The sequence below is a fragment of the Natator depressus genome, chromosome 24, assembly GCF_965152275.1.
Source record: "Natator depressus isolate rNatDep1 chromosome 24, rNatDep2.hap1, whole genome shotgun sequence".
Lineage (NCBI taxonomy): Eukaryota > Metazoa > Chordata > Testudines > Cheloniidae > Natator > Natator depressus.
The window spans coordinates 15,436,125-15,502,536 of record NC_134257.1 but is presented as its reverse complement, the minus strand read 5'-3'; the positions used below and the strand labels follow the sequence as shown (position 1 = coordinate 15,502,536).

The window sequence follows — 66,412 nt, the reverse complement described above, 5'->3', positions numbered from 1 at the left end:
ACCAGCTCAGGGGGTGCAGAATTTAGCTCCATTCTGAGCAGGGGAAGGGCTGGATTTTTGGGGGGGAACACCCCGATTGCCAAAGGGACAGCCCAGAGCAGGGGCTCACGTTGGGGGGCAATGAAAGGGAGCCAGCGAGCTCCTGGGCTAACGCTGAGGGAGGGCCGACTTTTGGGGGTGCTACCCGGCCACCCCCAGGGATGGGGGGAGGAAACAGAAGACACCCCCCTCTGCCCCCACCTGACCCCCATCAGCCCCAAGCATTAAAGGGTTTGGGGCTATAGGCCACCCTACTGCTTCTCTTCATCTTTACTATTAAAACAAGTGGGCCGGTTTACTTTGACTCCAGTCGTGCTTTATTGTGACTCCCTTGGCACCCCCTGCTGAGCCCCCACCCGTGTTCTCTGCAGCTCAATGCCCCTCTGGGGGTCACTGCCTCCAATCCAGCCCCAAGGTGGCGACTGGCTGGCTCTCAGGGGGTGGGGAATGGGACATCGGGCCTTTCCCCTCTGGGGGTCACTGGCTCCAATCCCGCCCCAGGGCGGCGACTGGCTGGCTCTCAGGGGGTGGGGAATGGGACATCGGGCCTTTCCCCTCTGGGGCCTCTGGCTCCCGTCCAGCCCCAGGGTTTGGGTCTGGCTGGCTCAGGGGTGCAGGGAATGGGACACGGAGCCTTTCCTCTGTAGGGGGCGCCAGCACTTTAGAGATCTTAGCTTCAGGGATGACTCACCTGCTGCTGGGATGCAGCCACCTCTGGGGCGGGGCAGCATGATAACAGCCGCACATAACGCCTCATGGTGATGGCTCACCAGGTGCTGAGATGCATCTGCCTCTGAGGAAACTTTCAGCAAATAAGCTTTATTAAACTTGAAATCGTACCAACCACTTCAACACCAACAAAAATAACATGTTTGAGAAATTCGCAGCCAAAAAACCTTTACCGTGGAAATTGTACCAATAGCTTTCACCAGGAAAAAACGGCAACCAAGAAACCTCCCAGTCAAAAACACGTAAATACTGACCTAGGATGAGTAATAGAAACCGGAATGGAAGAGAGACAAACTATGATAATTCACGAGCTAAAAATTTCCTTAAAATAGAAACAGGACAAAGACTTTCAGGAAAGCAAAAAGCAACTTTGGGAATGTCCAGCCAAAAAACTTTGTTAACGTCAACTCAAGAATTTTAACGGAAAAAGAGCAAGTCAGGAAATTTCCAAGCAAAAAAACTTTGCTAACGTTGAAATTGTGCCAATAACTTCGATGAAGGAAAAGCAACGAAGAAAATTCCCTGAGAAACAGCTTTGCTAAAGCTGAAATTGTACCAATAACGGTGAGGAGAAAAATAGCAAGGAAGGAAATTCCCAGTCAAAAAACTTTGTTAAGATCGCAAAACCGCAACCAGGGACCAGGGCAGGGGTCTTTGTAACCCGCTATCCAGAGACAAGCAGGGCGCTTCAACTGGAGATTAAATGAGTCCAGCAGAGAGGAAATGCATCTCTGCAGAGTGGGATCAATGCTGGAGATTTGGGGGGGGTTGCATGTTTGCACAGAATGGTGCTCAGAGCGGGTGGCAGGGAGATAAACTGTGACGGCTGCATGGGTTTGACACCCTGGCATCAGCCACTTGGGTGCCGAGCGGGCGCGGGACAGAGAGGGGGCATTAATAATTGGCTCCCGACTTCTTCAGGTCACTGTAAATATCCAATCTCTGACCCTGGAGCTCCTACAAGAGGAGAAACGGAGAGCGTCAGAGAGGGCTCCTGGGAGCCAGGGCTCCTGGGAGCCAGAACTCCTGGGTTCTACCCCAGCACTGGGAGGGCAGTGGGGTCTAGTGGTTAGTGGGGGGCTGGGAGCCAGGATTCCTGGGATCTACCCCAGCGCTGGGAGGGCAGTGGGGTCTAGTGGTTAGTGGGGGGCTGGGAGCCAGGATTCCTTGGTTCTACCCCAGCGCTGGGAGGGCAGTGGGGTCTAGTGGTTAGTGGGGGGCTGGGAGCCAGGATTCCTGGGTTCTACCCCAGCGCTGGGAGGGCAGTGGGGTCTAGTGGTTAGTGGGGGGCTGGGAGCCAGGATTCCTGGGTTCTATCCCCTACTCTGCCACTGATTCAAATCACATCCTAATCTGTGCCTTGGTTTCCCCATCATATCAAACAGGGCTAATGCTCTTTTCCCTGCCCCCCGCCCCCCGTGTGCAGGGCTGGGGGGCGGGGCAAGTGATGGTGCTATGGATCATTAGTGTCAGTCAGGAGCTGAGATCCCTGCCAGCTAGTGGCTGTAACTGAGGGCAAATCCCCAGGCTCTCTGGTCAGTGCAGGGGCCCTGACACGTGGCTGAGACAACCCCGGTCGTGATACATTGTGGGGGCGAGGGGCTGGGGCCAGGGGAAACAGCAGGTCATGCTCACCTGGTAAGGCGACTCCATCTCAGCATTGGGGGACTTCTTGACCTCCCCTGTGGGGGAAAGAAATAAACGTCCGTCTGTGCGTGCGGGGGGTGATCAGGAACAGACGGACACAGGAAGAGCAGGGCCAATCTCACCAGCAGGTGGCAGAAGAGACACCCCCCTCCCGTGCAGTCCCACTCAGCCTAGATGCCCCCTTCTCGCTGGGAGCCCCCCACTTTTCCTGGGTGTCCTTGGCATCCACCCAACCCCAGTCCCGGCATCCTTCCCCAACCTCATGCCCTGTCTGCCCCCAATTCCTCCCCTGTCCCACCCCCTGGGTGCTCCCCCATTCCCTCTACCACCCCCAACTCCAACCCCTGTATGACCCTCAACCCCATCCCCTGGCTGCTCCCCGATCCCTCCCCTGCCCCATCCGCTGGGTGCTCCCCTGTTCCCTCTATGACTCCCAACCCCATCCCCTGGCTGCCCCCAATTCCTCCCTGCCCCACCCCCTGGGTGCCCCCCGTTCCCTGTATGACCCCCAACCGCATACCCTGGCTGTCCCCCAACTCTTCCCCTGCTCCACTCCCTGGCTGCCCCCCAATTTCTCCCCTGCCCCATCCCCTGGGTGCTCCCCTGTTCCCTCTATGACTCCCAACCCCACCCCCTGGCTGCCCCCAATACCTCCCTGCCCCACCCCCTGGGTGCCCCCTGTTCCCTGTATGACCCCCAACCGCATACCCAGGCTGTCCCCCAACTCTTCCCCTGCTCCACTCCCTGGCTGCCCCCCAATTTTTCCCCTGCCCCTTCCCCTGGATGCCCCCTGTTCCCTGTATGACCCCAACCCCATCCCCTGTGCACCCCCCAGCCCCGGCGCGCCCCCCAGTGCCATACCCCGTGCGCTCTCCCGTTGGTGGTGGATCTTGCCAGCCAGGAAGTAGACAGCCAGTGCGATGAACAGCGTCAGCAGCAGGTCCCCCATGACCAGCCCCGCGATCAGCCCCCCACTCACCTCGGGGCAGCCGGTGCAATCTGGGAGGGGGTGGGGAGAGAGAGAGATGGGCATTGAGCAATGGATCTGTGGGGTATGGTGGGGGAGGAGAGAGGGTGGGAAGGGGGCAGGGTGTGGGGGGAGGAGGGTAAGGAGAGTGGGGGGGCAGGGAGAGAAGGAGAGGGAGGTTGGGAGTGGGGGCCATGAGGGGGGGTGGGGGTTGTGTGGGACTGCGGGAGGGAGGCAGAGAGAGAAGGCAAGGGGGCACGAAATGGAGCGGGGGGAAGGAAAAAGGCGAGGGGAGGGTGGGGAACAGGGGGTTGAGACCAGAGTGGTGGGGCAGAGAAGAGCTGTGGGGGCGGGGGGGTGGGGGACTAGAGGCATTGGGGGAGGGGGCAAGGAGGGGGTGGGGGAGTAGAGACACAGGGGGGCAGGGAAATGAGCTGGGGGGCAGGGAAGGAATGGGGTGTGGGGTGGGGCGCTGGAACAATTTGTAAAGTGGGGGTGTGGGGGACAGCTGAGAGCCACTGAACCAAACTGGAAAGCCTGGAAACCCCCTCAAGCCAGGGGGCACGGGCAGGCCCCAGCACCCCGAGATCCAGTCCCTAGGTGTGGGGCGGCTCCTCACCTCTCTGTGCGTTAACAGAACCTGCAAGACAAAGAAAAGGAACTTCAGTCTAATGGTTAGAGCAGGGGGGCCGGGGGCCAGGACTCCTGGGTTCTCTTCCCAGATCTGCCCCAGAACTACTGTGTAACTTGGATAATTAGTGGGAGGAGGTGGGCCAGGGAGGGAATCGCTCTTATGGGCCCAGGGGCTGCTGGGTGGAGCCGAGCGGTCGAGCTCCGCAGGGCACGTCTCCAGGGGCCCGCGGCTCCCCGGTTCGCTCCTCGCTCCCCAGTGCACCTCAATCCAATAACAATGTCCCGCCCCGCCCCCCGCGCTAACATCCACCTGGGATGGACACAGCTCCAGCTTCGCTGTGAGACCTTGGGCAAAGTCACTTCCGAAGCTCCGATCTCGGAGACTGTCCTGAGCTCAGCTCCCCCGGGGTCGATCCAGAGTCACCCCCTGACTGCAATGGGAGGGGCAGGGCTGGGTTCTGATCTCAGCTCCCAGGGGTCGATCTAGAGTCACCCCCTGACCGCAGCGGGGGCAGGGCTGGGTTCTGAGCTCAGCTCCCCCGGGGTCGATCCGGAGTCACTTCCTGACTGCAGTGGGGGCAAGGCTGGGTTCTGATCTCAGCTCCCCCGGGGTCGATCCAGAGTCACTCCCCAACTGCAGTGGGGACAGGGCTGGGTTCTGATCAATCCAGAGTCACCCCTGACTGCAATGGGAGGGGCAGGGCTGGGTTCTGATCTCGGCTCCCCCCGGGTTGATCCAGAGTCACTCCCTGACTGCAGCGGGGGGGGCGGGGCTGGGTTCTGATCTGAGCTCCCATATGGTATCTGTGCAGTGACTCTGCCCCCCCACTCCACCCCCCCAGCTCTGCAAGTGATGTGTTTCCGGTCAGTTCGCCTAGCTGCTGCAGGGCCCAGTGGTCAGTTTCATGCCTCTGGTTTCTCTGCTTGAGGCCTGCCCCTGCTCTGGGTTTGTACTGGGGGGAGGGGGAGGGGGGACAGCAGGATCCCCCGCCCATCTCCCGTCCTCTGTCCCCCCCTTAGGCTCACTATGTCTAACACCCTGAGGTCACCATGCCACTGGGGCGTTGTGCCAACGACCCCCATGTACCATAAACCCCTGGGGCAGGCACCAGGACTCCAGGGTTCTATCAGGGCTCTGGGAAGGGAGTGGTGTCTAGTGGTTAGAGCAGAGGGGGCTGGGAGCCCGGACTCCTGGGTTCCATTGCGTTAATGTGACCAGGGCTTCCCAGGGCTGAGGCAGCCGGAAGCTCGAGTCCCGTGGCTGGGTATTTTTAAGCACGCCATGGCTGGAGATTGAAGGAGGAAGGATACAGAGAAGTGTGGGGGGAGGGGAGACCCATAAGTAGGAGCCTGAGCCCCACAGGGCACCCAGACAGCTTGTGACCCCCCTCTTCCACTGCTAGCTCCATCTGTGCCATCCCATTAACACCACTCAGCCAAGGGAAACTGAGACACGGAGAAGAGTAAGGGACTTGATCAAGGCCTGGCATGGGTGGAACCCAGGAGCCAAGGCTCCCTGCCCCAACCCCACACACTCCTGCTCCTAGCTGGCTCCCAGGCCCGCCTCACCCCCGCTCTAACCACTAGACCCCACTCCCCTCCCAAAGCCAGAGAGAGAACCCAGGAGTCCTGGCTCTCAGCACCCACCCCCCGCTTTAACCACTGGACCCCACTCCCCTCCCAGAGCCCAGGCGTCCTGGCCTTGCCCACCCCCCTTGTGTTGTTTTTTGCTGAGTCTCTCCTTGGAAAGGGGAAGCAGAAGTGGGTGCAGAGGGGTAGCGCTGCAGGGAGGGGGGTTGGGAAGCCCACAGCAGAGTGGCGGGCAGGCTGGACGAGGAGACAGGAACCTGCTGGGACCCCCATTCCTGCCCCCACAGCCCTGGAGGGGTCCCCAGCATCCCGTGGGTGTCAATGGGCAATGCTCCTCTGGAGTGCTGCGGGCTGTTGATTGGTGGGGGAGTCTAGGGGTTCCTGGGGGGAGGGGCAGACCGGCCAGGGCTGTGGTGCTGGGGATTGTATTGGTGGAGGGCTGGGCTGGGCCGGGAGGGGCGGGGGGGGGGTCGCCAGCTGGGTGGGGAGATGGAGAATTGGTGTGGGGGGGGCACTATAGGAGATGATGGTATTCTGCCAAGGCAGGGTGGGGAGATATTGTCGGACACTGTGGGGGGCTCTTCTGATGAAGGGGGGAGTAGGGGGGAAAGGCAGGTCCTGGGGGACATCTCGTGTTAATGGGTGGAGGTGGGGGGGGAAGGGATCGATCTGGGGGGCGGTGAGGGGGAGGGGATAGATCTGGGGGAGCCGCGATGCAGGGGAGGTTTGGGGGAGCTGGGGGTGGGAGGGTCAGACTCACCCAGCAGTGCCCAGGCCAAGCCCAGTAGGGCGCGGAGGGCTGGGGGGCCCGGAGGTCCCATGGTGCTGGGGTGCAGAGATGTCTGGCTGGGGCGTCTGCCGGGCGCTGGGGTACCCGCGGGAGGGGCCGGGTGCTGGGGATGGAGCCAAGCGACAGCACGGACGAGAAATCCTCGAAAAGAGGAAGGGAAGCGGCTGGGGGGGAAGAGCTAGAGACCGCAGGACAGAGCCCGCCCCCCCTCCCCGGCAGCGTTAACTACTTCCTCCCCACTGTGCCTGGCACTGCACCCCCTCACCTCACTGCAATCCTCTGCACCCCCGGCCCACTGCAATCCACTGTACTGGTCACTGCACCCCATGCCTCACTGCACCCCACTGTGCTAGGCACTGCATCACTGCACCCATCACTGCACCCCATGTCTAACTGCACTGGGCACTGTACCCCCGCACCCCACTGCACCCTATGCCTCACTGCGCCCCACCGTGCTGGTCACTGCATCACCGCACTACACTGCGCTGATCACTGCACCCCCATGACTAACTGCACTGGGCACTGCACTCCACTGTGCTGGGCACTGCACCACTACACCCCACTATAATCCATAATCCACACCCTACTCCGATACACTGCTCTCCACTGCACCGGTCACTGCATCCCCCATCCTCACGGAACCTCACCCCCCCCACTGCCCCTGCACAGTGCTCCACTGCATCCCTCCACTCACTCTGCACCCCACTGCATCCTCACACTTCACTGCCCCCCCGAGACCCCATTCTGCCAGGCACCAGCCCCACACAGCCACTGCACCTTGCATTACTGCACGCCCCCCCACCCCGCCCACTGCCCCAGAGCCTAGTCCAAGCCCCTCCCCATTTGGGAACTGAGCCTGGTCACCGGAAACCTGCAGCCACTTCCACACCCAGATCCCTACCCCGCCTGGGGCACGGGGGGGGGGTGGGGGGGGAAGAGGGGAGGAGAAAGGGTGTGAGCAGTAACACACCCGTCACACACACCGACAAATGCTAAAGTGCATGTGAGGTTGCATACAGCCACCAGTGAACGTGCAAAATACCTGTTGGTGTGTGCGGAAAGCAACACACCCGTGCTACACGCACACGGAGCCTGGCACAAAAGCATCACACGTATGGGGACAGAAACAAATGCCCACAGATGCACCTACACACAATGTGTATGAGCTAATACACACACAATGGTGTGCAAAAATACACACACCCCCTTATGCACAGGGCACACACACCAGATGCCCACACCCCTCCGGCACAAAATGCACCCCCCCAATGGATGCAAACACACATCATCGGTGCACACACCTTCAAGCACAAATGCATGCACCTGCCAACACACACAGATGCATACAAGTGCAAAGCAGAGCACAAATGCACACACCTTTGTGCACAGATGCCTCTGCAAATACACACACACTCACAAAACCACCCCCCCAGGGATGTACACACCCCCTTCACAAATGCACCAAGAAAACTGCATGCCCACATCCCCCTCTGCAGCACAACACAACACACCTACCCACACAAACACCTGCACAGCAATGCAGGTGTTTGCACACACACAAAGTCATAGAATATCAGAGTTGGAAGGGACCTCAGGAGGTCATCTAGTCCAACCCCCTGCTCAAAGGGGGACCAATCCCCAATATTTGCCCCAGATCCCTAAATGGCCCCCTCAAGGATTGAACTCACAACCTTGGGTTTAGCAGGCCAATGCTCAAACCACTGAGCTCCCTGCCTGCATAAAGGCACAAATACTTGCCCATGCAGCCTTATCTTACCAATGCGCACCCCCAGCCATGCAGCTGCAGCAACGGGCTGGGAGAGCAGGGCACTTTTCCGACATATTTTGTGGGAATATGGTGTCTGTGCCTCAGTTTCCCCTCAGTGGTGCATGGTTCCCCAGGTGGTGGGAAAAGGTTGTTTACTCTGCAGAAATCCGGGTGCGGTTGACACCTACCTGCCTGGGCCCCACGCTCACGGAGCCTTGGAGAAGACACTGGCCATGCCAACTGCCTGGACGTTTGGCACCTAGCAGTACCCTTGGGTGGCCCCCCGCAGCAGGGAGCCAGGAGGATCTGACCAGCCGGGGAACAAAGGGCGGAGGAGGGGTCTGGTGGGGTTGTTAGGCGTGGGGCTGCTGGAAGCGAGAAGCACCTGGACTGAGGCCAGAGTGGGGTCAGAGGACTCTGGGCTGACCCAGATGGACCAGGCCGTAACTTTCTGTTCTCGGTGTTAACTAAGGGCTTTTTCCAGGTTCCAGGCAGCTCATAACCCTCCTGCTTTTACACCACTGCCCGAGAGTCACTCCAGATTAAGGAGGTTGGGGCGCATTGCTCCCTTTGGGGGTACACGTCTCCCTCCGGTGTCCAAATCAGGCGGACTCGCTGCAGGGAGCTCATGGCGTGAGGCAGGGGTGTGAAAGACTCCGAGGTTAGGTCCCAGGAGGTGGTGAAGCCAGGTGGTTGCTCCTTGGGGGACCGGGGGGACTGACACGCTGAAGGGGGCCTCCCCAGGGCTGGCCCTGTGGATCTGTGACACACACACACAGATCCGTGCAAAAATGCACACACCCCCCACACACCGAGATGCCCGCTCAGCTCCAAACACAGATGGGCAAGCGCATGCCCACACGCTCCCGCAGCAACGTGCAAGGAAAAATTCACGCATGGGCCACGGCACATGGTCACGGAGGCCGACAGCAACACACGCACGATAGACCCCTGCGCGGGACTCCTTTTTTAACCCCGCTCCCATCCCACCTGCAATACCTGCTCCCGCATTTCTTCCATTTTCGTCCCAGAAATCTCAGATCCCGCAAATCCCACAAGAAAGACAGATTCCCCCAGGCTGCTAAAAAACCCAACATAAAACCGATCGGTGAAGATATCTACATAAACAGAACTCAGACACAATTTTTACCACTGAAAGAATAAAACAAAACTTGGTTAAACCACGTACACACACACTGGAACGCCTGTTATAATAGACAGGAAATCTCTTTCTATCCCTCGCTTAACTTGAAGTACGAAAACCTTCATTTAAAAACAGACAGACTTGCTTGGCATTGCTGAGATTCTCTTTCTGCCAAACTGATGGGAGCTTTCGTGTGTTCCTGCAAATCGCGGCAGTCTGGGGTATTTGCCCACCTGCCACAAAGTACATTTCACCCACCCCCACTATTACGGCAGCGAGTCCGACTGGACCTGCGAGATCCAGGCCCGCTGCAGAGTTCTCCTGAGGATCTGTGACACGTATGCACACGGATTCGTGCAAAAATGCACCCCCTCCATGCACCAAACCGCACACTCTGCTCCAAAACTCAGGTGCAAAAGCACGCCCATATGCTCTGGCTGCAACATGGAAGGAAAACTGCATGGGTATGGCACACAGAGGCCAACAACAATGCATGCATGATCCCTCAGGGGCCCCAGTGCTCCCTGCTCTACCCCCCCAGACCCCACTCCCCTTCCAGAGCTGGGGACAGAACCCAGGAGTCCTGGCTCCCAGCCCCTCTGCTCTAACCCACCAGACCCCACTCCCTTCCCAAAGCCAGGGATAGAACCCAGGCGTCCTGAAGAGAACTCGAGACTTGGAGGAGACAAGAGACAGCAGCGCCACCTGGTGGTTGACTGCGATAGCGCCGATCGCAGACCAAACCCAGCCCTTCGTAGGGTGAGCGAAGCGGGGCCATTCAAATCCCCTTTCCCCAGGGGCAGCAGATAAACTCCCCAGCTGGTCCCCCGTTGGCACGCAGCCCTCTCTCCCCAGCCCTGCCCCCCTCCAGGAGAGGGGAAGAATTGAAGAGACTCCTTCCAGGCTGTGTTATGTTTCTCTTTAACCGCCATGGGGCCAGGCGACCCCACCCAGCAGCTGGGCTGCTTGGCATTGACTTGGGGTGAGAACATGATGGGCCACCTGGCAAGGCTGAGAGGGAGGGCTAAAGCCCTGGGCCTGGAGCCAGGACTCCTCCCTGGGTTCTAGCCGAGTTCTGGGAGGGGAGGGGGGTCTAGTGGTCAGAGCTGGGGGAGGCGGATGGGAGCTAGGACTCCTGGGTTCTAGCTGAGCTCTGGGAGGGGAGGGGGGTCTAGTGGTCAGAGCTGGGGGAGGCGAATGGGAGCCAGGACTCCTGGGTTCTAGCCGAGTTCTGGGAGGGGAGCGGGGTCCAGTGGTCAGAGCTGGGGGAGGCAGATGGGAGCCAGGACTCCTGGGCTTTATCGCTGGCTTGGCCAATACCCTCTGCCCCCTTGCCCTAGGTGAACAGGCTGCATGTGGAGGCCCTGGCCAGCCTCACCACGTAGCTTTCTCTGGGCCCAGCTGGGGACACTGCCCCCCTGCGCTCCAACCAGCTGGGGTATTCCTGGGCACCCCCAGCCAGGAAGGTGCACACAGCCTGCAGCAACTCTGATGACAACCAGGGGCAGGCCACCAGGGGCCCAGAGGGGGTGGCCACACGCGGCGTCCCTGAAATGCAGCTGGGCTGGAGGACCAGGAACTGTCTCGGCTTCCTGAGTTCACTGAGGATCAGGCCCAGCAGTACCCGCATGGGACCCCGTGACACCCCTCCTCCCCCAGGACCGGGGCCCTTGGGACCTGGCCCAACTCTGCCGCCAGGCTCAGGCTCCTGGCAGACGCAGGCAGCGTTGCTCACACCTGGGCCAGCTCCCCCCTCTCCCAGCACTGGGCTCAGGCTCTCGGCTGACGCTGGCAGCTCCCAGCAGATTCAGTTTTCAGCTTTTCTCCCCACTTGTGGGGGCTCGAAGCAGAATTTTTTTTTAACTGAAGGCTGAGATTCCGGAGCTGCCCCCAAGGCCAGGAGACCAGGGTGATGGGCCCCGGGGCCCAGATCTTCCTGCAGGGAATAAGCCCTGCTAGAGAATTGCAGTTTAGGGTTGTGGTGACACTGGGGGACCCGCAGCCTCCGGAAAAACCCAGGCCTGAGCTCTCCTGCCGCCCCCCCGGGCTCTGCCAGTGCCTCTCAATCCCCACCCACAGCCCCTAGATAACCCAGCCCTGGGCTCCCCTCAATCCTGACCTGGAAGCCCCTGCTACACCAGCCCTGGGCTCCCCTCAATCCCCACCCGCAGCCCCCAGCTGTCCCAGCCCCACAGCCCACCCCCCACCTATGGCTGCATGAGCAGGAGCCTCCTCTACATTTGGGGAGGTAGCTCCAGGCCCCATGCGCTGCATGGGGGCTGTGGGGGAGGGGAAGGGGGTCCAGAGTCTCACAACACCCCCCCTCCCCCACATCAGCCCAGGGGAGAGGGGGTCTCCAGCAACTCTCGTTGCTGCATGGGGTCGAGACCCAGGGACCCCCTGCTGCAGGAGGGAGCTGGGCACTGGGGGCCCGGCTTTCTGGGGAGCCCCTGGGGGTAGAGCAGAGGGACACAGGTGCTGGCAGCCCCGTGGCAAGGCCAATGCATCCCCTTCCCCATGGGCCCAGCACGGCCGGTGGCCCCCCACAGCAGCCAGGTGGCCCGGCCCTGCCCATGGCCCATGCCCCCCTCCCCCGCCCAAGAACAAACAAGGCTGGGGGGAGGGGAACACGGCTGCAGTAAAATAAATTGCACTTTAATAAGAAAGTCTGTGCACAGGGCGGCAGCTCCCTCTGCGGGCAGGACAGCAAACCCTGCCCCCCAAGAGACAAACCCCGCCCCCCCAAGAGACATCTGTATAAAAAACCAGCCCTGGTGAATGGCTCTGGGGGGAGTCAGGCCCTGACTCCCTCCCCCCTCGCCCAACAGCAGGGGCAGCAGGGGCCCCATCCCCTGACAGGGCCCCCACCAGCTTGAGGGCCCCCAATCAGGGCCCCACTCCCTGGTCCCGCTCTACCCCACATCCCCTGCCTCAGCTCAGGAACCCAATCCCTCCCCCTCCTCCCCTCCCCCCCCAGCAGCACCAGCCCAAGGCCCCACCCCCTCCAGCTGGGCATCTTTGGTTGCTCAGTCCAGGGTGGATTGGGGGCCAGTCCGGGGGCCAGCCACGCCCCCCCCAAGTCCCAGCCCCCCTGCGGGCGGGGAGGTCACGTGGGGTGGCGCAGGCCCTTCTCGGTGCCGATGGCGACGGTGATGTTGGTGTAGAGGGGCTGGCGCTCCTTGGCCAGCAGCTGGTACTCCAGGGTGTTCATGCCGTCCTGGCGCCAGGTCCGTCGCGTCTTGGCCAGCAGGTTAAACCTGGGGGGGGGAGGGGCAGGGGACGGGGGTTAGCTGGACAAGGACACCCCCTCATCCTGCCCACTGCCGGGATACTGCCCAATTCCCCACCGGATCTCCTCCCGTGCCGCCAGGACCCCCCCAATCCCATTCCCATCCCCCGCCGCCAGGACCCCCCCCACCCGCCAAGCCCCACCCCATTCCCATTCCCCTCCCCCGCCGCCAGGACCCCGCCCCCATTCCCATTCCCCTCCCCCGCCGCCGGGACCCCCCCCACCCGCCAAGCCCCGCCCCATTCCCATTCCCCTCCCCCGCCGCCGGGACCCCCCCCACCCGCCAAGCCCCGCCCCATTCCCCTCCCCCACCGCCAGGACCCCCCTCCCCATGCTGCTCCCCTCCCGCGCCTCCAGGACCCCCCTCCCCATGCTGCTCCCCTCCCCCGCTGCCAGGATCCCCCTGAACTCCTCACACCACTCCCCTCTCCCACTGAGGGGATCCCTCCCCCCCGCCGTTCCCCTCCCCCCGTCACCTCCTGGGGTTCTGCTCATTGCCCTTGTCGTGGCCGTGTTTGATCATGCGGTAGCGGCCATGCTGGATGGAGGGCCGGGAGATCAGCATCCCGCTCAGCGCCACCCTGGGGGGATGGGAGGCAGGGTTAAAAACCACGGGCCCATCTAGCCTGGCATCCTGTCATCCCCCCCGCCCATCACACCCGCAGGCCCATCCAGCCTCACGGCAGAGGGGCTGGGAGCCAGGACTCCTGGGTTCTCTCCCCGGCTGTGCCGCTCACTTGCCTTGGTTTCCCCACCTGTACAAGAGACCGTGTGGCCCCCTCCCATAAACCTGGGCTAGCCCAGCAGGTGTCACATGAGAATCCTCACCCCACCCCACTGCACACACCCTGGGTGGGAAAGCCCAAAGGTGTGATTTGCTGTGAGGCTGCCCACGGCCCCGCCCCCTCGCCCACAGCCCCGCCCCCTCGCCCACGGCCCCGCCCCCTACCTCACAGCGATGTCGTCATCTTCGCCCCCCCAGCCCCAGTAGTTATTGGGGAAACCGTTCATCTTCATGTACTGCTCCGGGGTCAAAGCCGACACCCCCCCAAAGTAAGTCTTGTAGGGCAACCTACCGGGAAGAGAGGGCACCGTCAGCAGGGGGCACTCCAGATGGGCAGTGACGGGGGGGGAGGGGAATCCAGGCGGTCAATCACACTTGCCAGAGATGGAGCCCCTCTGGGGTGGGGCACGGGGGCTGGTTATAAAGGGACCCGAAACACACATGTGGCCCCTCTGGGGCGGGGCACCAGGGGCTGGTTATCCAGGTATCCCTCGCTCAGCATGGAGACAGTGGCCACCTTTGGAGTGGAGCACGAGCTCTGGTTATACGGGAACCCCTTGCCTGGCAAGATGCGGCCCCTCTGGGGTGGGGCTCGGGGGCTGGTTATCCAGGGCACCCCTCGCCCGGCGTGAAGACATGGCGAGCTGGTTATCTGGGCACCCCTCACCCACCATGGAGATGCAGCCACCTCTGTGGCAGGGCATCCTTATTCAGGGACCCCTCCCCCAGCATGGAGAGGCAGCCACCTCTGAGGTGGGGTGCAGGGGCTGGTTATCCAGGGACCCCACACCAGGCACGGAGAGACAGCCCCTCTGGGGTGGGGCTCAAGGGCTGGTTATCCAGGGGATCCCTCGCCTGGCGTGAAGACGTGGCGGGCTGGTTATCTGGGCACCCTTCGCCCAGCATGGAGATGGGGTAGGGCGCGGGGACCCACTTGTATCCGAACTTGTCCATGGCGACGGAGGCGTGCTTGGGGAAGCGGTCACAGGTGTACAGGTTGCGGTCATCCTCGGGGATGAGGTCGACATCATGGAAGAACATGCAGTCCCAGTCCTCATCTTTCATCGCCTCCTTGAACCCCACATTCAGCAGCTTGGCCCGGTTAAAGGTGTAGTTCCCTGCCTGGCGGGTGGGACGACAATGGAGGGTTACCGCCAGCCCCCTGCTCTAACCACTAGCCCGCACCCTCCTCCGAGAGCCAGGATAGAACCCAGAAGTCCTGGCTGCCAACCCCCGTGCTCTAACCTGTGTGGAAGTATAACATTGTATAAGTATAACGTTGTATAAGGGGACCTGCTGGATACATTGTATATGAGAGGGCATGCCAAAACATGTTACAAAGTATCTGAGGGAGCACACGTAGGGACAGTCAGCTTTTGAATGGAGAAGCAATTCAGATAGAGCCAGCACCTCTAAGAAGCAGGCATCAGAATGGAAGGTGTGAAGGGCAATTAGTTAAGTTAACTGGAAGCTGTTAAAGGAGATTGTTAAGGGTGGCAGGTAATTGAAGATACGTGGCTGGTCTCAGGGATCTCGAAGGGTGGTGACTAAAATCTTTTTCTTCTTTTGTCTGTAACTTCTCTGTAACTTGTTCTCCAAAAAACTGTATAAATTAAGAGACACAAGCCCCACTCGGGGGGCTCACTTCTAAATGTATTAGCAGAGCAGCTTTGCTAATAAAACAGAGTGGTCTGATAAATTGTGAGTCTGAGTCAAACTTTGACAATTTGGAGGTCCCACCCAGATGGCAAGCAGCTTCACTGAGGCTGTGTGATCCCTGACTGCCTTGCAGGACGATTGTGGCAGCCGGCGCCTGGATGCTTAGTCCAAGCGATCCTCCACAAGACAGAAAGGTACACAGCAGCAGCGCAGTCTACGCCATTGAACTTGTTGGTTCCCACTCTGTTCGGGTAGGGGTCTTTGGATCCAGCTTCTGGAATCAGACGTCTCAGGTAATTATTATTTTTGTGCTTTAACCGGTTTGAGGACTGTCTTGTCTTTGTGTCTATCCGTCTTCCCCGTGGTGTGTGTGAGAATCTGGGAGCCATCTCTGTCCGGAGACTGGCTGACCAAGGGGTCCCCGTCCCCATGGTCTGAATAAGTGGAATCTGCACAGCTGCAGCCGCACCACGCCTTGGGTATAACCCCTGGTGTGAAAGCAAGGGCAGTTGAGGCAGTAGCCTGTGGGCTCCTTTCTGTGTGTTGCACCGGGTACCGCTCTGCTGAGCCCGAATTTCCTTCTTGTGTGAGTGCTGTGTGAAGTCCTCCTGGATGGGTAATCAGAAGTCTAAGGTAGAACAGTTCCCTAAGGGAACTCCAGCTTATTTTATGTATTTTAGGAGGGGTCCGGACTCTTGTAGGTTTCTTGAAAAATGGTCCAAATTAGCTCTAGAGAACCCCAAATTACAGTGGCCACTGTTAGGTTCTTGGGACAAGGATCGAGTGGACGCTTTAAAAAGCAAACTCGTCCTCCCAAAAACCAAATTGGAGAGAGGAGTAGTAGACTGCTTCATGCAGTGGTGGGAAGAGGCAAATCGTAGATGGACTGAGTCAAAACTCACCTCTCTTAAAAATTCTATCAAAAAACTAACAGTTCAATTGGATGCAGTCTCTCCCACCACTAGTCCGAGCGCTCCCCTTTGCCCAGTCCTGTGCAATGATCCGGATCAAACCCGACCCCCACCATACTCCTGCGCAAATAAGAAATCAGAAAAGGAATAATCTTCAGTAACTACAGATAATGAAAGTGAAGAAGATACCCTCATTGGCCTCGCAGCTCTGCAAAATATTATGAAGAAGAAATCCAAAGCAGACTGCAAAGATTCTCTTGACATCTCTTCTTGGAAAAGAGAACCTGATGGGAGGTTAATGAGAGACTCTGATCAAACTGTTGTGGCACCCTTACGAGTCCTTAAGATGGGAGAAAGTGAGTCCATATGGGATTATAAGCCCTGGACTCGTACGGAACTTTTATCTATAGTTAAAAGTTTTCCCAAACCACAGGAAAACTGTCAAATTTGCTGAGGAGTTTCTGTTAATCTGTGAAACCTATGAACCCTCTGAGACAGATCTCCTCCAACTGTGTAAATTGTTAGCTCATGCCAGTTATTATGAAAAATGGTTGGCTGCCGCAGACTGGCCAGCTGAGGCACGCCACTCAACCATAAAAAGTACTGGCCCAGATTCGGCATACAGAGACCGGTGTATGGCTCTTTGGAAGCGCCTGCATCAAGCCATTCCCAAAGTGTGGTCTCCTAAAACAAACTGGACAGCAATACGTTGCTGTAAGCAAGGGCAAGGAGAAAGCCCAGGCGACTATAGGTCCCGGCTAGCTGATATTTTCCTACAACATTCAGGAATACAAGAGCCCGATGTAAATGGGCAGGGGGCCTTGGCACATGCATTTGTTGATGGTCTTCTCCCTGCCACAGGCAGCATGTTAAAACGAATAAGTGTGGGATGGGAGACTGAAACCATGGACAAATTGCTGGCAGTAGCAGAGCATTGCCACCGCACTTTAAAAGGAAAGGAGGAACAGTCCTCCCAAAAGTTAATGGTTCTGCAGATACAGCATTATTCAGGACTAAGCAGACCACACCGGGGACAGGGACGGGGTTGCGGAAGGGGGCGGGGGGCTGGATTAACTGGGGTTTGTAACTACTGTAAACAGCCTGGACACTGGAAAAAAGAGTTTCCAAGACGACCTAATAATTGTATGGGAAATCAAGTGAACCCCCCGCTGGTTCCTCCAGCTGATCCCCAACCCTATTTTTCACCCCAACAATGATGGGATGCTGGGGAACCTCACAAAGTTTTAGCTCCCTTATTACCTCTGTCCCCTACTGGAGAATGTGTCCTAACTAAATGATCTCTCTCTCCCTTTCCTTGTTGATACTGGAGCTTCTCTTTCTACAATCCGCACCACTGACTTGCCTGAGGTTCCCCGATCTGGAAAATCTGTGTCTGCTGTTGGCATTACAGGGATCCCTACCTCTTTTCCCCTCTCAAAACCTTTGTCTGTTCAGCTCGGTCCCGTCTCTGAGGAGCATGCATTCCTCCTCTCTGATTCCACCCCTGCAAACCTTCTGGGATGGGACTTGCTATGCAAACTTGGCTGTTCCATTTACTGCTCCCCAGATGGTGTCTATCTGCAAATCCCTCAGTCTTCCTTATGTGATTCTGTAGCCTCCCTGCTGTCTGAAACTTCCCTCTCCACTCCGGTCCCTTGCTGTCCCTTAACTCCGTCCCTAGAGCACCTAATCTCTCAGGTTCCTTCCTCCCTATGGCCATCTCACCCATCTGAAGTGGGCCGATTAAATACTGACCCAGTTCGGATTACTGTAGACAATTCCAAACCTCTGCCTCACCTGTCTCAGTGTCCTTTGAATCCTGAGGCAGAGGCTGGGATTGCTCCAGTTATATCTGCATTAAAAGAACAAGGAATTATTGTCCCTTGTTCCAGCCCCTGTAACACCCTATCCTCCCAGTTCAAAAGGCTGATGGCAAATCGTGGCGATTTGTTCAAGACCTTCGAGCCATTAACCGTATTGTCATACCTTCTTTTCCAGTGGTCCCTAACCCTGCTACAACACTAGCGTCTATTCCTCCAAATGCAACCCACTTTACTGTTGTAGATTTGTGCTCCGCTTTCTTCTCTGTCCCAGTTCACTCTGAATCCCAGTATCTCTTTGCCTTCTCCTACAAGGGTCAGCAATATACATGGACTACCCTTCCCCAGGGGTATACAGAGAGTCCATCCTATTTTTCTCAAGCCCTAGCCAGGGATCTCGCTGATCTGGTTTTCCCATCAGGATCCACACTGATCCAATATGTGGACGACTTACTCCTGTGCTCCCCCTCTCTGTCTGCCTCAGAAACTGATTCACTAACACTTCTCACAGCTTTAGCGAACAAGGGTCATAAGGCTTCTCGCACAAAATTGCAGCTCTGCCAAACCTCTGTCACATACCTAGGCTTCCTTCTCTCCCAGGGCTCCCGTACACTCTCTCCAGCCTGGGTACAAGCCATCCTTAGCTTTCCCCAGCCTTGCTCTCCACGCCAGGTCAGAAAATTCTTAGGCATGACAGGGTTCTCTAGGCAATGGATTCCCCAATATGCTTCTCTGGCTAAACCACTCCAAGAACTCACTCGATCCTCTGTACCTAACCCCATGCCATGGCCACTTGAAGCAAATGCTGCTTTCATCTCCCTTAAGCAGAATTTAGCCTCTGCCCCTGCCTTAGGGTTACCTAACTATGACAAGCCTTTTACCCTTTTCTGTCACGAACAATCTGCTTGTGCCCTCGGGGTTCTTACTCAGGAGCACGGTGACAGAAATCGCCCGGTGGCTTATTTTTCTGCAACCTTGGACCCTGTAGCCCAGGGTTTACCCCCTTGCCTACGCGCTGGAGCTGCTGCAGCGCGCCTGGTCGAGATGTCTGAGTCCCTTGTCCTCCGCTCTCCTCTCACTCTACCCGTCTCTAGCCGCCCTGCTACATGGTGTTTCGCATGTCGGCAAGGAGGGGATGGTCTCTGCTATGAGTAAGGCGCGGTGGTGGGCTCCCCATTTCAGCTCCTTTGCAACCCGCCACTGTGCCGCTTGTGTTACTTGTCAAAGCCACAATGTAGGCAAATCTGTAAAAGTAACACAAGGGTTCCGGGGTTTGCCTCAAGCACCTTTCCTACACTGGCAACTTGATTTTGTACAAATGCCAAAGTGTCAGAAATATGAATTCATTTTAGTTATGTCTGTTTTTGGGTTGGATTGAAGCCTTTCCCTGTGGCAAAGCTGATTCATTGTCCGTTGCAAAATGTCTGTTAAACCACATTATCCCTACCAAGGGAATTCCTGCCACTTTGTCTAGTGACCGGGAAACACATTTTACTGGAAAAATTGTTCAACATCTAAACCAGGTATTACATGTCGCCCACCTGTCGCACTGCCCTTACCATCCACAGAGTGCAGGGGCAGCTGAAAGGCGAAATGGTGTGCTTAAAAATAAGCTGGCAAAAATCTGTCGTTCCACAGGGTTAAACTGGCCAGCTGCTTTACCACTGGCCCTTATGGAAATTCGGTCATCCCCATCCCAGAGACACAAATTGAGTCCATTTGAAATCATCATGGGACGCCCTATGCGAACAATGGCTACTATTACCCCAGCCCCAGACCTAAACCTAACTCACAGCATGCTCCTCCAGTACTGCAAAGGGTTAATGCAAGCTGTGAGCTCCTTCCATTCGCAGGTGCGAGCAGCTTGGCCGAGGGAACCCACCTCTGCTGCCTGTCACACTCTTGAGCCTGGTGATTGGGTCTACCTGCGGCACCACCTTCGGAAGCACGCCTTGGAACCCCGGTGGAAGGGTCCATACCAGGTACTGCTCACCACCCAGACAGCAGTGAAATTATCCGGCATCGCTGCATGGATCCACGCCTCACAGTGTAAGCCAGCGCCACCTCAAGGGGACCAAGCACCTCTGCAAGACCACGCAGAACCAGCTTCCACCCCAGAAGACAAAGAGGAACAGCCTGCAATACCTTACAATCTGCGCTCTCGTAAGGGTTGCCAGAAGCAGAGGGTAAGCAGACAGCAGGACCCAACAAACAAGAAGTAGCAGTGAGCCTAGCGCCTGCTGCCTGGTAGACGTAAAACCGTGACTGCGGTTCCCTCGAAAGGGGTTGTCGGAACCAGAAAGGGTCCTGCTTCCAACATGTGTCCTTTGAGAAGCTTAATTCTCAGCTACTGTGTCCTGAGGGTCTGGGGAATCCAGAGTGACAGTGATAATTCTTTCATCCAACAACAGGTGCAGATAGCCCAGATCCTGAACATTTCTAATTGCTGGGTCTGCAGCCACATCCCAGCTCACTCACAAGCTAGTATCCCCACCATGGCAATCCCTTTGAATTCCTCAGAGCTTGCTGGAGAACCCTATCCACTTAAAAGGACATGGAAGGAAAATGACACTTGGGGGCTGGGAAAAACATATGTTCCTAAACTTATAAGTGTGGTGAAAGGAAAGGGCCACTGGTGCTGGGTGTGTAATGGGACAGGGCTGAATCTAGGGAGGAGCAGCTGTCTCCAATACATCATGTCCCATGGTGTACGGGACTATTCAAACAAGGTTGGAGAATGGCAAACCGGGTATGGAAAGATAAACTTCCTCTCAACCTGGGATCAAACCAAAGATTCAATCTCTTGCTCCCCCTACAGCCTCCCTGAGAAAAACAGCACCATCTACAAATGTCATGTGAATGCTACCTCTTCTCCCAGTGAAAATCATCCTGTGCCCTTTGGGGGATACTATTCCTCCTTTGTAAATTCTTACATGTCAAAGGGTTGCAGTCGACCCTTCCCAGCTTTAATGGGACATCATTGGGTTTGTGGGGAAAATGCTTACACTGTGTTACCAGCAAATTGGTCAGGTATCTGTTATCCTGCTCAGCTTTTCCCACAATTCCGGGTGCTTCAATCCCTCCCACGAAATCGCCTCCGTAATTTCAGGTGAAAAAGGAGGGACTTGCCAGATGCTAAATGGTATGTGGATAACATAAGCCCCCTAACTTGGGAAGAAGCTGTTGGCATTTCTTTAGTCCCAGTAGGGGGGGTAATCCACCATGCAAAAAGGCTTTTAAGGTTACAAGCGGTGGTTGAGATCATGGCCAATGAAACAGGAGAGAGCTTAAAAGCTCTAGCCAAAGAAGCAGGAGCGGTCTGACAAGTGGCCCTCCAAAACCGTCGGGCATTAGATATAATACTGGCAGCCAAAGGAGGGACCTGTGCTCTAATTGGAACAGAATGCTGTGTATACATACCTGATAATACTAATCGTGCTCGCCATCTGGAGCAAATTGCATACCTTCCCCACGAAGAACCAAGTTCCTTGTGGAAATGGATAAGTAACTTATTCAATTTCTCTAGTCTGGGAAACTGGTTGTTTCAAGGAATCCTGACTATCCTATTTGGAATTCTAATAATCTTTGTGCGTTTTCAATTGATTTCTTGTTGTATCCAAAACTGCACAAGACACACCATCCATCAGGTTACCCCTAACCAGAGTGCTAATCTAATGTTGTTAAATGTCACCAGTGAAAGTAATGAAAAAGAACGATTGATGTATGGAATCCAGTAAGTCATTGGTCATGGGCGTAGCCTTGACCAAAAGGGGGGATTGTGGAAGTATAACATTGTATAAGTATAACGTTGTATAAGGGGACGTGCTGGATACATTGTATATGAGAGGGCATGCCAAAACATGTTACAAAGTATCTGAGGGAGCACACGTAGGGACAGTCAGCTTTTGAATGGAGAAGCAATTCAGATAGAGCCAGCACCTCTAAGAAGCAGGCATCAGAATGGAAGGTGTGAAGGGCAATTAGTTAAGTTAACTGGAAGCTGTTAAAGGAGATTGTTAAGGGTGGCAGGTAATTGAAGATACGTGGCTGGTCTCAGGGATCTCGAAGGGTGGTGACTAAAATCTTTTTCTTCTTTTGTCTGTAACTTCTCTGTAACTTGTTCTCCAAAAAACTGTATAAATTAAGAGACACAAGCCCCACTCGGGGGACTCACTTCTAAATGTATTAGCAGAGCAGCTTTGCTAATAAAACAGAGTGGTCTGATAAATTGTGAGTCTGAGTCAAACTTTGACACCTGTATACCCCACTAATCCCCCCCCCATCCCGGATAGAACCCTGGAGACCGGGCTGCCGACCCCCCCTGCTCTAACCTGTATACCCCACTACCCCCCCAAGCCGGGATAGAACCCAGAAATCCTGGCTCCCAGCCCCCCTGCTCTAACCTCCCCCCGCCCCAAGCCAGGATAAAACCCTGGAGACCTGGCTGCCAACCCCCCTGCTCTAACCTGTATACCCCACTACCCCGCCCCCAAGCCAGGATAAAACCCTGGAGACCGGGCTGCCAACCCCCCTGCTCTAACCTGTGTACCCCACTACTCCCCCCAAGCCGGGATAGAACCCAGGAGTCCTGGCTCCCAGCCGCCCCGCTCTAACCCCAAAGAGCCGACGCCCCCCCCCCGGACCCCAGCATCCGGGGCACCTGGTGGATGATGTAGATGCCGTAGGCGAGCTGCTGGCGCTGGAGGAAGGGGTGCAGGAAGTAGAGAAGGTAGCGCAGGTGCTGCTCCCGGTTGCGGTGGGGGATGATGACGGCCGTGCGGTGCAGGGGGTCGCAGTCGGGGGGCTGGTACCTGCCCCCAGCCCTCACATAGGGGTTCTTGTGGACAATCTCCTCCAGGGTCAGCCCTGGGGGGAAGGTCACCCGGATCGGGCCCCCTGCAGGGCAAAACAAACGCCTGAGCCCCAGGAAACTTGGGTTCACAGCTCTGGGGGGCCGCCCCCATATCCACAGAGAGGCTTCAAATCCATGTGGGCCCCCAAATCTCTGCCCCACTCCCACAGCCAGGGACAAAACTCAGGAGTCCTTGGCTCCTAGCCGCCCTGATCTCACCTCTAGACCCCACTCCCCCGACAGAGCCAGCGAGAGAACCCAGGAGTCCTGCCTCCAAACCCCCCGCTCTACCCACTAAACCCCACTCCCCTCCCAGATGGGATAGAACCCAGCTGTCCTGACCCCAGCACCCCCTCCCCTGACCACTATCCCCTCCTCCCCGCCCCTCCTGAAGCCAGGGCTAGGACCCAGGGCTCCGGGCGCCCCTTACCTAGGAACGGGGAGGTCTCAGGGCAGTAGGGCAGTTCCTCGGGACGCAGCGGGGGCCGGGCGATGAGGCTGAGGTTGGCATAGACGTCGCCGGGCAGCGAGGCGTTGTGGGCGGCGCCCTGCGGCCCCCCAAGCCCGGCCGGGGCCCCCACTTTGTAGAAGATGCCCAGGAAGTAGGCGACCCGCCGGCGGTAGCCCTCATGGTAGAGCAGTGCCATCACCACCAGCTGCACCCCCAGCAGGAGCAGCAGGTACCGGCCGCGGGACTGCAGCATGGCGCGGGGCCGGGATCATCTAGCCATGGCCGGCGGGTGGGCAGGGACAGCTGCGGCTCGGCCTCCTGGGGACAGATCAGGGGGAGGGAGGTACATGAGCCCCTGTGCCACCTGTAAACCAACCCCACTGCTCCCCAAGAGCTGGGGAGAGAACCCAGGAGTCCTGGCTCCCAGCCCCCCAGCTCTAGCCCCCTAGATCCTCTTCCCTCTCAGAGCAGGGGATAGAACCCAGGAGTCCTGGTTCCCAGCCCCCCTGCTCTAGTCCCCTAGACCCTCTTCCCTCCCAGAGCAGGGGACAGAACCCAAGAGTCTTGACTCCCAGGCCCCCTGCTCTAGTCCCCTAGACCCTCTTCCCTCCCAGAGCAGGGGACAGAACCCAGGAGTCCTGGTTCCCAGCCCCCCTGCTCTAGTCCCCTAGACCCTCTTCCCTCCCAGAGCAGGGGACAGAACCCAAGAGTCTTGACTCCCAGGCCCCCTGCTCTAGCCCCTGAGCCTCCATTCACCTCCCAGTGCCTGGAGAAGAACCCAGGCATCCTGGACACTCTCTCACAACCTCACCTGCCTGAGGTGTGAGCCAGTCGCTGCAGGAGGCGTGGCAGGAATTGGGAAATCAGGGAAGACAAAAGCCAGCCAGCCCCTGGCTCAACAAGTGAACAGATCCGGCCCCCGCCCCCCCTACACACACAGGTTCCCTGCCACTCCCGGCCAGACAGCTGGGAGCCAGCCGGGACTCCTGGGTTCTATCCCAGCTCTGGGAGTGGAGTGGGGTGTGGGGGGCTGGAAGGCAGGACTCCTGGGTTCTATCCCCTGCTCTGGGAGGGGTGTAGGGTCGGGGGGGGGGGGAAGGGGGAGGGCTGGAAGGCAGGACTCCTGGGTTCTATCCCCTGCTCTGGGACGGGGATGCGCTGGTTAGCACTGAGGTTGGCCCGGTTGGGTCCTGGCCGTGGGGTGCTCGGGGACTCGGCTGCACCTAGCTCAGCGCCCAGGCCCTGACGGAGCTGGGCGGCAGCTGCTTTCATGTGTCAGGGGCTGGATGTTTCACATACTTCGCAGGAACCCTTTGTCCCTGGGCCTGCTGCTGTTAGGGGGAGGGGATCATTCCAGCCACAGGGCCAACAGCACCAAGGGAACCCAGGCGTCCTGGCTCCCAGTCCCGCCCTCCCCAGCTGTAACCACTTGATCTCACTCCCCTCACCTGGGGATAGAGCCCAGGTGTCTTGGCTCCCAGCCCCCACCAACCATGGTGTCCCCTGCCCCCGCTCCCTAGGTCTGGGAACTGGTTTCTCCAGCTTGACCAGCCTTCTGAAATTCCAGGGCCTAGCTGCTCTGATCCGGATTCCGGACTGATGCTGGTGCCCAAACTCTGCCCACGCCAGGGCAGGAGGGGTCCAGGGACTCCCCAACCCCACCTCCATGGGGCTGGAACAGAGCCAGCACCCCGTACAGGGCAAAGGCCCCGTGTCCCAACCCCCAAGTTTGCTCCAGAGCCTGGGGTCCCCCAGGTCCCCTCTGAGGGAGAGAAATCCGGGGTACCTACCTCGAGATGGGCAGCGCCCCCCAGCCAGCTCCGCCGGGGCGGCTCTCACTCCCTGCAGCTGGCTTGGGGCTCCAGGCTCCCTGGTGCGCCTAGGGGGAGGAAGAGGAGGAGAGCGTGAGAGGAAGCAGGAAGGATAAAACAGGGAAGGGGGGCGGGGGAGTGGACTAGGGACTGAGACAAAAGACCCACCCCCTTTTTCCATCCCACCGCTTTACCTAGCACTGAAAGGCAGCCACCTCTGGGGGAGAGCGCAGCACCTGGCCACTGCCCCAGCACCGCTGCGCCAGGTTGTTAAGGAGAAAAACGTCCAAGGGGAAATGAGGCAAGGGTTGGGGAAACTGGGCTTCCTAAGGGAAAAGGAAATGAGCCCCCCCAGCTGCCCCATTCCCTGCAGCACGGCACCCCCTACTTGAGCCCCCAGCTCCATGTCATGACCTGGACCTCAGCCCTGCATACCGTGAGATGCCAGGGCACCTGGGCTCTCACCCCGAGGTGGGCATGGGACATGCCAGGGCCCCAGAGACCCGGCCTGGACCCCAGGGGGCAGGCACAGAGCCTGGTGGACTCAGCACCCCCCTCCCTCTCCTCCCCACCCCCAGTTGCTGGGCGAGCCAGAGTGCCAGCGTGCTGTTGCTTAGACAACCAGGGGTTGCCAGGCAGTCACTCCTCATCCGTCTTAAAGGGCCCCGAGGCTTGGAAAGCAGCAAACCCCATCACAGGGTGCCCGCCAGACGCTCCTTCCTTACAGAGTGAGGCATGTGCACAGACCCCCCCGCCCTCACCCCCCCCCCCCCAGCAGCTATCAGCCAGCTGCTGGAGGAAGAAAGCAGGATCTGGCACGTTTCAGTTCCTGTCTGGGTTACCTAGGTCACACGGGGACGGCTCGCCCAGTGTTGAGATGCAGCCACTTCTGGGATGGGGCAGCTGGGGAACGGCCACCCAGTGACCTGCAATCTCGGACAGGAAGCGAAGGAGAGCCCTTTACCCCGCAGAGCTGCGGGTGGATTTACGTCACCAGGGCAGGACCAGCAAGTTTTCGTGTCCTGGTGCAGCCCGGCCTCTCTTTGTTCTACGCTGCGGTTTTGGGACAGTGACGTGCCCAGAGGAGAAACACAGGGAAGGATCGAAGTCCAAGGTTGCTCTACCTCCGTCTGTGTACGGAACCAGCTGTGCCCTGCTCCACAGCCACACACCAACGAAGCCGCAAGGTGAAACAAGCCAACGTCTCTCCCCTCCAACACCTCAACCCCCCTTCCCGAGCCGGCTCCACCTCAGTAAGGACTGCAAGTCTGCAGGGAAGGAATGGGCATGCGAGACAGGGATGGAACCCAGGAGTCCTGGTTCCCAGTCCCCCGCCCCCGCTCTAACCACTGGACCCCACTCCCCTTCCAGAGCCAGGGACAGAGCCCAGGAGTCCAGGTTCCCAGCCGCCCCTGATCTAACTACTAGACCCCTCTCCCCTTGCAAAGCCGGGAAAAGAACCCAGGAGCCCAGGCTCCCGGCCCCACCACTTCTAACTCGCTAGCCCATATTTTGCCCCATAGGTGACCTCTTTGAGCACCCCCAGGTAGCTCAGCTGACTCCCCCGTGCACCGGCACTAATGTGGCATTTACACAAGCGCTGGCCGTGTGCAGACCTGACGTCAGGGGGATGGACATGAGCCAACAACATGGCCCTTGGCACCATTCCGCACAGCAAGGCCAGCCAGGACCCCAGCCAGGCCAGCCCCTGGACCCCAATCTGGCCCCAGGCCAGGGGACTGGCTGGCTCAAGGGGGTGGAACGGGGCCCTTTCCCCTCTAGTGGGCGCCGGCCCCGATCCATCCCCAGGGCGGGGGGACTGGCTGGGGCAGGGATGGGTTCTGCTCCACCTACTCCGCTCCAGCCAGCCGCCAGCAGGCTCCGTAGCCAGACAATGGCTCATTAACAGCCAGCGGGGCCCGGGCAGCTGGGCGCCGCATGGGGATTGCACCCAGGAGGGCACAGAGCCAGCTGGAAGACGGGCATCGAGCCAGGCTCAAGCCTACAGCGTGACACAGGCCCTTAAGGAAACAGAGCCAGGTCCATGCCCAGACAGAGCACCCGCCCGGCGAATGGGTGCCCACGGGGTGCATGGGAGGAGTCCCGGGACCCTCAGCTGGAGATGGGAGGTCACGACAGTGCTGAGCTAGCCCTGGGGAGGGAGATCCAGTGCTCGGAGGGCGAGACAGACCGGTGTGTGGTGGGCAGTGCTGGCATGGGGTGGAATGTGGGGGAGAGGGGAGGGAGGGAAGCTGGGTGAGCAAGGCCAAGCCACTCCCCCACTCCGTGCCTCAGTTTCCCCAGCCATCAAGCAGGGATAACTCTTCTTCCCCTCTTGCATAAAGCGCTGAGCTCTCTGGCAGCTTTATTAAGGGCAGTGGTGCGGCAACACCGGGGGTCCCGCCAGCTCCCGACTCGGCCCCGTGGTGCCTCCCATTTCCTCCCCACACCCTGACCATCGCTGCTCCGTCCTCGCTGCGACGGCTTGCTACCGGGCCTCGTCTCCTGCCCCGCGATCATCTCGGGGTTTCTCCTCCACCCCTGTCAACGAGCGCCCCCCCAGCACCAGGCGCAGCGCTGGCCTCACCCCGCCGCGCACAAAGGGAGACGTCGCCCAGAAAGCGCTGGCAAGAAGCAGAGGCCAGCGGAAGCTCCGCTGCAAAAATCTCGGCACCAGAACTGACCCGACAGGCTGAAGAACCAGCCCACGGCACGCCGGGACAGTTCAAGCTTCATCCGTTCCCGCTCTAAACCACCAGACCCCACTCCCCTCCCAGCGAGAGGGACAGAACTCAGGTGTCCTGACTCCCACCCTGCCCCCCGCCCTAGCCATTAGATCCCATTCCCCCTCCCAGAGCTGGGGACAGAACCCAGGAGTCCTGAGGAGCTTGTGAGACCTGCGTGGCCTGGCAGTCACCGGGAGGGAGATGCCAGAACTGGGTCCTGCTGGCATCCAGCAGCGTCCGTGGATGAAACTGGGTCGGGAAGGAATAAAACCCCCTGTGCACATGGCGCCGGCCGTTTGGAGGGTCGCTTCGTTTCTGGCCTCAGGGATTTCCAGTGGCAGTGAGTTCCATAGGCTGCTGCAGAACAAGGGGCTTGGCAGCTTCCAGTGGAACAGCCAGCACTGCCTCCTGCTAGGTGGGTGGGACTGGGACCTCGATGGACCCAGCTCTGGAAGGAGAGTGGGATCTAGTGGGTTAAAGCAGGAGAGCTGGGAACCAGGACTCCTGGGTTCCATCCTAGCTCTGAGAGGGGAGTGGGGGTCAAGTGGGTCAGAAGCAGGGGTGCCAGGACTGCGAATCTAGTAGCTCAGCACCCCAAGGGCTGGGCGAGCATCTCCCCTGCCACCCGGAGACCCCCAGTGCCACCCACCAGACACCGCCACGCTTCCCGGACCTGCGCTCTCTGCCCAGCCCAAGAGGACAGGGGCAGCAGGCTGGAGGGGCCCCGGGGTTGAGTGAGGGGGAGCGGGCACGGAGTGGGTGAGAAACCGCCTAGATGTGCGGTCTGACCCAGAGGGGCAGGGAGAGGGCAAGAGACCAGCCAGAGGGGCCCAAAGGGCTGATCCGGCCCCTCCAACAGGCACAGGGGCAGGGCTGCATGTGGAGCCCCATGGGGCAGGGCCGAACGCTACGCACACAGGGTTCGAGGCGCACCCCAGCTCATTACCATTCCCCTGGTGGGGGTAAGCGTGCACACCCCCCCCTCCCCGCATACTCCCATAGGGGAGGGGACGATCCATGTGGGGGATGGGCTGGGAAGAGCAGGGGGCGGGAGGTACCCCGAGGTTGAACAGGCGAGGGGCACTCCCCGCAGTGGGCAGGAGGGGTGGGGGGTACCCAGAGGGTACACAGGGGAGGCAGTGCGTGCTCCCATGGGGGGGCAGGTCATACTCTGGGGGTGCACAGAGGAGGGGGAGTAGGGAGAGCAGGTGCTCCCCATGGGGGACAGGCTGGGGGGGGAGCAGGGGTGGGAGGTACCGTGGGCATGCACAGGGGAGGGGGCTCCCCATGGGGGGCAGGCTGTAGGGAGCAGGAGTACCCCGGGGTGCACAGGGAAGGGAGCAGCAGGGGGAGAAGATGGGGGGGGCAGGCTGGGGGGAGCAGGGGCGGGGTACCCCAGGGTGCACAGGGGAGGGGGGAGCAGGGGCGGGGGGAGCAGGGGCAGGGTACCCCAGGGTGCACAGGGGAGGGGGGAGCAGGGGCGGGGTACCCCAGGGTGCACAGGGGAGGGGGGCTCCCCATGGAGGGTGGGGCGGGCTAGGGGGAGCAGGGGTGGGGGGTACCCCGGGGGTGCACAGGGGAAGGGAGAGCAGGGGGAGGGGGTTCCCCGTGGGGGGCGGGGTGGGAGGAGCAGGGGAGGGGGGTACCCAGGGGTGCACAGGGGAGGGGGGAGTAGGGGGAGGAGACAGGGGGAGGGGGCTCCCCGTGGGACAGACTGGGGGGAGCAGGGGCGGGGGGCTCCCCATGGGGCGGGCTGGGGGGAGCAGGGGGGTACCCCGGGGAGGGGGACTCCCCATGGGGGGTAGGGACAGAGTGTACCCCAGGGTGCACAGGGAAGGGGGGAGGAGGGGGAGGAGATGGGGGGGAAGGGGCTCTCCATGGGGGGGCGGGGCGGGCTGGGGGGAGCGGGGGGGTACCCCGGGGTGCACAGGGGAGGGGGGCTCCCCATGGGGGGCAGGGTGGGCTGGGGGGAGCAGGGACAGAGTGTACCCCGGGGTGCACAGGGGAGGGGGGAACAGGGTGCGGAGACGGGGGCACGGGGCGGGGGTTCCCTAGGGTGCACAGTAGAGGAGGGGTCCCCGTGGGGCGGGGGGTACACCGGGGTGCACAAGGGAGGGGGGTCCTCGTGGGGCAGGGGGCAGGGCTGGGGGGAACCCCGGGGTGCACAGCGGAGGAGGGGTCCACATGGGGCACGGTTCCGGGGGAGCAGGGTGGGGGGCTCCCCGGGTGCACAGGGGAGGGGCGTCTCCGTGGGGGGCAGGGCAGGCTGGGGGAGCAAGCGTGGGGGGCTCTCCGGGTGCACAGGGGAGGGGGGTCTCCGTGGGGGGCAGGGCAGGCTGGGGGAGCAGGGGCAGGGGGCTCCCCGGGTGCACAGGGGAGGGGCGTCTCCGTGGGGGGCAGGGCAGGCTGGGGGAGCAAGCGTGGGGGGCTCTCCGGGTGCACAGGGGAGGGGGGTCTCCGTGGGGGGCAGGGCAGGCTGGGGGAGCAGGGGCAGGGGGCTCCCCGGGTGCACAGGGGAGGGGGGTCTCCGTGGGGGCGGGGCAGAGCAGGCTGGGGGGCGGGGGGCTCCCCGGGGTGCACAGGGGCGGGGGGGGTCCCCGTGGGGCGCGGGGCGGGACCCGGCTCTCACCCTCTCTCTGTCTCCGGGCGGCCGGGCCGGGCACGAGCCCGCTGCGCGCTCCCGCTCCTCCCTGCCCCGACGGGGGCTGGACTCCCTGCGTCACCGGGGAATCTGGGCTCCCATTGGCCGGGAGAGGGGGCGGGACTTGGCCGTCGCGTCAGACATGGGCCGGGCTCGAAGAGACCAACTGGGCGCGGGGAGAGACCATCCACAGGGGGAGACACTAACCTGGGCGAGGCGGGAGAGACCAACCTGGGGAAAGGGACCATCTGAAGCGGGGGAGACCATCCAAAGCGGGGGAGGGGGCGAAACCAACTATCTACGCGGGGGCGGGCAGCTGGGGGGAGAGGGTGTGTGGATTTTTACCCCTTGCTCAGGCCCATAGCTCTAGCTTGCCCCTTTTTCTCTCCTCGCCCATCACCCGCCCCCGGGGGAACTGTGCGAAACGTGGGGGAAACTGAGGCACGCAGTGGCCTGGCAAAGAATGCTGCAGCAAATCCCCACTTTGTTGGAGCAAAGTGCGTTGGCCAGACCCATGGACTGGGGGGCTTCCCCCTGGGGACTGGTGCTGCTGAGAAAGATCGGGGAGGGGACTGTGGGGGTTCAGCGGCTGCACACGACGCTCTCGGGGCGACGCTGAGGCTCTCCTGGGGTGCACAAACTGGGGACACGTGAGTGGGAGAAGAGAGGTTATTCTCCCTCTGGATCTGGCCCTAGGGCGACTGGGCTGGCAAACTGGGCCCAGACCTGGTGTCCCCGATTGCTGATGAGTTGGGGAGTGGGTCAGAGAAGAAACCAGGGGGAATGATTTCAGGGATGGAAACCCCATCTTCGGGCAAGGGACTCCAGCAGCTCCGTCTATTGAGCCAAACAAAGGGAAAGTTACGGGGGGGACCTGATCCCCGTCCGTGAACACCTACATGGGGGACGAATATTTAATACCGGGCTCTTTGAGCCACCAGGGGCACCTGCAACACCCGCCAACCGCTGGGATTTGAAGCTAGATGAATCCAGGGTAATAAGAGGGGAATTTTTAGCAGTGTGGGAGTAATTCCCCCTAGGGATAATTTCCCAGGGGCCACAGGGGATTCTCTGTCACTGGAGGGTTTAAAACTCCCTCGGGGTGTTGCTCAAAGAGATCTGCTTGATGGAGGATTTGGGGGGCAGTTCCTTGGTCAGGGAGTCCCACTAGATGGTCCCATCTGGCCGTGGTAGCCAGGTATCTCTCTCCTGGCCCCTGACGGCAACTGCCTCCAAAATGGCATCTGGACTTGATCTCACCCCATGGCTGCTGTGGAGAGCAGCTACATCCCCCTCCCCCCCAGCCAGAGCTGACCAGGGAGCCCCCCATCCTGATTCCCATCATGCAGGCCCCCATCTTGAGGCCATGAGGGGTGGAAATGAGAGGCCAGCCGGCCCTGGGCCAGGGAGATGGAGGAACAACAGGAAACAGCTGCGGAGCAGCTGGGCCCCAGCCCCACAGGTCGGGGGGGGGGAGAAGGGAGGGGGAGTCACGAGGCAGCAGGACATGATGCCAGCTGGCCAGGGATAGCGACGCTCCCTCCTACACTAAGTGCTAATAACCCCAGTGTCCCGGTGGGGTGCTGTGCGGCAGAGAGCAGGGTGGGGGCTCAGAGGGGGCACTGTGCTGCAGGAAGCAGGGTGGGGGCTCAGTAGGGGGCGCCATGCTGCAGGGAGCGGGTTGGGGACTCGGCAGGGAGCCCCGGGCTGCAGGGAGTTTCACATATTCTTCACTTCCCGTACTTAATTACTGTGCAGCGTTGCCATGCAGCTGTTCCCCAGCTGCCCCACCCCAGAGGTGGCTGCATCTCAGCGCTGGGCAAGCCCTCCTCATGCAGCATTATGTGTGGCTGTTCCCTTGCTGCCCCGCCCAGAGCTGGCTGCACCTCAGTGCTGAGTGAGCCATCCCCATGTGGTTGTTTCCCAGCTGCCCCGCCCCAGAGCTGGCTGCATTTCCCTCACGTCTGTCCAGGCTAGGGAGAGATCAGGGTCTGTTCTGATCTGGGCGACGTCTCTACATCCCTGTCCCTGAAATATCCCATCTCAATTGAGGCCGTGTGTCTGAATGCTGCCAGGCGTGTGGCTCTGTCCCCTCCCTGGATGGGTGAGACCCTGCCCTGCAGCTCTCCACATCCGAGCTCCGCCCTGCATGGCCCGTGCTCCTACCCAGAGACAGCTCCGGAGGGCGCAGAAAACATTCTTCTCCCTCCTCCCACACACAGCTCCATCCCACATGTGCTTCTTATAAATAGTTGGCGAGAGATTCACCCCGCATCTCCCACCCACGCCTGCTTCTTCCAGAGCTTGAATGTGGCCAGACGCCACTTTAGTTTAGGGTCGGTTTGTGCATACAGGGACGGCTCAGTGGGGCGGGGCGTGGGGGTCAGGACCAGCCCGATGTCCCAGCATGGGGTGCTTAGAATTGTGCTGTGCTGAAATGCAGCTACCTCTGGGGAGGGGCAGCTGTTTGACATCTGCACAGCAACACTGCACTGACCCCTACTGAGCCCCCTGCAGCGTGGCAACCCCAGCTGAGCCCCCCGCCCTGCTCCCTGCAGCATGGCGCCCCCTGCTGGGTCCCCTGCCCCACTTCCTGTGGCCTGGCACCCCACAGCACTGCACGGGGGCATTGGGGCCTGCAGTGATTGCCATGGGGAGGGGTCTGGGCAGGACAGACACCCCGCCAGGTGCCCCCACGGCTGGCTCCCCCGGCAGGTCCCAGGCTGCCCCCGGGCACCATCTCGTCCCCTAGTGCTGGGGCAAGGGACTGCGGGGGCAGAAGAAGCCGGGGCTGCAGCGCACGGCCTGGGGCTGGCAGGCAGGAGCAGGGGGAGCGCAGGAAGGGCTGATGGGGAGGGCAGGGCTGGGATGCGCAGGGAACAATGGGGAGAGGGGTTGTTGTTCTGCGGGCGGCCGCTGGGTGGTGCAGTCTCGGGCAGGTGCATGCTGGGAATTGTAGGCAGGTGCATGCTGGGAGATGCAGTCTCGGGCAGGTGCATGCTGGGAGCGGTAGGCAGGTGCATGCTGGGAGATGCAGTCTCGGGCAGGTGCATGCTGGGAGCGGTAGGCAGGTGCATGCTGGGAGTTGGCCAGCGGGCCGTGCAGGGGGAGCAGAGGCTTCAGCTCCGACAGCGGGTGAGTCAACCCCCTCCCCCGCCCCCCTCCCCCCGGCTCTACTTGTGCAGATCGGGGGTCGGGGCTGGTACTTGGGGGGGCGGGGTGTGGGGAGAGATTTGGTGCTGGGCGCTACGGGGAGGGGGTGGTTGGTGGGGGTGGGGGCCTGAGGGGTGGGTGGAGGTTTGCAGGTGGAGGGCAGTGGGGGGCTGGGGTTGGGGGGCTGGGCGGAGGATGGTGGGGGGGTTGGAGGGGGATGGTGGGGGCTGAGTGAGGCGGGAGGCTGTTTATGGTTGTGGGGGGCTGGGCAAGTGGGGGCTGGCTGAGTTGGCGGATGGTGGGGGCTGGATGAGCTGGGCTGGGCTGGGGGCTGGGTGGAGGGCAGTGGGGGGCTGGGGTTGGGGGGCTGGGCGGAGGATGGTGGGGGGGTTTGGAGGGGGATGGTGGGGGCTGAGTGAGGCGGGAGACTGTTTATGGTTGTGGGGGGCTGGGTGAGTTGGCGGATGGTGGGGGCTGGATGAGCTGGGCTGGGCTGGGGGCCGGGTGGAGGGCAGAGGGCAGTGGGGGGGGGCTGGGTGAGTTGGGGAGCTGGCCCCGGGGGGGCTCCCCCTCTAACCCTCATTCCATCTATCCCAGCCCCCCTGCCATGCCGGCCACCTGCTCCGCCTGCTGCGCCAGCCCGGCTGCCCTGCGGCGCCCCAAGACGGGCCACGCCCTGTGCCGCGCCTGCTTCCTGGCGGCCTTCGAGGAGGAGACGCACCAGGCCATCGTGGCCGGGCGACTCTTCCGGCCCGGCGAGACTGTGGCCATTGGCGCCTCGGGCGGCAAGGACTCCACGGTGCTGGCCCACCTGCTGCAGCTCCTTGACCAGCGCCACGGCTACGGCCTGCGCCTGCTGCTGCTCTCCGTGGATGAGGGCATCGCCGGCTACCGCGATGCCTCCCTGGCCGCAGTGCGCCGACACCAGCGCCGCTCCGGCCTGCCCCTGCACGTGGTCTCCTACCGCCAGCTCTACGGCTGGAGCATGGACCGCATCGCCCGCCACCTCGGCCCCCGCAACAACTGCACCTTCTGCGGCGTCTTCCGGCGCCAGGCCCTCGACCGGGGTGCCCTGCTGATGGGCGCCGACAAGATCGCCACAGGTCGGGGGAGGGGGGAGCCACCAGGGACCCTGCTGCTGGGAGGGGCAAGATGGTCACGGGGGCAGGAGAGTCCATGGGGAGCATCTGGTGTGAGAGAGCGGGGGCCAGGATTGCCCTGGGGGTGGGGTGTCAGTTGGAGGATTGCTGCTCAGCATGTATAACATCTCCCCAGGGGGGTGTGTGTGTGTGTGTGGGGGGGTCCTGTGGGATGGAGGCAGGGAGAGCTGTAGGGTCTGAATTGCGGGGAGGGGGCTTTGCTGGGAAGAAGGGGGCATTGTTGGGTCTTATTTGGGGGGACTCTGTGCTGGAGGAGGGGGTGCTATGAGGTCTGCTTTGGGGGACTCTGTACTGGGCGGGGGAGTCACCGCAGGGTCCGACCCGGGGGCCCGCTCCGGCCTGACCCTTCCGCTCTCCCCCTCAGGGCACAATGCAGACGACGTGGCCGAGACGGTGCTGATGAACTTCCTGCGGGGTGACGTGGGCCGGCTGCGCCGGGGGGCGGGAGTGGGGCCGGCGGGGGGGGAGGGGGCTGTGCCCCGCTGCAAGCCCCTGCGCCACGCCTACGAGAAGGAGATCGTCCTCTACGCCTACTTCAAAGGCCTGGACTACTTCAGCACTGAGTGCGTCTACGCCCCCCAGGCCTACCGTGGCTACGCCCGCACCCTGCTCAAGGATCTGGAGGCCGTCCGGCCCAGCGCCGTGGCCGACCTGGGCCACTCGGGCGAACGGCTCTTGCTGCGCTCTGACCTCCGCATGCCGTCCCGCGGCACCTGCCAGCGCTGCGGCTACGTGGCCAGCCAAACCCTGTGCAAGGCCTGCGTCCTGCTGGAGGGGCTCGACCGCGGCCTGCCCAAGCTGGGTATCGGCAAGCATCGGCGTCTGCGGGACAAGCTGCGGGACGGGCAGCCCCTCACCCAGGAGGAGCTCAGGCACCTGGGGGCCCCGGCCGAGGGGGAGCCGCCAGAGGAGCAGGAACCTCAGGGGGAGCTGGGGACAGATGAGGAGCCGTGGGGCAGACGGGAGCTGAGGGGCCCACGGGGCCTGGACTTCTGAAGTGGTGTGGGGTGTGCCACTGAGAACAGCCGTGCTCCTGTCCACAGCCCCGCTCCAGGGCGGGGCGGAGTGGTATCCAATAGGATAGAGCGGGGGGGCTGGGAGCCAGGACTCCTGGGTTCTCTCCCTGGCTCTGGGAGGGGAGTGGGGTCTCATGGTTAGAGAAGCGGGGCTGGGAGCCAGGACTCCTGGGTTCTATTTCCAAGTCACTGTGTGACTAGGTAAGTCACTTTTACCTTGCTGTGACTCATTTGCCCCCTCCCCCCCCAGAATTGAGATAATGCAGCTTATATTTTGTAAACTGCTTGGAGAGCTGTGGATGAGAAGTGCTCAGTGTGAACAAGTGGTGCATGGTTCTCTCCTGTACCGGGAGATTACGAGGACATGTGAAAGAGCTGATAATAAAACTGTTTGCTGAAGAAGAAATCACAGGGTAAACAGCATCTCTAATCTTTGGCAATCGTCTAACAAAAGCTGGACGGGCACTTAAGAAAATTCACACGTCAAGGGGGCAAAGGTCCAAACTTGAGATATTTCAAAACGATTGAGAGGAAACTGCTTGAGGGACTGGCACTGAAGAAAAAGTTTTTCTCATGTAAATATTAGAGAGTTTGGACTTTTCAGTCTGATTTAGGGCTGGGTCAATTTTTCCTGAAAGTCTTGGGGCAGGGGAAACCTGCAGCATGTGTGGACTGATTTACACAGCCCCAAGGTTTTGCCGGCTCACCGATGGCCTGGTTCAAACCACAAGGGTCAGAGGTGATGAGAAGATTTTGACAGACATGATTTTTAGTCAATCCACCCTGTAGAACTGAATGGTGGGTCGGAACCTTTTTCTGCCGTTCCCATTCTATAGCGGGGATGCAATTTCCATCTCTTCTCTAGAACAGGAATTCTCAACCCCAAAAGGGGGTGGCAAGGCTATTATAGGGGGGTTGTGAGACCTAGGGTACCATATTTGAAGGACGCTGCCAGGGGAAAAGGGGAACTGGTGTGGGGGCGGGTACAGCTTTCTGGCCACCCAGCTCTGAAGGCAGTTCCGCGAGCAGCAGCAAGGGTGGCATCTAGGAGAGGACGAGGTTTCACTTTTATTACAACTCAGCAGCAAGAAGCGCGAAGTAGGGACGGAGGAGGACAGTTTGCACGCCAGTGTAGCCTTTTATTTCATTTCACGTGAATTTTGTAACGTATCGCACCCCTGTGGGTTCAGATCTAGCAGGGACAGTTTCAAGCTCAACAGAAGGAACGTCACCTCAGTGACTTGCTTTCGATGTAGAGTCTCTCGGAACACAAAGACCCCAAGGGTGGAGACCACGCAGGCATTCGCAAGTACTAGGTCTAGTCTGTTTTATAGGCTTTGTTAAAGTTATTACCCAAGCCGATCGCAATTCTAGACAGACCTGTGCACAAGTTACAAATATTGTTACATTCTCGTCCTCGCCAATAGTCTTCGGTCTGATGGGTCTCATGGTTTGACGAGAGGGATGGTTCCTGCTGGAGATTCCCATAGCAAGCTCAATTTTCCCACTCTGGGCATCCTGGTTTTATAATGTGATTCTGCCTATAGCGACCTTCTGCGCATGGACATGAAAGTGTCACCCCTCTTTTCCCTTATCTGTCTCCTACAAACTTAAGGGAGCCTGATTTCTTTAGGTCATGTAGGCTCTCTTCATTCTCGTTAGCATTTGCACACAGCCTGTATCCTGTGGTGAAGGCACATGCTGGAAACAGATATGCCTTTACAGCATTTTTAGGATTTAAAATTCATCTTCCAGTTAATTTTTCTCATTACCCCTTGACCGCTCTTTTCCCCATCATCCTAGGGCATCGGGTTTTTCTTCACGTACTTACTTATATCCTCATTTCTTAACTCCAAGGCCTAAAATAGCGAAGCTAAAATTTTGCAGGCCTTAGCCTGCAGGCCTTGCATTTCGACCCTACTTACTCAGATACTTAATACATGATTATTCCCTCTACATGCTGATCGGTCTTAGACTTCTATAATCCTACAATGTAACTGTTTAGCATACAATGATTATATAGGCCATAACATGTTAGCTAGTCAGAACATCACACAATAAATGAACAATAAACTAAAATCATTGGCTACACCAGGCCAGAGAGAGACGGGGACAGAGCTGAAGCCAGTGCAGGCTCCTACCAGCCCAGGTCCAGAGACCAGATAGGCACCGGGGGTGGAGTGCGCAACCAATGCCCAGACAGATATGGCTGGGTTGGGGTTGTCAACTCTCCAGGATTGGCCTGGGGTCTCCTGGAATTGACATTCATCTCCCCGTGACCATTGAAAGCGATCTGGGAATTATAAGTAGGATATTTTAAGAAAATGACATTACGTCACGTTGGGGAAAATTTTTTTCCCAGAATAGCTTCAGTCAGAGTTGGCAGCCGTAGGCTGGGTGAGGGAGCTGATCTCCAGCCTGGGCAGGGTAGGGAAGCCACTAGGGGATTCGGCGCCATTGATTGCAGGGATAACGCCAACATGCGTCATTTACTGCTCCTGTGAGTATGTCCAGTGATTTGCTGTCACTTCTTGCTGGGGGGGTGTAATCATATTTTCAAAGGGGGACCCCTGCTTTAGAATGGGTTTAAATCACCAGCTGCCTTTTAGGACAGTATTTTCCATCTGATTCTCTAGGCCGGAGTGTCTCAAGTCTTTTCTGCACTGGAGCTCACCATGGTCCTATAGGCCCCCCTCCCCACCCCCATCTTGTCTCGGTTTCAGATAATAGACCCTGAATTTAATCCTAGCAAAGGTCAGGAAAACTACTGTACCTCTGAGCTCCGCTCTAGCTCAACTGCCAGATCGGGGCTGGAGGCGGAAAACCCTGAGGTAGGTTCTCTTGGCCGTTGGAAATGGCCATTTCATCAAAATCAAAATGTTCGGTGGGGAGCTGTGGAGTGGGGGGTGGGGTGTCTAAATGAATTATTCTGACATTTTCATTTCAGGTGCTATTCCTGCCTGCTGGCTGAGGCCCTTTCTGGGACTCAGTGTCCCCTTCTCTAATAGGGGCAGATTGATGCGCTTGGAGAGCCACAGATTGAAAACACCAGCTAGAGGGGAAGGATGGCCCAGTGGTTTTCGGGCACGGCTCTAGGACTTGGAAACTCGAGCAATTCTCTGCTGCACGACAGACGTCCTGCACGGGCTGGAGCAAGTCACTTTAGGCATCAAGATTCCCTTGAAATCAGCAATGCTGCCTGAGTCTGCACAGAGCCCCACGTAGCAGTAGGATTTAATGTTTGTATTTTATATAATTTAGAATAAAAGAATAATAATGTAGCATGTATTAAATGTGTTGGTGTATGATTGGATTATATTCTGCCAACGACCCTTTTTGAATAGCAGAAAGGAATGGGCCTAATGGGCCATTGGTAGAGCTGCATCAGCCAGCATCTGTGTCTGAAGCCGATTTTAAGGCCGTGACAGACCTTTAGGGTCACCATTTTGTTGTAGGTTTAGCATTTTAAAATGAAAGAATGCCACGATTGTTCTCCTGCATTGCAATTTGATGTTCCCGTTCAAATGCTCTGTGTAAATCCATCCTGTTTTGTGTGCGAATAAGGAATGTGTGTGTTAGAAGATAAGTGGGAAGGCCATCACCGAACCAGATGTTCTAGGGAGGAACCGAGGCAGACGCAAGGGCGCCAGAAAATTACAACACAACCCTATTGAAATGTCAGAAGAGGGCAGATAGACGACTCTAAAAGTAAGACAGGCACCTACCAACGGGGACAAGATAGCTGTGATCAAAACTAGCATGGGGTAACTCCCTAAGAGACTTAATAAAAAAACAAAATAAGCAAAACAATTTAAGAAAACAAGCATTCATCAAATAAGAATTGATTACAGTCTGTGTCCATGGAAGGGATGGTTCAGCGAGGAAAGCAGGAACGGGCCCGGACAAGCAGGCAGGCAACAAATAAAGAGATTGGAAAACAGGGTGGGAGCCCTGAGCGGCATAGTGTCATGAGTAAGGGAAGCAGTAAGTACAGGCATGGGGAATTCACATCCCTGGACAATACTTGGAATAGTGAAATCTGAGTTGATGAAGGTGTCATTTTGGAAAATAAGTGATTTAAGGAAAGAGAGTGAGAAGTTCACTCTGCAGAGGCTGGAGAGAATTAAGCAGTTGAACGTTGTAAAAAAAATTTTTTTTAAAAAAGTGTTAGAAAGAGAATTCTTGGTTTCTTTGCAGCCATTCTGAAGGGAAAGTGGGCCTTTTTCCAAGAAATGTCTGTAAATAATCCAGGCAAAGAGACAATCTGATTTAAATCATGTGACTATGAACAATTTAGTCAAATTCACTAAAAGAACTTAAGGGGTTTCTATTGGAACTTAACTGCCCCCAAATATATACAAATGTAATCTATGTACAGCTGTGTAAAAATTAAAGCAGTGTAAGGGATGTTAAGGAAAACAGTATGTATGTATCTGTGTGTGAGTATAAATATATTGTGTAAATATGTGGAGTGTTTAGGACCTAAAACAACACTCCTGGTTTGTAAAACTCCTGTTTTGTAGGTTTAAGATGAATTGGTTTTCTTTTGTTTTTAAATAATACCACTAAAATCCATTTGAATCTTTCATTCAGAATTGCAAAACTGAGGAACACTTTTTGCCAGACACAGGTAACTAGAGTTGTTTGGCTTTGGTATTTAGCATTTAACCCTTAAGTTACCTCAATGCTTTATAACATTCAATATCTTCTCAAAGACCAAAGTCATGGCTGCAGCAGGGCAGTCAAAACCAGAAGAATGGGAAGAAATTCTAGATTTGTTTTGTGGTAACAAAATAGCAAATAAAAGCTGTAGTAAAATAATAATTTTTTTTTTAAAAAGGCAGTGCCCCTCTGGAGTAACAGCAGGGGTGAGGTGCACAAAATAAAAAAGGCAACATTAAAAACACTGAGCCTTAAGGTGGCTCTGAGTAATCAGACTGTCACTTTGATAAGGGTACATGAAAACTCTGTAAGCACAAAAGAAACAGTTACACCTTATGTAAAAATTGATATGGCTCATGTTATAGGAGTTAAACTGTGGAAGGAATGTGCATTATCCCACTACGTGTGCAGTGTATATTGTAGAAGGGATAAAAGAAATGCAAACAAAACATGCCACTTAATTAAAATGAGACTCCAGTGTAAGGTTTGGCTTTACCTGCTTCTGGGAACTTTCAGTGTCCAAATAATTAGAGCAATCATGGGAGAATCATAGAAGATTAGGATTGGAAGAGACCTCAGGAGGTCATCTAGTCCAACCCCCTGCTCACAGCAGGACCAACCCCAACTAAATCATCCCAGCCAGGGCTTTGTCAAGCCTGAGCTTAAAAACCTCTAAGGATGGAGATTCCACCAACTCCCTAGGGAACCCATTCCAGGGCTTCACCACCCTCCTAGTGAAATAGTGTTTCCTAATATCCAACCTAGACCTCCCCCACTGCAACTTGAGACCATTGCTCCTTGTTCTGTCATCTGCCACCACTGAGAACAGCCGAGCTCCATCCTCTTTGGAACCCCCCTTCAGGTAGTTAAAAGCAGCTATCAAATCCCCCCTCACTCTTCTCTTCTGCACACTAAATAACCCAAGTTCCCTCAGCCTCTCCTCATAAGTCATGTGCCCAGCCCCCTAATCATTTTCGTTGCCCTCCGCTGGACTCTCTCCAATTTGTCCACATCCTTTCTGTACTGGGGGGCCCCAAACTGGATGCAGTACTCCAGATGTGGCCTCACCAGTGCTGAATAGAGGGGAATAATCACGTCGCTCGATCTGCTGGCAATGTTCCTACTAATACATCCCAAAATGCCATTGGCCTTCTTGGCAACAAGGGCACACTGCTGACTCATATCCAGCTTCTCGTCCACTGTAACCCCTAGGTCCTTTTCTGCAGAACCGCCGCTTAGCCAGTCAGTCCTCAAACTGTAGCGGTATATGGGATTTTTCCTTCCTATGTGCAGGACTCTGCACTTGTCCTTGTTGAACCTCATCAGATTTCTTTTGGCTCAATCCTCCAATTTGTCTAGGGCCCTCTGTATCCTATCTCTAGCCTCCAGTGTATCTACCTCTCCTCCCAGGTTAGTGTCATCTGCAAACTTGCTGAGGGTGCAATCCACACCATCCTCCAGATCATTAATGAAGATATTGAACAAAACCGGCCCAAGGACGGACCCTTGGGGCACTCCACTTGATACTGGCTGCCAACTAGACATGGAGCCATTGATCACTACCCATTGAGCCCGACAATCTAGCCAGCTTTCTACCCACCTTATAGTCCATTCATCCAGCCCATACTTCTTTAACTTGCTGGCAAGAATACTGTGGGAGACGGTGTCAAAAGTTTTGCTAAAGTGAAGCAACAACACGACCACTGCTTTCCCCAGTTATCTCATCATAGAAGGCAATTAGATTAGTCAGGCATGACTTGCCCTTGGTGAATCCATGCTGACTGTTCCTGATCACTTTCCTCTCCTCTAAGTGCTTCAGAATTGATTCCTTGAGGACCTGCTCCATGATTTTTCCAGGGATTGAGGTGAGGCTAACTGGCCTGTAGTTCCCAGGATCCTTCCCTTTTTTAAAGACGGGCACTACATTAGCCTTTTTCCGGTCGTCCGGGACTTCCCCCAATCACCATGAGTTTTCAAAGATAATGGCCAATGGCTCTACAATCACATCCGCCAACTCCTTTAGCACTCTCGGACGCAGCGCATCCGGCCCCAGGGACTTGTGCTCGTCCAGCTTTTCTAAATAGTCCCGAACCACTTCTTTCTCCACAGAGGGCTGGTCACCTCCTCCCCATGCTGTGCTGCCCAGTGCAGCAGTCTGGGAGCTGACCTTGTTCGTGAAGACAGAGGCAAAAAAAGCATTGAGTACATTAGCTTTTTCCACATCCTCTGTCACGAGGTTGCCTCCCTCATTCAGTAAGGGGCCCACACTTTCCTTGACTTTCTTCTTGTTGCTAACATACCTGAAGAAACCCTTCTTGTTACTCTTGACATCTCTTGCTAGCTGCAACTCCAGGCGTGATTTGGCCTTCCTGATTTCACTCCTGCATGCCCGAGCAATATTTTTGTACTCATCCCTGGTCATTTGTCCAATCTTCCACTTCTTGTGAGCTTCTTTTTTGTGTTTAAGATCAGCAAGGATTTCACTGTTAAGCCAAGCTGGTAACCTGCACAGATCCTGGCTGAGATCAGGGCCTCCATTATCTGAGCACTGCACAGCCCCACAGGTGAGAATTTTCACAAGATCTCAGCTCCCATGAACTCCTGGAAATGAGCGGGGAGATTTTCAAGCCAGCCCAGCGCACTGCTGTTGACGGGGACAATATGTCATCTGTGAATAGGCAGAGCGATGCTCAGACCCAGCCTTCTCCCTTGGCTGCTCTCTAGGTCAGAGGAGCCGTGGGGAGCCCTGCAGCCGCTCTCGCTTGCCCGAAAGGCCTGGCAGGAAGACGGGGAGCACACGGCTTTCTCGGACCCCATCCCAACTCGGCGCACAAGAACAGAGGACGCTGGCATTGGGGCCCGGCTATTTCTACTGATGCCAAGGGAGAGTCTGAGGAACCAGAGCCGGGCCCAGTCTTTTCAGCCACAGCTTTTGCAGGTGAAAAACGCAGATTCATGCAGGCCGGACACCGTCCCCAGCACGAGTTCCTCTGCAGGGCAGCTTAGCAGCTGCCCCAAACACAGCCCCGAACTGCAGCCACACCAGGGGAGGCGCGAAGGGGGCCCGGGGTCGGGTGTTCCCCAGGAACTGACAGGAGAGGGGATGTGCCAATGTACAGGGGGGTTGGAAAATGGCTAAATTGGTAACCCTGCAGCTGAGCAGTAACGGGTGTGTGCGTGCAGGGGGAATTCGAGGGGGGGGGCAGGAAAATCCCAAGCAGGGGGAATCTCTTACCGTCCCCCAAGCTAGGCTGCGCTCAGGGGGGGTTGATGGTCCCTGGGAAGGGGCAGCAATCTGTGGGCACACGGCTCACTCCGCCCCGCCTGCAGTGTCTCAGCTGCTCTCTCACCGTCTGTGGGCTCCTCGCTCTCGCTCTTCCTGCCGCCCCCTCTCTGTGCGGGGGCCTCCCTTGCCTGCCTTTGGCTGGGCCCCCGGCTGTCTCCTGCGGCCCTTGCTCAGGCTTTGGCTCGCTCCTGATCAGTGAAAGCAGCAGCTGGCTGAGGAACAGGGCCGGGCCTCACCCAGCTGGCTGTGGGGGGTAATAGGGGAGGGGCAGAGTGGGGCCTAGATCCCTCTTCCCCCCCCTGCCCCCCCCGCGTGGTTCCAGGTGGACACACAGCCCTAAATGTCACCATGGAATCAGGGGGTGAGAGTGTGTACTGAGAACACACACCCACACACACACCCACCCACAGAGCAGCACTCATTCCACACAGCAGGGACACACACACACACACACACACACCAGCACTCACCCCACACAGCAGGGACACACACACACACACACACACAGAGCAGTACTCATTCCACGCAGCAGGGGGACACACACGCACACACACCAGCACTCACCCCACACAGCAGGGACACACACACACACACACACACACACACACAGCAGGGACACACACACACACAGAGCAGCACTCACCCCACGCAGCAGGGACACACACACACACACACACACACACACACAGAGCAGTACTCATTCCACGCAGCAGGGACACACACACACACACACAAACACACACACACACCAGCACTCACCCCACACAGCAGGGACACACACACACACACACACAGAGCAGTACTCATTCCACGCAGCAGGGGGACACACACACACACACACCAGCACTCACCCCACACAGCAGGGACACACACACACACACACACAGAGCAGCACTCACCCCACGCAGCAGGGACACACACACACACACACACACACACACACACAGCAGCAGCACTCACCCCACACAGCAGACACACACACACACACACACACACACACACACACAGCAGCACTCACCCCACACAGCAGGGACACACACACACACACACACACACACACCAGCACTCACCCCACACAGCAGGGACACACACACTTCAGGGCTTTAGGAGAAAGCGAGGGCTTTGTCTGCATTCGAGGAAAAGGGGGGTGTTAACGTGAAATCCTGAGGCAGGCCAGGCACGTAGTAGCTCTGACACAGGTGAGTAGAGCAGAAGAATTACTGCTCGTGTAGCTTCCCGTTTCTTTTCAGAGCTCAGCCCTGGGGTGGATTTGAACTCAGGACCTGGGTGTTATGTCTGACGGCTGAAACATCCACCTCACACAGGTGCTGCGAAAGCTTCCTAACCGGGGGGGCCCCCACCGGTGCCTGAACTGTGGCCCCACCCTCCCAACACCTCTTCCCCCTGAGCCCCTGCCCTCGCACTGCCCCTTTCCCCGAGGCCCCCCACGCCACCCCCTTCCCTTGAGGCCCTGCCCCCAACGTGCCCCTTCTCCACAAGCCCCTGACCTCACACCACCCCTTCCCCCAAGGCTCCGCTCCCACACTGCCTCTTCCCCCCAAGATCCCTACAAAGCCACCACCCCCCATTGCTCATCCTTATAGCCGGTAAAAAGAGGAAGCGCCATGGCCACCGGCCCTCCCTGTTCCGGCGCCCCTGCCCCACACTCTCCAAATCGTGGCTATAAACCCTCCAGGCCTCTCAGCGGTTAGGCATGTGATGCCTGTTTTGAGAGCTAAACACTTTTGCTCTTCCGGGTGTGAATTCTGCTCCCGTGTGCAGAATATGGGGTGCACTGTCACAGTACCCACCTGTTGTTTTGTTTCTGTAACCTCTACGGGACACGGATCATCTCCTTGTGTTATGGGTTTGTATCGCACTGAGCACCGTGGGGCACTGACCTGTGACTCTCTGACCCAGGTCCCACCAGAGGACCACAAGGGTCCCTCCTGGCCTTACAATCTATAATTCTGTGAGCATGAGTGTGTAACTGGGAGCCCCTGGTGCTGCTGTAAGATCGATAATAATTATGGATAGGATTTTTGTCATGGTAAAATTAGGCAAAATTCACAGAACAGTCATTTTAAAAAAGTAGAAAATCAGGGTACGGTCACGGCAACAAAACGTGTAACAATTTAACAATAAAGTAGTCCAGTGTCACATTTACATGAAACAATGTTCATGCAACAGCTTTCATTTCCTTGTCAAAGTAAACTATTTTGAAGTGATAGATGCATACCGTGCAATCATTTTTCAAACAAAAATAGCGAAAACTATATAACAAAAATAACGGATTCTTTTTAGTAAAGGCCCTTGCAACCGTGTAACAAGTTACAGGTTGGTAAAGTGTTATTTTTCATGCGGCGTCTGTTGTCCCCAAGCACATTTGTATAAGACAAGAAGGAGCGTTCTGTAGCCAGGTACTGCTAAGCATCGCAGGGCAACTTCTGGCAGAGCTGGAAATGTGTCCATCGTGCTTCTCCAGAACAGGAAGTCAAGCCTCAGAGGGGTAGCCGTGTTAGTCTGGATCTGTAAAAGCGGCAAAACGTCCTCGTTCCTCAATTCTTGAACTGCTCCCAGTAAGACCGATATTCTGTCTGTGCTGCAATGTTGTCTTCAAGCAGGGGTCTATTTCCAAATACTGTGGTCTCGCAAATGTCAAGGTATTTGACTTGATTTGACTCACATACACAGCATGCCATGAAGAAAGCGGCACCAGGTTGGCAAAAGCGGAAGGTTCAATCAGTGTCCGTGTCTGACTTTTCCTTGTTTGAGCTTTCCAAGAGTGTTGGTTTTGCCGTTGGGTGCTGGCAAGTTTCAGAGCAGGTCTCTGCCCACAAGGCAAGCTCATGAACTGCGGGCTCTTCATAAGCTGGAAGCGTGTTCCTGATTCAAGGTGCAAACTCTTGTAGAGCCGGGAGTTCTTCAGTGACTGCTGCGGATTGGCAAAGATCAACACTCTCTTGAACACTTGAACTGCTTCTATGACCATTCTCCTCTGTAAAAAATGAAACTGGATCCTCAGTGTGTTCACTGTGATAGAGAGAAACACTGAACCAGCTGTTCCAGCTAGTTCTTGTGGGGTTGGTGGGACAGAAGGACTTTTCCCTCTTTCCATTAGAAACATGCAGAACCAGGCTTTTCTTGCAGGGTAGGCACTGAAAGCACATTGTATAACCACAACTAATTCCTTAACTTTCAAAAGTATCTGTTGCCACAGATCGCCCACAACGTTAAGCAAGTATGCCATACATGTAAGGTGTAAAACATTTTAAAACAAAGGTTTCAAACCTCAATCCTAAGTTTTCCCCAGGTACATGGCATTATTGGTCACAAATACAGTGATGTAATCAAATGGTATTGTGAATTTTTCAACAGTTTCCCATATTGAACAATTTCATTTGAGCAGTTGGAGACTCGGATACACTGAGGCTGGTTTGGCCATATCTATTCCTCAGTCAATAGCCAGCGTGTCAATCTCCGCCTTTCCTCAATAACCCATTCATTTGTTGCTTTTGTTTTCATAATGATTAGCAGTCCAGTTCTGCTATCCTTTCACACCCCCAGAACGGGCCCCTCTTGTCTTGTAGAAATGATTTAATATTTCAATTATAATAAACTTGCGTTTAATCTGGACTAAGAGCCTGTGTCTCTGAATTTCACCACTGCTAAAGGCCATGGGTTACGGGCATTGCTCTGACTAGACAGGAGCTCTTCCCTCTGAATGTCACTAATTGGGGAGTTTAACAAGGGGGGGAGGAATGCATCCGTAGGTTGTTTGTGAGGAGAAGAAGCAAAACCCTGAAGCAGCAGTGTCACCAGCTGTGATGAAGTGGGACTGTTCTTAATGTTTTCTCTGAATACTGGGTGGGTGCCTCAGTTTCCCCTATGCATTTCTTAAGTATCTAGGTGGGGGGATAAGGGTGTGATTGTTGCAGAGTCCTAGAGGGCCAGTGTGATAGTGTCTGCATAGAGAATGGCCGACACCCTGTCTCCTGGCAACTGATGGCCTGGGCCCCTCCTCTGCAAAGGTGCCCACTCAGGGTGTTGGAGAACAAAGAGATCAGGTGGCCTCCTGGCCCAGGAAAGGGACAAAGGCCGGAGGAGGGGCTGGAGAGTTTCAGTTTTGGAGCTGGCTGGGGAAAAGGAGGGAGGCCCAGATGGGGCGCTGGCCTCCCTGTCCCGCAAGATGGACCTGACTGAGGGGTCCTGTTCTCTGCACCTACAAGCTCTGTTTTAGACCATGTTCCTGTCGTCTAAAAAACCTTCTGTTTTACTGGCTGGCTGAGAGTCACGCCTGACTGTGGAATTGGGGTGTAGGCCCCTCTGGCTTCCCCAGGACCCCGCCTGTGTGGACTCGCTGTGGGAAGCGCATGGTGTGGAAGGGGATGCTGAATACTCCGAGGTCAGCCCCAGGAAGGTCAAAGCTGTGTGAGTGTCTTGCCCTGGGGACAGTCTGCTCACAGAGAGGAGGCTCCCCCAGAGTCCTGACTGGCTTTGTATGGAGTAGTTCCAGAGCATCGCCCGGTGACTCTGTGACACCAGCAACAAGGGTCTGGTCTTTACCTTTGGGGATTCTCTGCAGTTCCTTCACAGTGACTCGAACCCCCACCCAGTAGTCTGGGAACCTGTATCCCTTCAGGGCACCTTTGCTGGGCAAAGCGGCAACCACTCACCAGCACAGTCAACAGAGGGTTAAACAGAAGAACTTTGCTGGCGGAGGGAAGAGGAAGGACGGGGTGAGCTGGGACAGATGTTTACAGTTCAACACCTTCCCCAGCTACTGTCTCAGGGCGCATCTGTCACAGCCCCGACCAATTGGCCCCTGAGCGGCTGATCCAGTTTGTTCTGCCTCCCAGCCCCTCGCTCACAGTCTGTGGCTGCAGGAGAATCAGGGTCCCTGGGGCTCTACCCCCGTCCTGCTCTGATGATGTCAGAAGTGGGTTTAAACCTGTGTGGGGACACGTCCGTTGGACCTTAAACCTAACGCTGCCACCGCTCCGCCGTTCTGGGGCTCTTAGGATGATTCAGCAGCTCGGACAGGGAGCCTGCCCCAGAGTCTTTAGGTGAACGTAGACCCTGAACCCAGTCACTGTTCAGGCTTTGCCCAGCTGGTTCCCACCAGGGAACCCTCCAGAGTATCAGCCCAAGTACAAAACGTAGCCACATTTAACCCCGATGTTCCCAAACCATCCACACTTGATATGTAAACGAGCTACGGCCTCACTCAGTCCCTTTGCCCTCCAGCAGAAGCCAGCAGAGAGCTCCCTCTGGTACCTGCCTCTCTCATGGACTTCGGGCCCCAGGGCTCCCACTGCTCCCTCCTGGGTCTGCCCCTAACTGGGTTCCCCCTCCCTTGTATCATCTCCTCCTGGCCCTGGCCCAGCTGGGGTCACTAATTATCATTAAGTCGCCCTGTCACCACCAGTGGGGGGCTAGCTGCCAGCTCACAGGCCAGGCTGAGCTTGGCTTGCCTCGCCTCAAAGGGCCGGCCAGCCTGTGACACCTCCCAGAACAAGCCACCCCACTGCACCCACAGCGCAGAGAGAGGATGAGAGGCACCGAATCACACGTGACAGACGTCAGTCTCCTCAGTTAGCACCCGACCGGAGAGTGCTCGGACCCCCGGGGGATGAGGTCGGGATCGGACTTTGGAGAGAGTCCAGGCTGGTCTGGGAATCACAGAAACCGGCCTGAGTCTCAGGGGAAGAATCTCCCGGTCGCGTACTCAGGTTTGTTCTTCAATCATAAGACAAAATTAAGGTCCCCTCCCCTCACACACGATTTCTCACTGTCTTGTGAACTGTTTGTCTTGCTCCCACAGCCCCATAATTCCTGCCTAATAATGAACTCTTCTCTCCTGAGCCTTTCACACAGAGCTTTCTACATACGAATTAACCCTGTCGGCCTCTTGGGCGCAGCGCTGCTCCCAGTGGAGCTGGCGGGATTTGTGCCACAGACCTCAAAGGAGCAGGATTCCCCCTTTCACAGTGGGGAAGTGCAGCACAGAAAAAATAAGTGACTTGCTCAAGATTGCACAGCAGCTGCAGACATCGAGCTCACAATGGAAACCAGGAGTCCTGGCTCCCTGTGCTCCTGCTCTACATTCAGACTTTATTACTTAATGAAGCAGCAGTAACATGCAATGCACAGTCCCTGCTGTTCCACCTAGTAAATACACTCTGTGCATTACTCTAATTAGCCACCAGGAGACACTGCTGTGCTAATGAATGAAACTTTACCCAGACTGGCCACCAGGTGTCACTGTTGCTCCATCAGAAATACCCACTGCCCCACCTCCTGGGGAAGGGCAGCCAATCAGAGCTGCTGCAGGTGACAGGCAGCTCTCTCCCCCTCCCCTCAGGAGGCAGAGGAGTGTTTGGGTAGGGGAGGGGGAGGGAGGAGAAGACCCACCCAGAGCTGCAGGAGGAGCAGCAGTGGGACTTGGGGGGCAGAGCCGATGTGGGGCTGGGGGTGTGCAATTAATTAAACTCTGCCGTCCCCTAGCTCTGGTGTCGCTGCCATTCCACTCTCATTTCCTAACGGTGGGACGGGGCTGCAGAGCGTGGATAAGGGGCGCGGAGCGTGGTTCAGGGGCTGCGGAGCGTGGTTCAGGAGCTGCGGAGCGTGGTTCAGGGGCTGCGGAGCGTGGTTCAGGGGTTGTGGAGCGTGGTTAAGTGGCACGGAGAGTGGTTCAGGGGCTGCGGAGCGTGGTTCAGGGGCTGCGGAGCGTGGTTCAGGGGCTGCGGAGCATGGTTCAGGGGCTGCGGAGCGTGGTTAAGTGGCGCGGAGCGTGGTTCAGGGGCTGCGGAGCGTGGTTCAGGGGCTGCGGAGCGTGGATAAGGGGCGCGGAGCATGGTTCAGGGGCTGCGGAGCGTGGTTCAGGGGCTGCGGAGCGTGGTTAAGTGGCGCGGAACGTGGTTCAGGGGTTGTGGAGCGTGGTTCAGGGGCTGTGGAGAGTGGTTCAGGAGCTGCGGAGCGTGGTTCAGGGGCTGCGGAGCGTGGTTCAGGGGCTGTGGAGCGTGGTTCAGGGGTTGCGGAGCGTGGTTAAGTGGCGCGGAGCGTGGTTCAGGGGCTGCGGAGCGTGGTTGAGGGGCTGCGGAGCGTGGTTCAGGGGTTGCGGAGCGTGGTTAAGTGGCGCGGAGCGTGGTTCAGGGGCTGCGGAGCGTGGTTCAGGGGTTGTGGAGCGTGGTTCAGGGGCTGCGGAGCATGGTTCAGGGGCTGCGGAGCGTGGTTCAGGGGCTGCGGAGAGTGGTTCAGGGGCTGCGGAGCATGGTTCAGGGGTTGTGGAGAGTGGTTCAGGGGCTGCGGAGTGTGGCTCAGGGGCTGCGGAGCGTGGTTCAGGGGCTGTGGAGAGTGGTTCAGGGGCTGCGGAGAGTGGTTCAGGGGTTGTGGAGCGTGGTTCAGGGGCTGCGGAGCGTGGTTCAGGGGCTGCGGAGCGTGGTTCAGGGGCGCGGAACGTGGTTAAGGGGCTGCGGAGCGTGGTTCAGGGGCTGTGGAGAGTGGTTCAGGGGCTGCGGAGCGTGGTTAAGTGGTGCGGAGCGTGGTTCAGGGGCTGCGGAGAGTGGTTCAGGGGTTGTGGAGCGTGGTTCAGGGGCTGCGGAGCGTGGTTAAGTGGCGCGGAGCGTGGTTCAGGGGTTGTGGAGCGTGGTTCAGGGGCTGCGGAGCGTGGTTCAGGGGTTGCGGAGCGTGGTTAAGTGGCGCGGAGCGTGGTTCAGGGGCTGCGGAGCGTGGTTGAGGGGCTGCGGAGCGTGGTTCAGGGGTTGCGGAGCGTGGTTAAGTGGCGCGGAGCGTGGTTCAGGGGCTGCGGAGCGTGGTTCAGGGGTTGTGGAGCGTGGTTCAGGGGCTGCGGAGCATGGTTCAGGGGCTGCGGAGCGTGGTTCAGGGGCTGCGGAGAGTGGTTCAGGGGCTGCGGAGCATGGTTCAGGGGTTGTGGAGAGTGGTTCAGGGGCTGCGGAGCGTGGCTCAGGGGCTGCGGAGCGTGGTTCAGGGGCTGTGGAGAGTGGTTCAGGGGCTGCGGAGAGTGGTTCAGGGGTTGTGGAGCGTGGTTCAGGGGCTGCGGAGCGTGGTTCAGGGGCTGCGGAGCGTGGTTCAGGGGCGCGGAACGTGGTTAAGGGGCTGCGGAGCGTGGTTCAGGGGCTGTGGAGAGTGGTTCAGGGGCTGCGGAGCGTGGTTAAGTGGTGCGGAGCGTGGTTCAGGGGCTGCGGAGAGTGGTTCAGGGGTTGTGGAGCGTGGTTCAGGGGCTGCGGAGCGTGGTTCAGGGGCTGCGGAGCGTGGTTCAGGGGCTGTGGAGAGTGGTTCAGGGGCTGCGGAGCGTGGTTCAGGGGCTGTGGAGAGTGGTTCAGGGGCTGCGGAGCGTGGTTCAGGGGCTGCGGAGCGTGGTTCAGGGGCTGCGGAGCGTGGTTCAGGGGCTGTGGAGAGTGGTTCAGGGGCTGCGGAGCGTGGTTCAGGGGTTGTGGAGCGTGGTTCAGGGGTTGTGGAGAGTGGTTAAGGGGCTGCGGAGCGTGGTTCAGGGGTTGCGGAGAGTGGTTCAGGGGCTGCGGAGCGTGGTTCAGGGGTTGTGGAGCGTGGTTCAGGGGCTGCGGAGCGTGGTTCAGGGGCGCGGAACGTGGTTAAGGGGCTGCGGAGCGTGGTTCAGGGGCTGTGGAGAGTGGTTCAGGGGCTGCGGAGCGTGGTTAAGTGGTGCGGAGCGTGGTTCAGGGGCTGCGGAGCGTGGTTCAGGGGCTGCGGAGCGTGGTTCAGGGGCTGTGGAGAGTGGTTCAGGGGCTGCGGAGCGTGGTTCAGGGGCTGTGGAGAGTGGTTCAGGGGCTGCGGAGCGTGGTTCAGGGGCTGCGGAGCGTGGTTCAGGGGCTGCGGAGCGTGGTTCAGGGGCTGTGGAGAGTGGTTCAGGGGCTGCGGAGCGTGGTTCAGGGGTTGTGGAGCGTGGTTCAGGGGTTGTGGAGAGTGGTTAAGGGGCTGCGGAGCGTGGTTCAGGGGTTGCGGAGAGTGGTTCAGGGGCTGCGGAGCGTGGTTCAGGGGTTGTGGAGCGTGGTTCAGGGGCTGCGGAGCGTGGTTCAGGGGCTGCGGAGAGTGGTTCAGGGGTTGCGGAGCGTGGTTCAGGGGCTACGGAGCGTGGTTCAGGGGCTGCGGAGCGTGGTTAGGGGCTGCGGAGCGTGGTTCAGGGGCTGTGGAGAGTGGTTCAGGGGCTGTGGAGCGTGGTTAAGGGGCTGTGGAGCGTGGTTCAGGGGCTGCGGAGCGTGGTTCAGGGGCTGCGGAGCGTGGTTCAGGGGCTGTGGAGCGTGGTTCAGGGGCTGCGGAGCGTGGTTAGGGGCTGCGGAGCGTGGTTCAGGGGCTGTGGAGCGTGGTTAAGGGGCTGTGGAGCGTGGTTAAGGGGCTGTGGAGAGTGGTTCAGGGGCTGTGGAGCGTGGTTCAGGGGGTTACATTTCTTACGGCTGCTCAGCGCTGCTGTTCCTGGAGTTCCTGTGTCGGCGGCACGAGGAGGGAAGGAAGCTCCCGATTCCGCAGGCCTGGGTGTTTTTCATAAAGAGCCCACAGGCTCGGTTCGGTGGCAAAGGTGCTCAGCCGGGTTTACTGTCAGCAAAGCACAGACTAGTGCCCTGTCCAGTGGGTCACAGGGACACTAACACATGTGTGCCCATCACAAGGTAAAGGCTCAGACAGGACACCAGGACACTGTCCTCTGAGCCAGTACAAAGATGCCCCTCCAGGACTTCTCCTTTTCTATATTGATACAATCGCGTTACGTATCACACTCCAGATGTTGTTAATTACCACCCTTCTCCTGGTACCAGCTAGTTCGGACAAAACCTCCTCACCCACTGTCCTGTCATCCAGTCCTTATCTTACGAGGGGCCGATGCATTCTTGTACCCAGGGCCGTCCTTAGGATTTATGGGGCCCGACGCAGGATTAGTAAACTGCTGCCCCTGTGCCCGACTTGCTCTTAGCAACACAAACATAACGCTCAGTATTGGAAACTTGCCACGAGCACTTTATTAAACATTGTGCCGCCTTCACCCCAACCCTGCTCTTCCCTCTCACCTGTGCCCCCAACCCAGCCCTGCGCTGCCAGCCTGCCCCGCCACAGCGCCCACCCTACCCAGTACCCCCACCCCCTTATGCCCAGCAGCCCCTGTGACGTTGCAAATCTCGATGATTTTATGAAATGAGTGTGAATATAATGTAACTGGAATATGCTTCATGCAAAAGGTCTCGATGTGCTGCTTTTCTGCTCCAGATACATCCCCTTCCTCCCATTGTCTGAGAGTCAGTTTCCTCCTGTTGGCCCTGGACTATTGTGATGGGGCAGGAAAAGCAAACGCCACCGTTAACTTTCCCTCCTCCCCAGCCTGGTGGTGTGTGTCCCGCTCCCTCCTCCCAGCCCGGGTCTGCTGCTGATCCCTGCTGGGGAAGGGAGGAGAGGAAAGGGTCCAAAGGGGATCCTCGGCGTCTGGGCTTAAACTTCAGAGCAGAGGGAGGTGGAGTGGAAAGGAGACTAGCAGAGAGATTGCAGGGAGTTGCCGGTGGGGCAGGGCACGTGGGCAGAAGAGGGGCAGGTACAGTGGGGGGCTGCTCGGAACAGCTGCTCCCCCAGGGCCACCACCCTGCTCCCCAGAAGGCCCAAGTGCATTCGCTGCTCACTCACTGAGCCAGACAAAGAATCCCCCCCCCGCCCCGCCCCACCTCACTCTTTTCCCTTCCCAGCCCAGCTCCCCCCAGCCCGGTTCCTCCTCCATTTGCCACTCCCCGAAGTCCTGTGCCCAGCTCTACCCCCCGCCCCCAAGCTCAGCTCACCCCCTACTCTGCCCAGCCTCCAGGTGTCCCCTCACTCTGTTCCCAGCCTTGCCTGCCCCCTTCCCCCTTCCCCTGCCCCTGGCCCAGCTCCCCCCAGTCATCCCCAGCTCAGTTCCACCTCTGCCTCCCCCCACTCCTTGAAGTCCCATTCCCAGCTCTACCCCCGCAGCTCAGCTCCCCCCACTCTCTTCCCAGCCTCCAGGTAGCCCCCTGGTTCTGCTCCCAGCCTTGCCTGGCTCCCGCTGCTCACTCACATGCAAATTTTGCTCCTGGCCCCGTGATGCCCTGTCCCAGCCACAGCCCTCAGGCTGGCTGAGGAGTGAGTGGGTGGAGGGGAGGGGAGAAACCCACTGGCCCAATGTTGGGGGGTGGCCAGAGAGGAGCCCGCGCCACAGCCAGCGAGGGTGGTGCCCCAAATTTTGGGGTGCCCTACACAGCGCATATGCTGTGTGTGCCTAAGGATGGCCCTGCCTCTGAGTATGTCCAGTGATTTGCTGTCACTTTGTGGGGGTGGAGTGGGGTTGTCACAACTGAAATATTTTCAAAGTGGGCCCACCCAAAAAGATGGAGACCCCCCCTGCTCTAGAATGGGTTTACTGCCCTTTAGGACCGTAACATTTTCCATCTGGTTCCCTAGGCCGGAGTGTCTCAGCTCACTATGGCCCCGGAATCCCCCCTCCTATCTAGTCTCGGATTCAGAGAAGAGGCCCTGAATTTAAACACCTGACAGACCCTAGCAAATGTTGGGGAAGTTATTGTACCTTTGAGCTCCGCTCTAGCTCAACTCCCAGATCTGGGCTGGAGCAGAAAACCCTGAGGTAGGTTCTCCAGCCTGGGCTGGGCACAGAGCTAGCCATAAAGCTTTTAATAGAAAAAAGCTTTTTCTGTTGGAAAAGGCCATTTAGTCAAAATCAAAATGTTTGGTGGGGACATGTTGGTTTTGACAGGGGAAAGTCTAAATGGATTATTTTGATCTTATTCCAGGGGCTATTCCTGGCCTGCTGGCTGAGTCCCTGTCTGTGACTCAGTTTCCCTCATGTATAGTCGGGGTATTGATACTGAGGCGCTTGGAGATCTACAGATGAAAAACACCAGCTAGAGGGGAAGGATGGCCCAGTGATTGTTGGGCACTTGTCTGTGACTTGGGAAACTCAGGCAATTCTCTACTACAGTACAGACTTCTTGTATGGGTTGGGGCAAGTCACTTTAGGCACCTAGCTTCCCTTGAAATCAGTGATGTTGCCTGAGTCTGCAGAGAGCCTGAGCCAATTGCTCTGAAATCAATGGAAGTTAAGTGCTTTGAATTTCTGGGCTTCAGTTTCTCCATCTGTAGAATGGGGGTAATAGCCCTGCCCTATCCCCAGACGTGGTGGGAGGATAAAGACATTAATGAAGCCTGACACGCTTTGAGCTCTACTAATGAAAAGCACTGCGTAAGAGCTAGATATCATTTATTGTTCCTGCTTTAATGGAGCTGGGCTACATCAAGCGAGATGGGATCTGATCCCCACGGCCTTATTTTTACAAGAAATGGTAACTTGCAGCTTGGTCTGGAGTCATCTGAGCAGCTGATTCTCCTCCGGCTATGACAGCATGCAGATGGTCTTCAGGATGGTTTTGTTATACTCCTTGGAGGCTGGCTTGAACTCGCTCACCAGAGCCTTGAGCTCCTGAATCTTGTCTTCCAATTGGTCTCTCTCTATGGCACCCAGGATCGCGCTGAGAATCAGGTCGACACCCACGCCCAGTAACATGCCAGCCACGGCGCCGATCACAGAGGCACCAATCTTGGCCAAGATCATGGTCGTTTGGCTCAGGACTCTGGTCACCACCTGCGATAACGCCAGCTTGATGAAGATCCCCATGGCCACTGTCCCAGTGAGCCCACTCACCACCGTGGCCACAGAGCGCAGAATCTGCATCTTCTTGGCATCTGTCTCCTGGAAATCGTGAAGCTTTCGGTAGAGATCTGGCTCCAGGTTGCTCTTCAACCTTGCGTCGATGGCCTGCAGAATGTCTTGGATGGACTTGATGGCTGAGAGGAGCAAGTCGCAGTTGTCCCGGATGGTGCCCTTCATGTTCATCTTAATGGGGTGCAACTTGCAATGACAGTGTTCGTTTAAGGCTCCAATCAGCTCGTTGGTGGTATCAAAATTGAGCTCTATGCAGTTGATCAGCTCCTGGTGTAACCGCGCCACCCTCTCCCGCCGCTCTGGGTTGCCAGGGTACAGGATATCGCTCCAGGACATTCTTGAGAGAGCTGCCAGGGCAGGAAGAAGACGGAGGCGTTAGCCAGCACTCCCCACTGCGCCCCCACCCCTCCAATCACAGACTTAACTAATGCAGAGATTCAGCTGCCATTAAAACAAAAAAGTCTCCAGGGCTCCAATCCCCAAAGGTCTTTAGGTGCCTAATTCCCCGTCAACCCGAGGGAGTTCTGCACCTAAACACCTTGGAGGTTCTAGGGCAGAAGGACTTGGCCAGTGGGCCCCTGCCCCCAAAAGCTCCCCACCTTACCAAACCATGTGGCCTTAGGAGGAAAGTGCAGCGAGGAGCCAGCCAGAGCCTCGGCTGGGAGAGGGAGAATCTGCCCAAGTAAGTTCGGGACTCTCAGCCCCACTCCCCAGCAGACCCTAAATTGCCAGAGATCCCCCTCACCCCAGGAGTGTCCCAGCTACTGCCCCAGACACCCTCAATTCTCCTCCTGCACGTTACCTCCCCACATTCCCCTGACCTCTGTCCCAGCCCCCCGCCACCCCCAACACCTTCCAGCACCCCGAGTCCATCCACCCCAGAAGCACGGCAGCATGCCCCATCTACCTGGCCACCCCCTGCCCCAGCCATGGAGTTGCCCAGTTCTTGGCAGTTGCATGACTTGCTCCCTCCCCTCTGCTGCCCGGGGGACCCTGCCGTGGGTCAGAAGCTGCAGTTTCTGGCTGTCTGCAAATTAGCCCATGAAGTAATTTGCACAAAATGCCAGGCCTGGAGCTGTGCGCAGCTGGGCAGCTTCAAGGGGCACCTGGGAATAGTTTCATTTTTCACCTCCTCCCCAGAGCTGGGTGCAGTCTCCAGTCAGGGTCTCCCGGCTATCCGGAGGGGATCCCACCTCCCGGCTCCTACTCGCTATTCACCAGTTTCCCCAGCCCAGGGTGGCTCTTGCCTGCCTAGCCACAGCATCCCCTGGGGGGCTCACGGGAGGCTGGAACCACCAGGACACCTGGGTCCTTCCTAGAATTGCAGCTCACCAGGGTCCCCCCTTGGAAAGCAGAACTCCCCGCCCCATCGGTTACAGTCGGGACACCCCCCCCCCACCCACAGCCTGTGGGGGACTGATATTCTTTATCCCTAGACGTGGCACCTTGCCAGGGGCTGCATGAAACCCCCGTTGTTAGAAGGGGCTCAGTTCACCTAGTGATCCGGGGGGCTCTCAGGGCAACCACCCCTGCTCCCATGCGTGTCTCCTCTGCCCTGTCCGGTGGGGCGAGTTACCTGCCTGCTGGGCTCCTGGGAAGCTGACGAGCCGTTCGCCTGGGCAGATCAACTCAGCTCCGTGGGCAGCAGCCTGGGCTCTCCAGAGAGGATCCCTTCGCTGTGATGCTGCAGCTCCCCGGCCGCTCTGTGCACAGCGGAGCAGGGACTCTCACCTTTATAGGAGAGCTGATCCTTGCTTTCACTTTCCCAGTCGGCCTCCCCACATTCCCGGAGCCCAGCTATGGTCAGGAGCACGCTGCCAGCAGACGTCACATTGTCCTTAAAGGGGCTGCTACTGGGGCTCAGCTGGTTGCTTAGTGCCTTCTGACTTCCAGTTCCCCATGTGGTTTCCAGGAAGCCGAGTCTGGCTGGTTTCCAAGTCCTGGTTTTCTTCTCAGTCACTAGGGGCGGAAAGATCCAGGATTTAATCAATCCATGAGCCAGCGAGCCCCAGGCAGTCCCTGGCTGCAAGCGCCTGCAGCCGGCCTTGTCCGGGGGAATTGCTTCCACCAGTGCAACTCGGAGTCCATCCATCCTCCCTGGAGGGAGGCCCCAGGCTTCTCCCATCTCAGAACTGGACAGTGCAGGGAGAGAGGTGAAAGGGGGCAGACTCAGAGTCAGGACTCCTGGGTTCCATCATCCGCTCGGGAAGGGGAGTGGGGTCAAGTGCTTAGAGCAGGGAGGCTGGGAGTCAGGACTTCCCAGGTCACTGCATGACTGTAGGGAAGTCACCTTCACCTCTCTCTGACTCCCTGCAGCCCTGATTTGGGAGCCGAGCTAGAGCTCCCTTAACTCCACCCCTTTGTAGATTTCAGGCCTGTGACAGGTTCCTGGGGGTGCAAACTGCGCTATGGGGCCACTGAGCCCTTCGAATGCACCAGCCTGGGCTGCCTCTCACACTGGGATGCTGATGCCAAACTACAATCCCCTGACAGGGGCTGCACTTGCAGAGCATCCACAGGCCCCGGGGACACACCCGGCTGGGTTCCATGAATGGTCTCCCAGCCACTCGTGAACCAAGAACAGGGAGGCTCCAGCCAATTCCCCCCAGCTCCAGCCCTACACCCCAGAACTGTACCATCTTACACTGCTCAAGGCCCCCTTGGGTAGTGCTGGCTCCTTAAGTAGTTCACCACTACCTCAGGGTGGACTGGGCACATACCAACCTTTGTTAATTGAGCTGAGATTTCCCAAGCACTTAAATCAAAACACACTGATTTAGGTAAAATACAAAATGGATTTATTAACTACAGAAAGATCGATTTTAAATGATGATAAGTGGTAGGTAAAAGGTCAGAGGGTGTTACCTTAAGAAAATAAAAGGTAAACACCCATTCGAAATCCTAAACTTTTAATCTAAGTAAGAGTTAAATCAAGGACTGTCTCACCCTGGCAGATGGTCCAAGCAGGTGACAGTTCCTCAGTACACAGACTGGGACTCACTTCCAGCCTGGGACCAATCTCCCTAGTTCCAAGTCTTTGTCTTACCCAGACAATCTTCCCTGTGTTGAGATTGGGGGGTGGGGGGGCAAGTGATGATGTCATTCTCCCTCTTTTATACCTTCTCCAAGATGCTAGAAAGAGCCTTGCTGTGATATGGAGGTCAGGGAATCCCCATTGGTCAAGCAGTTTCTATTGCCTACTTGCCTCTTTCAAGGAGTCTCTTGGATAGTGGGTTGGGTGTTGATGAGCCCTTAATGACCATCTACCTATTGACGGCTACTCCTTCTCTTGCCACTAAAAGGCTGGTTGTGGGTGTTCCCAACCTCACAATGTATGTCAGTAACACACACATAGCAATACTTCATAGCTCCTGTCATGGAGTCCCTGGGCGACGCTCTGGAACTGCTCCCCATGAAGCCAGGCAGGACTCTGGGGCAGTCGCCTTTCTGTGAGCAGCCTGTCTGCAGGACACACAGCTCACACGGCTTCCACCTTCCTGGGTCTGACCTCGGAGCATTCAGCATCCTCTGCCCCTCCGTGCGCTTCCCACAGCGAGTCTGCCCAGGCGGGGTCCTGGGGAAGCCAGAGGGTCCTGCACCCCAACTCCGCAGTCAGACGGGACTCTCAGCCAGCCAGTAAAACAGAGGTTTATTAGACGACAGGAACATGGTCTAACACAGAGCTTGCAGGTACAGAGAACGGGACCCCTCAGCTGGGTCCATTTTGGGGGGCAGGGAGCCAGACAACCACGTCTGGGGCTCTGCAACGATCATACACCCTTATCCCACCACCTAGATACTTAAGAACTGCATAGGGGAAACTGAGGCACCCCCACACTATTCAGAGGGAACATTAAGAACAGTCCCACTTCGTTACAGCTCCCCATACAATGCTAGCACATACAACCCAACAGGATATTAATGTTCAACAGATCAAGGCTTTTACAATGATACCTCACAAGGCAGACTTTGTACCCAACATACCTGGAGTGAGGCAGCGTGGCCTCCCTCTGAACTGGAGAGTGAGGGACAACTACATTCCCCCTGGTGGGCAGAGCTAAATGTGCCCCACCTTCCTCAGTCCCGGGGCGGGACAGGAAATATTAAAGGAGAACCCGGGAGCTTGGTGCTGAAGCTATGAGGGTTTTGGGCTGGGACCTGGTAGAGTAGGGTGGGCCTGGGTTCCTCTACCCCTCTGCCACTGACCTCACCCCTGGGGTGATGGCTGAAATCCCACCATTTGGCCCAAAGGCCCGTGCTGTGTTGTTGGCTTACACCAGCCAGACGGCTGTGGGCTCAAGACTGTTTGTGGCTGTGTCCTGCCCCGAGTGCCAGAGTTTCCCCATAGACTACTGATTATTGTCTGCCTGCAGTGAGGCGGAGCGGCCTCCCTCCCCACATAAGAGTGAGGAACCACTACAATATCAAAATGATATGACAGTGGTGAATGTGGGGGTTCCACGGTGCTACTTTGAGGTACAGAGTGTCACAAAGCCCATATCTGAGGGTTGAAGCTAGAGGAGAGTTTTTGAGAGATGCCCAATCTCAATGGAAAGACTCAGAGGGATGGAGACTCTGCCCCATTGCTGGGGTACTCATTCCCAGGGTTAATTCCCCTCTCCGGAGAAAATCTGCCCCTTATTTCCAGTCTGAATTTGTCTGACTTCATCCCCCAGCTGTGGGCTCGGGCTCTGCCCTTGTCTGCTAGGTTAAACAGCTTCTGCTCGCTCCCCAAAACCTCCTCCCCACAGACATATTGATCGTCAGGAATCTCGTCCCGTCTGCACCTTCTCTGGGAGAAACTCAGTAGATCAGGCTCCTTCAGCCTCCGGCTCTCAGGCAGGATTTCCAGCCCCCATCGCTCTTCTCTGAGCCCTCCCAGTTTCCCGATGTCCTGTTTGCCATGATCTCCCTTTCTCGGGGTGGCACTTGCCTGGAGCAGGGGGATGTGAGGAATAGGCATATCCCAAGGTAAGGAAGATGCTAATTCTCCAACCAGGGGTGTTGGCCACTGTCCAGAATAACCAGGGTGGCAATAAAGGCCCCTCACCCTCCTGTCCTGCCCTGCAGGCCGGCCTTTGCTGGGAACAAGGGGCTGGGGACAACCCTCCTCCCCTGACCTTCCCCCTCTGCCGCTGAGGACGCCCCGAGGGTAGCCCCAGGAGCGCAACCGCCAGCCACTGCAAAGCACATTGGCCAAACTGGGGGGAGCACGGCGCTGTCCCTTGGCCGCACGACCCACTGGTGGGGCTACTGGTGGAGACAAGGGCCGGCTTTCTGAAGGGATTCAGGGGCCTAAAGAGGCGCGCGGGGGGTGGGGGGGGTGATGGGATTGTTCATAAGCACCTAACTCCTCACTGCAGAAACCAAGGTTCCTGATTGCTGGGGGGGGCCACTGACCCCGGGGACCCCCACTCCAGCTGCCTCCTGCTCTGGGGGGAGGGGGGGGGAGCGGAATCTCCCGGCTAGCAGGAGGCTGCTAGAAGATGGAAAGGCTGAGGACCACTAAGGCAGCCAATCGCGGGATGGGGGTGTTGGGTTGGGGGGGTGCTGGGTTGTTGGGGGGGGGGCTCCTGGCTTCCAGTTCCCCACGTGGTTTCCAGGAAACGGCGTCTGGCTGGTTTCCAAGTCCTGGTTTCGCCTCAGTCACAGGGGTGGCGGGGGGGGCTCCAGTAGCTAAATCAGGTCTGGAGCCAGCGAGCCCCGGCTGCTTGGGCCAACTTTCACTTTCCGGCCGAACGGGAGCTTTATAAGGAGAGCCGGAGAGCGGGGCGCCGTCCGCTCGTCTGCCTGCCGGGCCAGCAGACTCGCCGCGCCGCTACAGGTGAGAGCCCCCGGCCCCTTTCTGGGGTCCCCCCGGCTCGGAGCCGGCTGCGGAGGGCCGGCGCCCCCGTCCCCCCCGGCTCGGAGCCGGCTGCGGAGGGCCGGCGCCCCCGTCCCCCCCGGCTCGGAGCCGGCTGCGGAGGGCCGGCGCCCCCGTCCCCCCCGGCTCGGAGCCGGCTGCGGAGGACCGGCGCCCCCGTCCCCCCCGGCTCGGAGCCGGCTGCGGAGGACCGGCGCCCCGTCCCCCCGTCCCCCCCCCCCGTCCCCCCCGGCTCGGAGCCGGCTGCGGAGGGCCGGCGCCCCCCCCCCCCCGTCCCCCGGCTCGGAGCCGGCTGCGGAGGGCCGACGCGCCCCCCCCCCCCCCCCGTCCCCCGGCTCGGAGCCGGCTGCGGAGGGCCGACGCGCCCCCCCCCCCCCCCGTCCCCCGGCTCGGAGCCGGCTGCGGAGGGCCGACGCGCTCCCCCCCCCCGTCCCCCGGCTCGGAGCCGGCTGCGGAGGGCCGACGCGCTCCCCCCCCCCCCCCCCCCGGCTCGGAGCCGGCTGCGGAGGGCCGGCGCGCCCCCCCCCCCCCGGCTCGGAGCCGGCTGCGGAGGGCCGGAACCCCCCCCCCCCCAACGCCCCCTCCTCCGTCTCCGAGCCGGCTACGGAGGGCCGGGACCCCCCCCTCCGCCCCCTCCGCCTGGGTGCAGTGCAGGCCCTTGGGGGTATGTCTGCACTGCAATTAAACACCCTCGGCTGGCCTGCCGGGCTGCAAACTCGTCCTGTAGACGTGCAGGCTTGGACTGGAGCCCAAGTGCGGGGACTGTGCCTGGGGGGAGGGTCCCAGGGCCCGGGCTCCAGCCTGAGCCCAGATGTCTACACGGCAATTTTTAGCCCCCCAGCCTGAGTCAGACCAGACGCCGGCCGTTCCACGGGGCTTTTATTCCAGTGTCGACGTACCAGAGACTCCCCTGTCGTTTCCACACGCCCTCTCCCCGGGCTTCACCCCAATGGCGCGGCCTCCAGTTCGCAGCCTCGCTCTCTCGGGCCCACGGCAGCCGCAAAGCGGGTAACTCACTGACAGGCTTTGCACACCCCCCTCTAGCCCAGCAGTGCCCCTGTACCTCACCATCACTACCGCTGGCCTCTGCCGGGCGGGACAGTCACCCTGGGAAGGAGGGACAGCCAGGTTTCTTTAATTGAACGCACTCTTTGATTTTTTTTTTTTTTTAAATAAATGTAGTCCAGAGAGACCCAGGCATGAGATTCCCAATTCTTAGTCAAGAGCGAGAGACCGGCCCTGCCCTGGCTGAGATCAGGGCCCCGTTGTGCCAGGTGCTGCCCAGACACACAGCGAGAGACCGGCCCTGCCCCAGCTGAGATCAGGGCCCCATCGTGCCAGGCGCTGCCCAGACCCGGAGAGAGACAGGCCCTGCCCCAGCTGAGATCAGGGCCCCGTTGTGCCAGGTGCTCCCCAGACACACAGCGAGAGACCGGCCCTGCCCCAGCTGAGATCAGGACCCCCTCATGCCGGCTGCTGCCCAGACACAGCGAGAGACAGGCCCTGCTCTGAATGGGTCGCAGTCCAGACGAGATAGACAAAGGTCGGGTGGGTCAGCAGAGAAAGGAGGGGGTTTCCCTAATGTCCATGTGTTAGAACTGGCAAGAGAACCCGTCCGCTCTGACTCCCGGCCCAGTGCCGTACCCACTGGACTCCTGGTATAGTAGGGCCTGCTCCAGCTCCTTCCCTGGCTCTGGGCAGCCCCTTGCTGCCTGAGGTTAAGGAAAAAACATGAGAAGGCTGAAAAGCAGGAGATTTTAAGAAAGAATCCAGGTGGGGCTGGGCCTAGTGGTTCTTGGTGTCTGGGCTTCCTGGGGCTGCCCTGCCCTGCGGTTTTCCACACCGGGGCAGGGGCCACAAGCTGGGGTAACTGGGAGTTCCCCATCCCCCTGGGACTCCAGGCACTGGGGACAGAAGACAGAACTGTCACAACAAAGATACAAGAGGCTCCCCCCATCACCAAACTCAGCCTGCGCAGCTGTCAGCTTAAAGGGATTTTGGCTCCTCCTTTCTGGTGATTCCAAAGGGAGTTAGGAGCCGAAATACCTCTGAAGGTCAGGACCCTTCTTTCCGTGGCGAAGATGACGCTGCTGGGTGCTTTGGGAATCGGCCCCCAGCGTTTTCGAGTGGCGGAAAACATCTCGCTGTGGCAAGTTTGTGGTGCTTTGTTCTTGCCTCCCTTGCGCTGAAACTTGCTCAAAACATGCCTGAGCTGGAGATCCATAAACCACTGGCTTTCTTGTGAGGTCTTGGGCCTTCCTGGCTTTGTCTGTGCACTTTCAGTGCATTGAAATCAGGAAGAGCAGTTGGACGACATTTTATTTTGCGCAACTAGGACTGTCGGACTGGCCAGACTGGCTCAGCCCAGAGGCCCTTTGACTGTGTCCTGTCTCTGATAGTGATGGTAGCAGATGCTTCAGAGAACCCCACAGTAGCAGGTTAGAGAGATTCTGACAGCAGGGACAGTTCCTGCCTGACAGCCGTTAGAGGTGGGGTCATGCCCTGGAGCATGAGACTGTTCAATCTTATCAAACTTAACAAAAAAAATTTATTTTCTAATGTCATTCTGGCTCTCCTCATTAGCCATATCAATGTCAGATCCCTTTCTGGGTCTTGCTGGGCTCTTGGTATCAGCGAGATCATGAGGCAGTGAGTTCTACAGGCAAATCCCAGGGTTGTTGTGAAACAGCATTCCCTCTACTCCATTTCACAGGGGCTCCCTATCGGTTCCATCACACATTCCCTTGTCCTTGCGCTGGGGATCCTGGAGGGGAAACTCTTTCACTCCCTCACCCACGCTCTCTGCTTTGTTTCCCAGCCCCGCGATGCTCTCCCTGTTCTCCGGCACAGAGAGTGAAAGGGAGAGGCTCGTGCGCGCCAGCCAGTCGCTGCTCGACTCCCTGCAAGGATGCATCTCGGCCACCCACGTGATGCTCCGCATCCTCACCCAGCACCTTGACACCAGCGTGTCCCTGGAACCGGTGGGGGGTGATGTTGGCGTGGGGGAGAACCTGGAGCGCCTGCTGCGGGCAGCGCAGGAGATGCACGCCACAGCGGAGCAGACGGACAGACACGTGCAGAAGAACACCAGCCGGGACCTGTATGCCCGCATGGCCTCCCCCCACACCTCGCTGCAGGAGAAGGGGGCCATCGTCCGGGAGTTCCACCAGGCCACCCTGGGGATCTTCGGCAGCGTGGGTGGCCCCGTGGTGGCCGTGCTGCTGCGGAACGCCGGCCTCCCCGAGCGGCTGGAGGCGGCTCTTCGGGAGGCGGAGGCCTCCCCGGTGCTGCGCCTGCCGATGGACGCCCTGCGCCGGAGCAGTGAGGAGATCGCCAGGGCCGTGTCTGCTTGTGTCGCCCCTGGGGGCCCAGCTGGGGAAACGGCTGCAGGGCCCCCCGAGAACGGCCCCTTCTCCGGGACCGGTGTGGTGCAGAGCCTGAGCGACTACCTGCTCGATGCCCTCACGGGGCGCCGGGCTAGGAACGCCCTGGCAGCAGCCGCCGGGCACCTGGAGGAGGCGCTCCGGGCTCTGGCACCGGCCTGCAAGTCTTTCCAGTTGGCGGCTGCTGCAGCTGAGGTCTACATGGCCCTGATCACGGAGCAGCAGCCGGGAACGGGAGAGGGGCTGGGCCAGAATCCTCCCGGCGTCGCCCACTGAGCTGAGCAGGCAAAGCCATGACCGCGCCCCCCTCGGCGTGGCACACGCACCGGCAGGCTCCGCCCTGGGCTCTGCGCTGGTTAACGAGCCCGGCACAGCCCAGCATGTGGGGCTGGCAGCCGGGAACCACAGCAAATAAAGGGACCCGAGCAAAACCGCGGGCCCGAGTCTTAGTGGTTTGTCCCAGCTGTCGTGCTGGCCCACCCGCCTTCGAACCAGACTCCCCTCCCGGCCCCTGGTGTAAATCAGGAGTGACTCGGGGGTGGGGGCGATTCCCCTCTCTGATGTAAATCAGGAGTAACTCCATGGGTGTCAAGGGGCTGATTCCCCCTCCCCCTGGTGTAAAGCAGGAATAACTCCCTTGGACTCAATGGGGCTGATTCCACCTCACTCACCCTGGTTTTAATCTGGTGTAACTCCAGGGGGTCAATGGGGCCAATTCCCCCTCTGTGATGTAAATCCAGAGTAACTCCATGGGTGTCAAGATGCCATTCCCCCCCGGTGTAAATCAGGAGTAACTCCACCGGAGTCAATGGGCCCGATGCCCCCGCACTCACCGTGGTGTAAATCAGGAGTAATGCAAAAAATGCCATTTTCGAAAACGATTTTTGGGTTCCACTAAAACAAAAACATTCGAGGTTTTGGTTAGAAATAGG

At 58.2% G+C, this 66,412-nt stretch overlaps 5 protein-coding genes across 8 annotated transcripts; 2 read left to right on the top strand and 3 right to left on the bottom strand.

Moving 5' to 3' along the window:
* Positions 1-869: 869 nt before the first annotated feature.
* TYROBP (transmembrane immune signaling adaptor TYROBP) lies at positions 870-6,545 on the bottom strand. Its single transcript, XM_074938451.1, has 5 exons — positions 6,366-6,545; positions 4,002-4,022; positions 3,277-3,414; positions 2,404-2,450; positions 870-1,725 (listed from the first exon to the last, which is right to left on the bottom strand). The coding sequence occupies exons 1-5, from the start codon at positions 6,424-6,426 to the stop codon at positions 1,663-1,665; spliced, it is 330 nt and encodes a 109-aa protein (XP_074794552.1). The 5' UTR covers positions 6,427-6,545; the 3' UTR covers positions 870-1,662.
* Positions 6,546-12,317: 5,772 nt separating this feature from the next.
* On the bottom strand, positions 12,318-30,297 carry LOC141977584 (beta-1,4-galactosyltransferase 3-like). Of its 2 annotated transcripts, none has more exons than XM_074939098.1 (8): positions 30,240-30,297; positions 24,864-24,952; positions 23,053-23,391; positions 22,431-22,666; positions 14,315-14,502; positions 13,546-13,668; positions 13,073-13,177; positions 12,318-12,564 (listed from the first exon to the last, which is right to left on the bottom strand). In XM_074939098.1, exons 3-8 carry the CDS (start codon positions 23,324-23,326, stop codon positions 12,414-12,416), a joined length of 1,077 nt encoding a protein of 358 aa, XP_074795199.1. In that variant the 5' UTR covers positions 23,327-23,391; positions 24,864-24,952; positions 30,240-30,297; the 3' UTR covers positions 12,318-12,413. The 2 variants fall into 2 exon arrangements, with proteins under 2 accessions (XP_074795199.1, XP_074795200.1); XM_074939099.1 differs by lacking the exon at positions 30,240-30,297 and adding an exon at positions 25,727-25,741.
* Positions 30,298-33,296: 2,999 nt separating this feature from the next.
* On the top strand, positions 33,297-39,805 carry CTU1 (cytosolic thiouridylase subunit 1). Of its 2 annotated transcripts, XR_012636200.1 has the most exons (4): positions 33,297-33,386; positions 34,002-34,507; positions 34,929-38,080; positions 38,528-39,802. XR_012636200.1 is itself a non-coding variant. In XM_074938730.1 (3 exons), the coding sequence occupies exons 2-3, from the start codon at positions 34,012-34,014 to the stop codon at positions 35,558-35,560; spliced, it is 1,128 nt and encodes a 375-aa protein (XP_074794831.1). In that variant the 5' UTR covers positions 33,297-33,386; positions 34,002-34,011; the 3' UTR covers positions 35,561-39,805. The 2 variants fall into 2 exon arrangements, 1 of the variants encoding a protein (XP_074794831.1); XM_074938730.1 differs by having other exon boundaries at positions 34,929-39,805.
* Positions 39,806-55,764: 15,959 nt separating this feature from the next.
* On the bottom strand, positions 55,765-63,177 carry LOC141977579 (single-pass membrane and coiled-coil domain-containing protein 3-like). Its single transcript, XM_074939090.1, has 3 exons — positions 62,997-63,177; positions 57,966-58,193; positions 55,765-56,581 (listed from the first exon to the last, which is right to left on the bottom strand). Exons 1-3 carry the CDS (start codon positions 63,166-63,168, stop codon positions 55,905-55,907), a joined length of 1,077 nt encoding a protein of 358 aa, XP_074795191.1. The 5' UTR covers positions 63,169-63,177; the 3' UTR covers positions 55,765-55,904.
* On the top strand, positions 61,135-65,977 carry LOC141977580 (uncharacterized protein C12orf60-like). 2 transcript variants are annotated; one of them, XM_074939091.1, is made up of 2 exons: positions 61,135-61,205; positions 64,916-65,977. In XM_074939091.1, exons 1-2 carry the CDS (start codon positions 61,138-61,140, stop codon positions 65,754-65,756), a joined length of 909 nt encoding a protein of 302 aa, XP_074795192.1. In that variant the 5' UTR covers positions 61,135-61,137; the 3' UTR covers positions 65,757-65,977. The 2 variants fall into 2 exon arrangements, with proteins under 2 accessions (XP_074795192.1, XP_074795193.1); XM_074939092.1 differs by lacking the exon at positions 61,135-61,205 and adding an exon at positions 61,857-62,058 and having other exon boundaries at positions 64,916-65,963.
* The last annotated feature ends 435 nt before the right edge of the window (positions 65,978-66,412 follow it).

Bases quoted from the DNA above. Each gene is read 5' to 3' on its own strand.
- LOC141977579 (XM_074939090.1), bottom strand. From the start codon at position 63,168: ATGGTGAGGTACAGGGGCACTGCTGGGCTAGAGGGGGGTGTGCAAAGC. The intron at 58,194-62,996 runs GTACGTCGACAC...TTCCGCCCCTAG, and splicing joins AAACGACAGGGGAGTCTCTG to TGACTGAGAAGAAAACCAGG. The intron at 56,582-57,965 runs GTGAGAGTCCCT...CTGCCCTGGCAG, and splicing joins GGATCAGCTCTCCTATAAAG to CTCTCTCAAGAATGTCCTGG.
- CTU1 (XM_074938730.1), top strand. From the start codon at position 34,012: ATGCCGGCCACCTGCTCCGCCTGCTGCGCCAGCCCGGCTGCCCTGCGG. The intron at 34,508-34,928 runs GTCGGGGGAGGG...TCTCCCCCTCAG, and splicing joins CGCCGACAAGATCGCCACAG to GGCACAATGCAGACGACGTG.
- LOC141977584 (XM_074939098.1), bottom strand. From the start codon at position 23,326: ATGCTGCAGTCCCGCGGCCGGTACCTGCTGCTCCTGCTGGGGGTGCAG. The intron at 22,667-23,052 runs GTAAGGGGCGCC...TTTGCCCTGCAG, and splicing joins TGAGACCTCCCCGTTCCTAG to GGGGCCCGATCCGGGTGACC. The intron at 13,178-13,545 runs GTAGGGGGCGGG...CCATCCCCCCAG, and splicing joins GATGACGACATCGCTGTGAG to GGTGGCGCTGAGCGGGATGC.
- LOC141977580 (XM_074939091.1), top strand. From the start codon at position 61,138: ATGATCTCCCTTTCTCGGGGTGGCACTTGCCTGGAGCAGGGGGATGTG. The intron at 61,206-64,915 runs GTAAGGAAGATG...TTTGTTTCCCAG, and splicing joins AGGAATAGGCATATCCCAAG to CCCCGCGATGCTCTCCCTGT.
- TYROBP (XM_074938451.1), bottom strand. From the start codon at position 6,426: ATGGGACCTCCGGGCCCCCCAGCCCTCCGCGCCCTACTGGGCTTGGCC. The intron at 4,023-6,365 runs GTGAGTCTGACC...TTTGTCTTGCAG, and splicing joins CTTGGCCTGGGCACTGCTGG to GTTCTGTTAACGCACAGAGA. The intron at 2,451-3,276 runs GTATGGCACTGG...TTTCCCCCACAG, and splicing joins CCAACGGGAGAGCGCACGGG to GGGAGGTCAAGAAGTCCCCC.